The 70057-nt window shown below is 34.8% G+C and overlaps 3 protein-coding genes across 3 annotated transcripts in view; all 3 read left to right on the forward strand.

Annotated features, from left to right (window-relative positions):
• Window positions 1-1081, forward strand: part of LOC140446173 (gustatory receptor for sugar taste 43a-like) — an 8852-nt gene extending 7771 nt beyond the window's left edge. Inside the window, exon 5 of the mRNA XM_072538706.1 lies at window positions 683-1081. Coding sequence (XP_072394807.1) covers window positions 683-739 — 57 coding nt within the window. The 3' untranslated portion in view covers window positions 740-1081. The remainder of the gene's footprint in view (window positions 1-682) is intronic.
• A 27059-nt stretch (window positions 1082-28140) lies between these two features.
• On the forward strand, window positions 28141-33476 carry LOC140446264 (uncharacterized). Its single transcript, XM_072538802.1, has 2 exons — window positions 28141-28557; window positions 33369-33476. The coding sequence occupies exons 1-2, from the start codon at window positions 28141-28143 to the stop codon at window positions 33474-33476; spliced, it is 525 nt and encodes a 174-aa protein (XP_072394903.1).
• Window positions 33477-37361: 3885 nt separating this feature from the next.
• Window positions 37362-60346, forward strand: LOC140444935 (lysosomal Pro-X carboxypeptidase-like). Its single transcript, XM_072536641.1, has 5 exons — window positions 37362-37530; window positions 42753-42935; window positions 46726-47103; window positions 50523-50877; window positions 59839-60346. The coding sequence occupies exons 1-5, from the start codon at window positions 37424-37426 to the stop codon at window positions 60244-60246; spliced, it is 1431 nt and encodes a 476-aa protein (XP_072392742.1). The 5' UTR covers window positions 37362-37423; the 3' UTR covers window positions 60247-60346.
• The last annotated feature ends 9711 nt before the right edge of the window (window positions 60347-70057 follow it).

Below are 70057 nucleotides of genomic sequence, written 5' to 3' on the forward strand. Positions count from 1 at the left end.
ATAGGCTTTTAGTTCCTCGATTAGCTTTCTGTTGTCAATACCATGCATCTGGCTTATATGTCGCTGACTATGGATTAACATGTGCATCACTGATCTGGCTTCGCCATGTATAAAGATATGAAGTGGTGGTAGATTCAACACGACTTCCAACGATGCAGTAGGAGTTGTTTTTAAAGCCCCCGTAATACACAAGCATGCTAGCCTTTGTGTATTACCTAGCAGCCTTATTGCTCCCACTTGCTGCGTCTTTGTCCACCACGTCATCGAGTCATTTAGATTTTAGTCAATTTTAAAAGAGAATCCAGGTATAATACTGAATTTAATAAAAAATCACTGAAATGGGGGGTCATGAGCTTTAATTGCGACGTCGACAAGAGGGAGGGACTCGACTCAAACGACGCTTTACGACGACGGGGTGGAAGGGTATTAAAAAGTCCAACATCTTTGGCAACGTAGTGCATGCATTTCTGCTTTGTTTCGATTACTTTTATGTTATTCTGATGGGCGGTAGTGTGCGGATTTTTACAATGCTTTTTAAAATATCTATATCATAACACCATAATGTGCGGCTTACTTAAAATTACAGTAAACATTCAATTTGTGGAAAATTTTAAAATATGTAATATTTAACACGTTAAGGAAACTCTGTAACCTCTTTTAATATACCTTTCTTTTTTTATAGATTGCCGGAGCTGTAACTACATATCTTGTTATTCTATTTCAGTTTAACACTACTTGACACGAGTTATTGTATCCTAATTGTAGAGAGAGTTAAAATTTTAAGACGGTGTTAACTAAAATATACTTGAATAATCCGGCATTTACACAGGACAGTATTACTGTCACTGACGCAGACGAGACAGTCGATTGTTAAGTGTAAACCTCTACTTTTCTTCAACAATCGCTGTCACGACAATCGTTTCTTTGGCTGTCGTGACAAAGTATCATAATAGCGTTCCAGACAGTTTAGATCGACTTAAGATGGCGGAAACTAAACAATTTCGTGAGCAGCAATAGCGCATTTAGCATTATTATAGGATTTGGTCGACAAGAAAGCCTGAGAATAAGATTAAAAACAATACCTAATATGGTCTAAAAATAAATATCTGGTAAAGAATCTTTAAACACAATATTATTAGACCATTTTTCTAAGACAAAAATTTAAATTCAAAAAAGTTTTTGAACTTGTCACAAAAAGAAATTTTGCCGAGACTTGTTGAAGTAACTCCAGATGAAGAAGAATTTTCAAATGGATTGGCCCTGAGCACAATAGCCGAGACATCAAGAAATTACTTAAAAACAGTTTTAACAATGAATACCCCACCCACCAAGGGGGTCCAAACTATTGTTTTATCTGGGGGCAACTAACATCCAAAATTTATTTTGTCCAAAAATTTACGAATAATAAGGCATGAAAATGCGAATGGGTCATTTTGTGGGGGGCAAGCTTTTAGTTGATTTTCACATTTTAAAAATCCTCAGAGAGACAGTTAACAGAACACAATTTTTTTAATTCTGTCATGACAATCTATTGTCTCGTCTGCGTCAGTTACAGTAGTACTGTCCTGTGTAAACACCAGGTAATACAAATAGAACGATCAATTATTCTTAAATAACTAAAAAATTGTGTTTCTTTTTAAAATAAAAAAACCTGTAAGATTGTAAGCACTGGAGTTAAATTTTCATCACAAATAATGTATTAAAAGTATAAAATAGTTTCAAATAAAATATAACGATTTTTATTACGGACTAATACTATAGTTTCTAAGTTGTCACCGATAAATAAAGCTAGTGGTATAACATGCCAGAATATTCTAGCTATAAAAATTCACGCTCATTAATTTGATGATAGATACAAATTCCGTATAATGGTTAACACGAATAACAGACATTACTGGTTCATCGGCGATGTAAGTCTTTGTGAAATATTGTAGTCTGTTCTGTTCTTCTACAAACATCTCCAAGTCTATCTGGTGACTTTAAACAACTGAGACGGGTTTTATCCGAAAAATACAAAAATTAAGAAATCAAAAGTACGAATATCAAAGTATTAAGATAATTTACTCTTATTTTTCATGTTATAAGGTTATGTTTTTGTTTGAATAAAACTTGATTCTCGGAAAATTCCGGAAAATCAACAGAATTATAATTAATATAAGGAATATAATAATATAATGTATCATTAATATATAATGAAAATATATGTTTCCGGATTTCCGGAGGAGTGGGGGTGAAAATTATGTCATCATTATTAATACTGCGATAGATTATTCCAGCCAAATTTAAAAAAGTAAGTTTTTACAGTGAATTTCAAATGGACTCAATTTTTCCGAGTTTTCCCATATTTCCCGGCCAGTGAAAACTCTCTAGTTATTCATATTTTGACCAGCTACCCAGATTAAAAAAGAGGCTTCTAGTTGCAATGGAAGCCGAGGTAATGTAAAGTTTTCCTACGTGTTTAAATTTGAAGTTCCGATTTCTAAAAAAAAACGGAGCTGAAACAGTTATCCCCTCCACTTTCCTATGTCGATCTTTCGAAAGTACCTTCGTTTCGAACGGCTGTAAGTTTCGAAAAATTTGATGAGTTTTTTTTACCAGCTACCCAATGGTTGTACGTACAAGTATGTAGCTTGAAAAATATAGAAGTTATTACAATTGTTTATAAGTAAAAAACATACCTCTTTTTCAAACGTTTATTTTGCGAATAATTTCGATGAAAATGCAATATGCATTTAACTTCTAAGATACTTAGTTTAAGTCTTAAAGAATTCTATCAAATTTACTAAATGTGTCTAGCATCATTGATAGAGCAAATTTAATAGTTTAGCCTCAGGGATAAATAAATTAAATAACTTTTTAACTATTTGACCGATCGGAGGGAAATAGTGCAAAAAAACTGATTTTTTGCAAATATCTCCGTAAATTATTTATCAATTTTAATTTAAAAAACGGGAAAATATAGATATTCTTGATATAAAAAAATGGTAAATATTGTTTATGTAAAATATGAGGGAAAAAAATTGTAAACAAAAAATCAAATTATGACCATAAATTATTGTTTAAAAAAAACGCAAGGTACAAATACGAGTACTTTTTCATCTATTTGTTATCTAGTAACCCCCACCTATGTCTTAAAAGCTTCAGATATCTACGAAAAAATTTGCCGTGAAATCGATGATTTTTACATAACCAGACTGGGCTATAAATCAAATTAATATTCTTGGAACAAATGTATCTCATTTCATGTATTACTGATTATACAATTTCTAATAGTTCTCTTTCATTTCTATTAGTTTTGTTCCTAATTTTGGTGATAAATTTAACCCTTCACAGAAAATACGAGTGTAAGTCTATAACATTGAAAATTTACACACTCGTCGGTCATCCCCTTAACAGTGATTATTACGAGAATTTAATGCAGTTGGATTTAATTATTAAGCTTGCCTGTGTTTCCATTATACCTATTTTATTAAAGGTTTAAATCTCTTATTAAAACCTTTGTCCACTTAGTTGGCTTAAAGGCAGACCAGGAGTTGCCTGTAGTGAAGCTGCTTATTTTCGTGTATATTTTTTATACAAGATATGTCACTTCTTTTTCTAATAGACGGTACAATTTTTTTTAGCTGAAAACGTATATCACATTCTTACTTTGTTTTCATTAAAATAGATTTATATAGTTTATGTATATATTGACACTTTCAAAAGTCAAACTTTTATTAAACATATGTATATCTAGTAACATTACGAACTAAATACAGCAGCCATACGTAAAATAATTGTCAAAGTGGTTTTAAATTTTTCGAAGCTCTTCAAAAAAATATTAATTTTTGACAGTTTTTGGTAGATTTTAGACTTGTTTTTACATTGGAAGGCATCGGACTGTTTACAGAAATAAGTGCAAGAACTCTGCTTGTATGAGTGTGGGGTCACAAGAACTCAAGAACTGCTTTTCAAAAAATGGCCAAGCTATTCAAATGCCACGATTTATCAGTACCCATAAAAATCAGCCTACTACGATGTTATATCTTTCCTATACTGTTGTACGAAGTTGAGACGTGGACTCTCACAGACGCTACCTGTAAGAAAATTAAGGCTTTTGAAGTGTGGCTTTATCGTAGAATCCTGAAGATATCCTATACCGACCACGTTACTAACCAGTACGTATTATTAAGAATGCAAAAAAGGAAAAAAGGGCCTGCGTAGCGCAAGCGGTAGGATTCTTGCCTCGCATGCCGGTGGTCCGGAGTTCGAATTTTACCGCCGGCAAGAATAACTAGACATTTTTAAAAATGTCTATAGGCCCCAGGTCGACTCAGCCTGAATAAAAATGAGTACCTTGGGTAAAACCAGGGGCAATAATAGGCGGTTGAAGCGTAGCACTGACCATGTTACCTTCCTTGTATACCGTAGGCCCTAGTTATAGCAGACTACCCTGCTATACTCCCAAAGCCGCAAAGCGGTATAAAACGGGAGACTATTATTAAAAAGGAAAAAAGTTGTTAACTACAATAAAAACAGCCAAAATTGAATACCTCGCTCACATGTTGAGAAACAACGAAAGATATGTGTTGCTGAAATTAATTATTCAAGGAAAAGTAGAAGGAAAACAAGGACCAGGAAGAAGAAGAATTTCCTGGCTGAAAAAACTACGTACGTGGTTCACCCACCACAAATATTTTCAGAACCGCAGTTTGCAAAATACAGATTTACATGATGGTCGCCCGCATCCGAAATTGAAAGGCACTACAAGAAAAAGAAGAAGACAGGCCTAATGTATATGTATCCGGGTGTGGTGAGGCCCTAATGGTCTCACTACACCCGGAGCTGTACGTTTTAGAATTAATGCGGTATTAGTAACGACAAAGAAATTTAATGTTTAGAATACATTTCCTTGGTAAAATTACAGTTTTCTTTAGTAAAAGCCTACCCTGAAACTGTTCTTTTGCTTCACTAATTTGATATGATGTTGACCCGTGTTAAACGTTACAATACTAATTAATTCGACGAATAATAGGCACGGACAAGATAAAACCGATGAGGTTAATGTCAACAATTAAAATAATGGATTGTATTAGCATTATTATCCAAACCAAAAATGAGCCTGACCTACATCAGAGATTGTAGATTTTACTACCTAAAGCATTAATGACTAAAAGGCTTTAATGTAATTTTACCAAACAATAAAATTGTAATTAACTTTAGTGGAATTTTTAGATTTTTCAAAAGCAATTTATTTGTGAAATCCTAGTTTTGCAATCAGTTATGTGATTAATACTGCAGTTTTAAATAAAAATAAGAGTTATGTGCTAGATTTTTTGAGAATTTATTTAATTTTTTATTCAGTGATATAAACATTAGATACATTATCATTATAATGTAGCAAAACAACAGATGATTTACAACTGAATATTTCTTCTTCTTCTTCTTAAAGTGCCCTCTCCTCAATGGAGGTTGGCTACTACAATTTTAAACTCTTCTCTATCTTCAGCTGTTCTTATTAGCTGTTCAAAATTTAGCCCTGTCCATTGTCGGATGTCTCTGAGCCACGATAGTCTTTTCCTTCCTAGGCCTCTCTTTCCCTCGATTTTTCCTTTCACTATAAGTTGGGCATATTGGTACTTATTATTTCTCAGTATGTAGCCTAGGTATGATGTTTTTCTAACTTTTACTGTGTTAAAAAGTTCTCTTTCCTTACCTATTCTATGCAGCACTTCTTCGTTTGAGGTATGCGATGTCCATGAAATTTTGAGTATTCTCCGGTAGATCCACATTTCAAAGGCCTCCAATTTATTTACGGTTGATGTTTTAAGGGTCCACGTTTCAACTGCGTATAGAAGAGTCGACCAGACGTAGTCGAATTTCGAGTTTTATTCGAGAATCACAAAGCAGTTTTTTTATTTTTTCGAAAGATTTTCTGGCCTGTTTTATTCTCGATCTTATTTCTAGATCAGGATTTAGGCTGCTATCAATCCAACATCCCAGGTACTTAAATCTATTGACCTGTTCTAAAATGTGCCCATTTATTGTGCAAGGTTGAGGTACGTTTTGGTTTTTTTGGATTGACATCACTTTGGTTTTTTTTAATGTTTATTTTCATACCAAATTGCTCACAGGTCGAGTTGGTCTTGTCGATGAGTCGTTGTAGACCTAAGTCGGAATCCGCAATTAACACTGTATCAACGGCGTATCTGATACTGTTGATATTTACGCCATTCACATTGACTCCATCCTTGGAATCCTCCAATGCTTCTTTAAATAGAAACACAGAGTAAAGATTAAACAGCAGAGGCGACAGAACACATCCCTGTCTAACTTCCCTCCTAATTTCTACTTCTGCGGATGTGGAACCTTTGATCCTAACTCTGGCGTTTTGGTTCCAGTACAAGTTTTTTAAGAATTTTATGTCTTTTCCATCTAAACCGACTTCTTGCAAACGTTCTAATAGTAGGTCGTGTCTTTTTCTATCAAATGCTTTTTCGAAGTCTATAAAGCATATAAATATATCTTTCTGTTGGTCGTAGTATTTTTGGGCGAGAACTAGTAAACTGAACAGGGCTTCTCTCGTTCCCATGCCGGCTCTGAATCCAAACTGATCGTCTCCGATGATTGTTTCGCACTTTCTATAGATACGATTATGTACGTTTTTTAGTAAGACTTTTACTGCATGACTCATAAGGCTTATCAGACGGAACTCATTGCAGTGTTGTGGGTTTGGCTTTTTTGGTAGTGGGATGAATATTGACTCCAGCCAATCTTGGGGTATTTTGCCTGTATCATAAATGCGATTGAATAAAAGGACAAATATTTCGATATTTTCTTCGCTGATTAATTTTAAGGTTTCTGGGTATATTCCATCTGGACGTGGGCTTTTATTTGTTTTAAGATGATTAATTGCATTTATGATTTCAGATTTCAGAATTGTTGGCCCTTCGTTGTTATTTTCCAATCTTGGTTCTTCTCGTATGTCGTGAAAAAGAATTTTAATATAGTTTTCCCATTCTTTCAGTTTATCTTCCGTTGATTCTAGCAGTTTGCCATCCGTGTTCAACATGGTGTGAAAAGTCGTTCTCTTGGTAGTCGATGTAAACTCTTTTATCTTTTTATGTAAATTAAAAAAATCGTGCCTTTGTTGTAGTTCTTCTATTTCCACGCATTTTGTTTCCAGCCATTTCCACTCAATATTTCCAAAGCTATAATGTCTACCAAAAATTCACAAAAGTAATATTTCTCTTCGCCCTATCATTAGCTAAATTAACTCCACTGCTTACAACCTCTTCAAATACTTGACCAACATCCTCACTATTAGTAATGAAGATCAAACTAACTGCAATGTGAAAGATACATTTACGTTTTGTCGAACAAATCTGGAATATTATAATACTTCAAACATATGTAGGGGAGACCGGGGTTAGTTGTTACATGGGGCAGGTTGTTACCTTTAATTTTAATCAACTTAACGAGATGGCCGCTCCTTTAACTCGAATTAGCCAATGCGGTGCATACCTCACCACACCTTAACGAACTTTGTGATAGGAGGCTTTAAATATTTTAGATTAATTATTTATCCCAAACTTTCATATATTAATTATATCAAGTCCCTTTTAAACATCTAATTGCAACTCCCAAAGAATCACCCTGTATATTATTTATATTTTGTTTAGTACAAAGTATTTAATTAGATCATGAATGTGAAATCATGAATGATGAATGTGTTGCTTGTGTGAGTCCATTTCAAAAGGTAAAAGAAATAATAAGTTAGACTTACTCACAATCAATTTAATTTAACTAATCGGACGACCGGTTTCGCTTTCTATAATATGCAAAGCATCTTCAGGTCACGATACAAAGTTAAAATGCTGAAAATAATAATCCCATATTAGGGTGTTGTCTAATAATGATAAAACATAGGTAGATGATATAATTATACAAATTACAGTAATTATGCCAATATTACATGTCTGTATTTAATTAGGTTTGATTTTATTATATGTTTGTTAACTCTAAATTTTAAGAAAAGCCAAACACTATTTTTAAAGAAGAATTACCAGTTTTTTCTAAAGTTCCTTTTTGCATCTTGACCCCAATTATCTTATTAGAATATGACTTTAATTCAAACTGGAGTTGCTCTCATTTAATTTTCTTAATGAAATATCCTAATACAATTCAGGTAACGTAGTAACGTCTAATTCCCCTAAATCAAGAACCTTGTTCCTTATTCTAGGCCAGTACTTTTGCTTGCAACCTTAAATTCACAAATAATTATTAAATATTGTTAAAAAAAAAAACAAACAAAATAAAAATGTAACTACTTAAACAAAAACTTTGTTAACCTGATGTAGTCCAGGAAAGAAAGGTTTTCACCTCGCAATTTTTTCGGAAAAGATCGATTTACTTGAAAATTTGAGAAGCGAAAATTTGACTGGATAGTCCAAGGATCTAAATCTTTCATGCTGAAAGGCACTTTTACGATGGGGGTAGTTGCCATTCCAACTCGGGGGTGGCAATTTTTTATTAAATTTTGATCGCCAAAATTGCTACAAAAATTAATTCTAAGTACAAAATGTTGTATACATTTTTTTGATAATAGTTTTCGATTTATTTGCTATCAAAACTGTTAGTTTATATCAAGAAAATGTTTTTCAGTTTTTTGCAAATAACTCAAAAATTATTCGTTTGATCCAAAAAACTGTAATTAACAAAAATTTACCTCTTGAAAAAATTAAAAAAACGTTTTTGTGTTAATTTTCTTTAAGACTAATATTAACCGAGCTATACTTTATTATAGGTTAGCTCTTCGTCGAATGCTAAATTTTGTAATTTCAGTCAAATGTCAAAAGTCAAATGATGGTCAAGTGACTATACAATTTTTTAGAAAAACTTAAAAAGAATCAAAATCTCAGAATCTTTCGAAATAAGCAGTGGCCTGAAACAAGGAGATGCGCTGTCATCTCTTCTCTTTAATATCATCCTGGAGGAAGTAGTAAGAGCATCACACCTTAAAACAGAATCACTGACAGTAAACGAACCAAAATTACTACTAGCATACGCAGATGACATTAACATTGTGAGAAACACAGTCACCAATGTGAAGAAAACTTTTAATAAATTGGAGGAAGAGGCAAAGAAAAGGCTCTCAGAGCAACAATCTCTGCAGATAACGATATCGCGGAAGAGATTAAAGGAAGAATTCAGGCAGCAAACAGATGTCTGTACAGCCTCCACAATAATATTAAATCTAAAAGCCTAACACGAACATCAGAGATTAGAATATATAAAACGGTGATTAGACCGGTGCTCATGTATGTGTGTAAGACGTGGACCCTTACCAAAGAAACTGAAAGAAAACTTGTTGTTGTTTTGAGAGGAAAATCCTCAGAAGAATCTTTGGGCCTTATCACGACATTAATAGCAACCAATACCGAATAAGAACAAATGCTGAGGTCAATCAGATGTATAGAGCGAGCGATATAGTCCAAAAGAATAAATCCCAACGTCTAAGATGTTCATGTCCATAAACTCCCTAATAACCCTTGCCAAGTTAATATGGGACGAAGCCCCCACAGGAAGAAGGCTCTTAGGACGTCCACGAATGCGATGAATTTATATGGGCAGATCTAAGAACAATGGGGCTACCCAATGACCCAACCATTGTAACGTAAATATTTTGCCTACCACATAGGGTATAATTTTAGGGGTTTGAAAATTGGGACAGAAGTAACTTTGGGTGGAGATAGAGCAAGCAAAATATACGATACTTATGCAAACGGCACTCAGGGTTTGTTTGGAGAGCTGAGTCGTGGATAAGTTGAATGGCAATGGGGTTGGATTGGGGCAACTACAAAAATGAAACAAAGGGGTACTTTCATAAGTCTCTGGGAACAAACAAAACAACGGGAAGGGCCTCTAGCAATTTAAAATGCACGCCGTTCGAGGTGACAATAGATAACGATGAGAAAAACTAGTTGTAACTATTGAAATAATTATTAGAAATACAAAAATGATTAGGAGTCTTTTCTAGAATAAAAAGACAAAAATGATTTAGATAGAATGATGATTTAGAGAAATAAATCAAACATTTATTGTTGTGTCATCACAAACAGTTACAAGAATACAGATGGCACAAAAAATATACTATATTAATAGTTACAGAGTTTTATACCAAAATAATAAAGAAGAAAAATTTACATATATGTCCTATTCATTTACAAAACTGTGGCAAATAAAAAATTATCTTTTTAAATAAAACTATTCATAAAGATTACCCTTAAAAAAAAACAACAACAAACCAATGTCAAAAATGATAAAACTAGCTGTCATAAGATCTTCAATATTAATTATCAAAATTTAAATTGTTATGAAAGTAATTATTATTAAAAAAAAAATGTCTGTCGTTACTTCAAAATTAAAACATAAAAAGTTACCTGGATTTCACTCAAAAAAAAAACACTAAAGTTTTTAAGGGTTGAAACTGGATTGGAAATCTCTGAACACGAACAAATTCATCTCTAAACTGCCAAAAAGCCTGGGATGACAACCAGTGAGAAATAAAACGAGGATGGAAATAACGAATATTCCAAACCTCACTTAAAACTGCAACTAAACCAATAAACTGATTAATCTGCTACACATTTTCCATGAAAAGAAACAAAACAGAAAACTTTCAAATTCGACGTAGAATTTGGACATAACGCTGAGGCCTACCTCTCTTGACCACGCCTCAGCGAGAGTGAACAATTATCTTTTCGGCAAAAACTTCTCAGCGATCTAAATGGATGTTTATTTGAAACGCAGAATATTTAGCGGTTTCAATCAAAGAAAAATATCAAATAATTTGCGTCCGTGATATAAACAAAACTTTAAAATGGTTTACATTAACTTCGGCGACGAAAAAAGAACCAAATACTATTTGGGTTTTTACTCGTACGATAGGAACAGAGAAACGTGGTAAACATTCTTCGTTATTTTAATACATATATGAGGGGATTTCAATTTAATACATATACTAGGGGATTTCAAAATCAAGGAAAATGCAAATGCTACACTATTATGGACGTTCGTTCAAGATGGAAGCAAGTTGTGCAGTCAGCCAAAACCCACCCTGGGTTATAGTGCTACGAGAGGAAAGGAGAACAATAAGTTAAGTAATAAACGCAGATGCTGCTTGATATACCCATTAGTAGAGAAGTAGAAGACCCAGAACAAGGTTTCTTGATAACATCAATAGATTCATAAGAAACACAAGTATATAGATAAGATACGTAGTTAGTGATGGAATTCGATGGAGAGGGCCGACTGGAGAGAAATTCTTGAAGAAAGAAGACAGTACATAATTCTGATCACAGAATTTATACACTACAGCACGTTAAGTAAAATAAACGCCCTCTTTGTTGTTGTTTATATTTTGAGTATCCCCAGACAAATATAATTTATAATGTAATTTTCCACCAACATATAAAATTTCCTACTGGAAATTCAACGTACAAACCGTTCTATTTGTAAACTTTAAATCTCTTAAATTTATGTAGCATTAACTTTGATAAACTGAAAATGGAATATTTAAATGGGGTAGTTGGAAAATGGGTTACATTAAAACGTCTGCAGAATTTAATAATTCGACGATGTGCTGTGCGTTTATGCATTTATTTATCAATTTATAGTATTAACGCAGTCGGACGGTGCTACAGTAGAAAATGCAGAAGCCGTAATTAATATGTAAGTGCCTTCTTAATATAAATAACTCTGACAAATTGAATGTTACCTACGCTTTTTAAAATTACTTTTAAGAGATGGCAAAATACAGCTCATATTGTGATGGTTATTTCGGATCTATTACCGATTGGTGGAAAAAAATCTGGTAATGTTAATTTTATTTGTTGACCATTTAAGAATACCGTGATTTTAATTTTCTGTAAGTTGTGCATGTTTTGACCCTCGTTTTCCTACTTATTTGTCGATGATATTAAAATATCCTTAAGCAACCGCCACCTAAGCTGGCGCGCCACGAAATGCTACGTACTCTCTACGCTACTTTACGGAGTTGAAGGGTGGACGTTAACAACAGCAACTATAAAGAAGTTAGCGGCTCTAAAAATGTGGCTGTATCGACGCATACTGAGAATACCTTGGACAGACAGAGTGACCAACTCAGAGGTATTAAGACGAATGGGTAAAGGGGTGGAATTGTTAACAACTGTTAAAAGGAGGAAAGCGTCATACCTGGGCCATGTGTTCCGTAATGATAATTTCAATCTGCTACAGCTTATCGTAGAAGGCAAGATTGAAGGTAGAAGAGGTTTGGGCAGAAAGAAGAAATCCTGTCTGAGAAACTTGAGAGAATGGTTTCAAATATCAGAAGCTGCCAACATAATACATGCGGCACAAAACAGAGAAACCTATCGTTTGATGGTCGCCAACCTTCGGTAGAAGACGGCACATAAATAAGATTAAAAGATCAATAAATGCTAGCTGAACTAGAAATGTTATAATGAATTAGTTATAAATAATTTATAATGTGAAACGAAGTGGTAAGAAAATAAAGAAAGCTGATTTACCTTAGTTTACGTTTTTGACTATAATTCTATATTAAAAGACATTCATCATTATTTAAAGAACAACGTTGCATCCACCCAAAGATTATTAGCGACATTCCTATAATGCTTTCAGGTTATTTGGAAAATTGTTAGAATGTCTTTGATTGACATATTTAGTGCTGTTTATCTAGAACTACTGTTTTTTCTTGTTTTACTTGTAAACTATACTTTGATATTATACCAAAGAAAAACTGGTCCATATTACTATTTGGTTTTGTGACTTTTTTTTGATTATTTTTATTTAAATATATCGTGTCGATAAACCAGAAAAAAGGGGAACCTGTTTATTTTACTAGTATTGTTGATAAAAGTAAACTAATTATATATGAAATTGTCTGCAGGTGGATGTTTTCCAAAGTTGTCTCGTTCTAAATCGTGTTTAAAATATATTAATTTAATCAAACTAATAATATTTTTTCTTTGAAAATTTGTATGTATTAGACGATGGTATAAGGAAGACGCAATTTTATTCGAACCCTTTTTATGCTCATCTTCCGTCCATGTATAACAAAACGTGTTATTTTTTGTTAAGTTTGTCTTTTGGGCTCGGACGGCGTCTGTAAAATTGTAAAGATAGAGTTGTCGACTATAATAACAACTTTGATCTGGAATTTTAGGAAGAGGTAATTTTTTTTCGCAATCAAAACAAAATGTTTTAAGATCTTTTTGTTTTTCTTTTACCAATTTAAAAAAGGTCTTTGCCCTAAGTTTGGGACTTGTTTTGTGGCCATTAAAGTAGACCTTGTAGCAATATCATTTTCACTTTTTATTCATAAACTTAGTTGAATACAAGAAGAGCAAGCATCTGTGGCAGGATGACCAAATCTAAGATTAAATTTGGTGCTGAAAATCTTCAAAAAAATTGTAGGCCTGACTTGTTCGTGGTCATCAAACTTATATTTACTAGATTTACGATCTCTTCCCCTGTTTTCTGCTGGAATGTTACCAGTATTCGTAAAATAGTACTTGGTAAACTGGAATCAGAATACCTTTGGTGCTGATAAAATATTTAGTTTAAAATTGCTTTTTTGAATGCAGTTCGTTCTTGGGTCGACGTCTTTTCATGCATACTGTTTAAGTGAACTTAAGTAATAAAGCATCCTGTTTTAGTTTATTGCAGCTTGAATAGAATCTATCATAAAATGATTTTAAATCAACAATGGTAAGATTTCTACACTGGAATGCACCTGAATAATAGCTACATTTTGGATTTATTGGAAGGGATATAGGCTTATACATTAAACCAAAAAAATTCATATTTTTTATTTAGATCTACATAAATCTGACTTAAATATTTTATTTTTTTCTGAAAATTATATCGATAAGCAATGTTTTAAGCCCGCACGGGGCCAGGGAGCAGAGTATGGGTCGGTTGCGCTAGACAGTGTGACGTCACTGGTGCCAGACGTCACAAGATGGCGGCTTTCAACTGTCAATTTGTCAAATGTCATGTCAAATGTCATGTAAACTGTTATGTCAACTGTCATCCCTCAAACGTGAAGATGGCGTCAATTCTTCTTTTCGGGGGGACCACACACCCGCGCAAGCATGCACCGACACACACGCGTATTGAATACAGAGGGTATTGCGAGTTGCATATTATATTTTATCACAGAGATAGAGTCATTACAACAAAAACATGATTCATTTAACCTCCATAAAAAGATTAAAGAAGCGCCAGGCTTATATAAACACAAGAACACTGGATTTCTGACAGATAATCAGGGAAACATAATACTGGAAATAGAGCATAAAAGGGATATTTGGATTAAATACGTGGAAAAAACTTTTGAAGATATACGAAGTAACATTGGTATTACAACAAACACCAATTGCGAATCTGGACCACCATTTACAGTCGAAGAAGTAAAATATGCTATCAAAAGCACCAAAGATGGTAGAGCAGTAGGCCCTGATAATTTTCACTCAGAATTCTTAAAACTTATGGACTATGTAGGCATCAAATGGTTGACAAATATATTTAACAATATATATGATACGGGCATAATTCCTCAAAAATGGTTACTGTCAACTTTTATAAATCTTCCAAAAAAAAACCAATGCGAGAAAGTGCGAAGACTATAGAATTATAAGCCTTATGAGCCATTTACTTAAAACATTTCTAAAGGTTATTCACAAAAGAATATATACAAAATGTGAGGAACAACTAACAAGAACTCAATTCGGATTTCGTGATGCTCTGGGAACACGGGAGGCCCTTTTTGCTGTACAGGTGCTATTACAGAGATGCAGGGATGTGAATTGTGACATATACGTATGCTTTATAGATTAACAGAAGGCATTTGACAGAGTAAAACATGACAAATTAATTCAAGAAATTGGAATTGACAACAAAGATCTTAGAATTATCAAAAACATTCACTACAATCAAACGGCCAAAATCAAAATAGAAGACCAGTTAACTGATAAAATTGCAATAGAACGTGGAGTACGACAGGGCTGTATTTTGTCTCCATTGTTGTTCAATATTTATTCTAAATGGGTATTTAAGGAAGCTTTAGACGGTTGTGCGAAAGGAATACTAATAAACGGTGAATGGTTGAATAACATTAGATATGCAGATGACACTATAGTTTTTGCCGATAATCTAAATGACTTACAGATATTAACAAATCGCATAACAGAAGTCAGCAACAGATACGGACTAGCTCTGAACATAAAGAAAACCAAATTTATGACAATTTGTAAAAAACCAATACTAAACGCTCAACTTACATTCAACCAACAGAATATCGAAAGAGTCGAGCAATATACATATCTAGGCACCAATTTAAATAGCCAATGGGACCACTCAACAGAAATTAAACAGCGAATAATAAAAGCAAAAGCAGCATTCGTTAGAATGAGAACCATTTTCAACAGTCGAGACATATCATTAAAAACAAAATGCCGTCTATTGAACTGCTACATATTCGCAGTTCTGCTCTACGGAATGGAAACGTGGACACTGACTGTTGCATCTATGAATCGGCTCGAAGCTTTCTAAATGTGGTGTTATAGACGCATCTTACGTATATCCTGGGTTGACAGAGTTACTAATGTGGAAGTCCTGCGTAGAATGGGGAAAGAATGTGAAATTCTCATGACCGTCAAAACTAAAAAGTTGGAATATCTAGGACATGTAATGAGAAATCAAGAACATTACGGCCTTCTCCAGCTAATTCTCCAAGGGAACGTAAATGGTAAGAGAGGACCGGGAAGAAAACGCATTTCCTGGCTTCAAAATTTACGAAAGTGGTATAACACGACTACCACTGAACTGTTCCGCGCTGCAATAAACAAAGTAAAGATAGCCGTGATGATTGCCAGCATCCGGAACGGATAGGCACTTTAAGAAGAAAAGATATCATTAGGTATATGTAAAAGAACAAAATATTATAAATATAAATATTGTTTTTCTTTGGGATACTTAACGTATCCGTTCCTAAAAAGCACATCTCTACACTGATACTTTTGGGAGCTAGTTAAAAGAAATTGCGAATCAAGGTAATGTTTACTCTGCGTTTTAAAACATTAAAAAAGGTCCTTTGCCAGCGTATAGGCCAGCGCCTCATGATTATAATTAAGAAAAATATCGAAAACGTTTATATATTTTTTTGAAAAACTTAAAAGGACTAATTTTATTATAAAATGGTTCAATAAAATTATGTATATGCTTGGAAATTTATTTTTGAGAAAAAAAATATTTATTAAACATATGAGGAAGCTTTGGTAGAAAAAAATTCAACATTAAGACTTGTGAAAAATTTATAATGTATTTGTTTTTTATATGCAATATAAAGAAACATAATAACAGTACATAACTAAAAATATAATGTATTATTTTTAATAAGAATACACTACAATTTTCCTTTAAAATAAGTTTTTTTTGACATTTCTATTTCTACTTCGGAAATCGTTCTCCAAATATAAGTATTAATAGTAATTAAAACTTACTTCCACCCAAATATTCGTATAATTCCATAATATGATTGTTCATACCATAAGTCAATGTGCCATCTTATATACTAAAAGGCTAAGCCCTTTTCTTGTGGGCAATACTCCTCCTAAACGGTGATAGATAGGAGAATAATTTTTTCGAATAATTAAACAGATTGTTGAGTAGATTCCCCCTAAGGTTTAAAATTTAAAAAATTGGAACCGGTTTAAAAATGGCGGCCATAAAATAAATTTTTCCTATAGTAAAGTATAGGAATTTTACAGGTTTAATTCTTCAAAATGTTGGATGAATCTGAAGCAATCATTTCATTAAGTGTTTTGAAATCACTCATGTAACGATTGACTGCTTGAAGTTCACGTGTGAGATTTTCCATAAGGACTCGGTCACATCCTCGATTTTAAGGATGAGCCATTCTGAATTGTGCAGCCATTTCGACATCATAGATGTACACTTGACCGTATGAAGGGACTGAACCATCAGTTGACGTCCATCTTCCTAGACGGTGATAAATGTTTCCATGAAAGCGAAGAAAGTATGGACCATTTCTTGAATCACTGTCGAGGCTCATTCCAGTGCTGACCATTGCCAAGGAAGAGTTGTAGGAGCGTATGTTTTTCTTATAGTTAGCAGAAAGTTCAGTGGTTGAATTCAGCAACTCTTCAAGGTAGGGCAATGAACGAAGAGGTTCAAAGCGGACTTTGTCTTTGCCACAGCATCGAGTGAAACCCTCTCCCGTTCCTTCTTTTTCACAGGGAAAAAACTTTGCGTTGCAGAATGTACATGTCTGAGTCAGTTATCCAATGTTGTGTGGTGTTGTGGAGTGGTGATGTCATCAATGAAAGCTAGGCGAGTTTCTCTATTCTGTTGTTGAGTTGCTCGTAGGTTCTGGTTTCTTTCACGGTGTTCCAGAGTATATGGACGGGACCGCGACAGGCGGTCTTGGGCTCAGGCTTGTTCTCAAACAGACATCTTTTTCTTAAACGAGGTATTTTACAATCTAAAATATGCAAAAAAAAGTTACTTCCGGTTTTACTTCCGTTTTTTATTTAAGAGGGGCGAAGTCTAACAATTATATTGTTTCCTTTTCCTAATGTAAATCTTCCTGAAAATCCTAAAAAACTACTGTATCGATTTTCAATTAAAAAAAATTGGCGTCGATACAGTTTATTTTTAGGATTTTTTGAACATTTACACCAGGCGACAGAAACGATGGATCGTTAGACTCCGCCCCTCTTAAATATCAGCAAAACTTACATCAAAACTCGATGTCGAGTTGGTCCGCTAGTAATAATACTACTTGTGTAGTAGTAAATCACAAAACTGTTGTATACACATAATAACACTATTTACATTTTTTCTTGCTCAAACAAGAATTTCGGGAATATTTTTGGTTTCACAGCTAATCTTAGTTCTACTTTTAAAAAAATTTCTGTCAAATTAATGTAATAGAAGGTAATTTAATTTTAAATTTTATTGGTATAATTAAATTTGTCAGCACTTTTACCACAAGTAAAATGAAACGACATCGTTTTCACAAAAGGCAAAAAACAACCTTTTGATGTTAATTATGTGTTCAAAAATATATAAACTATAAAAGTTATTTACACATATATTATTAAATTATAGAGTGTTAAGAACATATTTTTAATATTTCTGCACTTGTAAGTTTGTTCTAGGGTCGTCTAAATTTCATAAATTATACCCACCAAATATTCTAGGACAGAATTTCAGCAATTCTTCTCATGTGTTTGAGCTCCTCCTAAATCCCTCTAATATTATGTGAGAACCCCTTCTGCAAATAGACCAAGAAATACTTTTTAAAAATTGTTGTAGTTATTTTGTCAAATATTCTTGAGATTTATTGTATGGCAATTATTATGTCCACCTTTTACCACTGTAAAGTCCGCTTTACATTTACGAATACTCGGATCCGAGTAGCTCGGATTTAAGTTACGAGTAGAACTGCGATCGTTTACATTAAATCCGAGTGATCAGAGTTGTTTCAAAGAGAATTTAAAAATGGAGCCATCAAGAAAGAGACGAGCTGCTGTTGCATTAGTGTTATTAAACATTTTAAAGGAGAAAAATAAATGTGGTAAGTGGTAATGATCATGATATCCGCAATAGTCTCGTACGCCTTATTTCTTTTGATAATGTCCCGATACTCCTTCAGTTTCACATTACCTAAACATTCAAAAGAAGGGAAAGATAGATAAATTGATCCATTTGATCTGCAGGAAATTTTAGTTCTGCCATTATTAATTTGGAATTTCCACCAGTTTGACGTTCACTCATACAGGAACTCGTACTGCTACTCGGTTTGCGTTCAACTTCAATCCGAGCTCGGATCCGAGTGACAAGAGGCTCCGTGTAGACGTTTATACTTTCGAGTTGCACTCCGAGTAGAGTAACTCGGATCCGAGTACTCGTAAATGTAAAGCGGACTTTAGTCACAATATTTCTGGTGCCTTCTAGCTAGGCAACCATTTATCTTCTTCTTTGTTAACAATATCAGGATTTTATGTTTTATGCACCGAAATATTTTCACTTCATTGACAATTCCACACCAGTCTCGAATATTTTATAGCCACGAATATTATTTTTTTAGGTCTGCTCTTATCATCTATTTGGTCTTACATTACAAGGTTTGAAATATCTCTTCATAAATATCTCAAGAAGCGACGCAACGGTGACACTTTCCTATGTTTTTAGTTGTCTCTCTGTTTCTTAAAGAAATTTTTAGTAACCTACGGAGGATAAATGTCTCAAATGCTTTAACCAGATTTAAAGATGTTACCTTTCATCAAGTCCTGATGGCTTGTGAAGAGGCAAATTGTCAAGTGGCATATAGTAATCCTTACGTTATTACCTTTAGTATCTATGTTTTTGGACCGTACAACATTATAGGCTAGATATAGCACTTAATAACACGTAATTGTAATACTAAGAGCATGTTTTATTGCAGTATTTTTTGGCTTGTTTTTGTATTTAGATCTTTATCTACAACATACTTTTCTCCAACTTATTGTTCCTCCTATTACGACTTTTTACTACTACCTGTTTCTTCTTGCTAGTGGTCTTCACTGAAATAAGCTTATCAGACATTTTTAATAAGTATACAAACCTCTTCAAGAATCATTTTTCTATTTGGTCCACCACTGTTTCTTCTGCTTACATTTACGTTTTTATTTCCTCATGTCTCCTTCTTTCAGATCTTGATATTATGGCGCTCCATCTTACATAATTAATTTCTACCCATCAGAGCTTTGTTTTCTCCACTTGATTTATATATTTATTAAGTCATTATTACAAGTCTGCACAATTAAGTGAAATATTGCATTATTGTTATTTAAATTTTTTAAAGTGCAGCTTCTACATACCGGTTAAATATGAGAGGCTTACTTACTTTACTTTATCGTGTTCGGGCATGTCATTCATAAAATTTTGGCCCTGTATCAGGCTAGGTCGGTTCCATCTTTGTTGGCGAGCCACTTTGTTCCTCATTTGTTCCTCATTTTGCCATGTATAATTTTACTGAAGCGACCCCCGTTCTTATCCTATTCATAGTTTTCCACGTTTTAAAGTCTAGGGACTGGCAGGGCAATTAAACCTGGGGAAAAGGAAAATACTCAGGCAGCTCATCCTGCACTATTCCAAGGAAGCATTTCCTGGATTTTAGTCGCTTTCGTGGCGTTCGAGCTTTATATAGGGCATGCCGCTCGTCCACGATCTGTTTAATTTTCTCTATGTGCTCTGCAAAGCCTCTGTGTCTTGATGGTTCTGCAAAAACCGCTGCTTTATATAGATTTAAGAGTGGCGTTGGTTTCATGCACCCCGTTACTATCCTGCATGTCTCCACTAAGCGCAGTATCAACTTGTTTGGTGTGGGCAGATCTGCCCCAAACGAGGCACGCATATTCAGCAGTTGAGAAACACAGTGCCTGTGCCATTGTTCTTAGAACGCCAGGACGTGCACCCCATTTACTTCCCGTTAGCTTTATGAGTATACTGTTCCTAGTTGTTACTTTCCCTCTCGTTTTTATGCAATATTGTCTGTAGATGAAGGACCGGTCCAGAGTTACTCCAAGATATATACGTTGGTTTGTGTGTTGTAATGTATTACCATTCCACGCAATTTAGAGTTTGGCTTTCTTGGCGAAGATGGAAAGCGCAGACTTGGGTTTTAGAGAATTTTAGAGGATTATTGGGTCTCAGGGAATTCTGCAGGTAGTACGCTGTCATTGTTTTTAAGGCAGTTCTGAGTTTCTCCTCCACTTCAATACGTTCTGTTAGTGCGAGGACTTGACCGGTGCAAGTTTTACCGGGTCTGAATCCTCCTTGTTGTGGGATGAGGTACTTGTCGACATTTTTTATTCTGGCGAGTATGAGTCTCTCGTATAGTTTCAAAAGTGACACAACAGCGAAATAGGTCTGTAGCTACTGGGATTTTCTGGGTCCTTTCCTAGTTTTAACAAGGCTATTACTTATTTCCTCCATAATTTTGGAATTTCTAGGCTTTGTAGCACGAGTTATAAAATTGTAAGATCCAGTTTTTTGCTCCTTGGCCTAGATGCTGTATTTGTTCACTGCATATATCATCCACACCTGCAACTTTCCCGTTTTTTAACCTGTTCATACCGTCGTGGATTTATTTTAGTTTAAAAGGAGTTCCTAGATGGTTTGTCTCCGAATCTAATCTTCTTCTAGTGTTTGGGTCCTTCCTTGGTTCGTATTTCTTCCATTCATAAGGAGTTGAGTAACGACTTGGTTTGCTGTAATCTTGTAAGGTGGTTTATGTTCTTCTGGATCACCGCTAAGTTTTTTTACAAGGTTTCATACTATTTTGCTACTATGTGTCATGTCCATTTTTTCCAGGGTCTCAATCCACTTTTCCTGTCTGACTTGACTTATCTGTTGGAGTAGTACTGCTCCGCAGTGTACCCTTTCTTTGCTTAAAGGGTCAATGGAATAAAGGGTTTCGTATGTTCTCATTAGTTCTTTGGACTCGCTGGACATCCCGGGAATATATTGTTGTCTACATCCTCTGAGGATAGCTTTTCTAGATACATTTTTTACCTCTACAAATTTTTCGTAGTTCTCTATTTTTGGTTCAAGACGTAGCAGCTCATAATCTAGGATATCTGCATACCTTTGTCAGTTTGCCTTTTTGAAGTTAAATCTCCTTCTGAATGGAAAAGCTTGTGGTCTGACAATTGGAAAGATATTAATAACAATTGGTCTATACTGAGTTTTTGATATAGGTCCATATACTACTTTGGTACATCGGTCTTCGAGGGTTTTACTTGAAAAACATATCCGGCTTATATACTCTTTTCCAAACTTTGCTCTGAAAAGATGGTGGAAGTTTACGAACATGGATTAACGTGAGGCCACTCGTTTCGGCCCATTTGCGTCCGAATCTGCATAGCCACAGAGTAAGCTGTGACTGTTAAAGTCTCCCAGTACAAGCTGATTGGGTTGTGATTGGAAGTTAGTTGGTGGTGAAAATATAAAAGGCTGGTTTGGGAGCTTGTATACCGAGGTTATTGTGCATTTTTCGATCTTAGTGGTTATTATCTTTATAGCGTGTACATTTGTTGTTCCAACAGATGAGACGTAACGTTTCAGGAAGTAAAACAAGAGGACAGTTACATACTCACTGAACTGGCCAAACATTTAGGTTAGCTAACTAGAAACCAATGGAACTATCTAGTTGACTGCAGCAGATATTATTCGAGTTCACTGAAATAATTAAATGTTAGTAGTCGATGGCAGTAATCGATTATTTATTTAAATTAACTTATTTATTATCATCCTAATTATTAAAAATATTGTACAAAAATAACATTATTATTAATTAAATTTATGTCAAACAGTGAATTTTTGTAGTATTTTGTAATAATTATATTTATATAAAATAAATCAAAAGTTAAAATTAATTTAGAGATTTAGTAATTATTCAATATTGATTATTAAACATCTAAAGCGGCCATCATACAAAAGTCATTTGTCACAACTGTAATATGAAATTTTTATTGTGCCTAAAACAAATTTGAAATTATAAAGCAGCGCTCACTATTATGTGATAGTCCTGATTTTGAGAAAATGGAAGAAGTGATACGTACACCACCTGATAAGTCTTCTTCTTCTTCCTACTTTATAAATAGGCAAAATACCTGTTTTACTTCGATTTTTAGCCTCAATTGACGTTGTCTGACCATATTTTCTTCGGTCGTCCCAATGATCTTCTTCCATTTGGCGATTTGTCTCTTGCTATTCGTACTATTCTATTTTCTGTCATTCTTTCGATGTGTTGATTCCATTCCACTTTTCTTCTTTTGGTCCACGCGTTTATTTCCTCTATACCACATCTCGCTCGTATTTCCTCACTTCTTACTCTGTCTCTTAGAGTTTGGTTTGTTATTTTTCGTAAGACCTACATTTCTGTTGTTTCCAGTAGTCTTTGTGTTTTCGCCGTATCTGCTCTTGTTTCCACTGTGTACGTCATTATCGGTCTTATTGTTGATTTATATATCCTGGTTTTCGTTTCCATTGTAAGGTATTTGTTTCTCCAGATTGTGTTGTTGAGACATCCTGCTGCTCTGTTTGCCATGTTTACTTATTTTTGTATTTCTTCTTCCACTTTTCCGTAGCTTGGCAGTTTTATTCCCAAGTATTCAGTTTCCATCATTTGTTCTATTATTTTGTTATTTGCGACTAGTTTACATCGTCTCGGTTCCGCTGATATCACTATCGCTTTAGTTTTCTCTGTTGAGATCTCCATGTTGTATATGAGCGCCGTATCTTCGAATTCTTTAATTAATCTTTGTAGGTTATCTTTATTTTCGGCTGTTATTATGGCGTCGTCAGAGTAGCATATTATCCTTTTTTCCTTTTCTCTCATTCTATATCCTCTTCTTTTTTTAACTTTCTTTATGATTTTATCCATTATCAGATTAAATATTAATGGGCTCAGCGAATCTCCTTGTCTAATGCCAGTTTCATATTTGATAGGTTGCGATAGTTTTCCTTTACATCTTACCATAGCTATGTTATCTTTATATATATTCTCAATGGTTTTTACTAAATCCAGTGATATTTCCTTTTCATATAATAAATGTATCGCATCCCGAATTCTCACTCTGTCAAACGCTTTCTTCAGATCTATCAGACACATATATGCTGGTTTGTTGTATTCCAGCGACTTTTCTTTTATTTGTCTTATTACAAAAACTGCATCCGTGCATGATCTTCATGTCCGAAATCCTTGCTGTTCCTCTTGCAGAGTTATTCGTTCGTTTATTTTTGTCGCTATTATTCTTGTTGTCAATTTGAGTATTGTATTTAATAGATTTATTGCTGGATAATTATTAAGGTCTTTCTTATCTCCTTTTTTTAAGAACATTACTATGATCGCTCTCCTCCATTCATCTGGTATTCTGTTCGTAGTGATTATTTTATTAATAAGAAGTTGCCGTTGTTGTACAAGGTGATCACCTCCATATCTTAAGAGTTCATTTGGTATTTGATCTTCTCCTGGTGACTTTCTGTTTTTTAATTTGTTTATTCCTTCTTTCACATCGTTTTGGGAGATTTCGGTCTTTTCCTCAGTTATTATATTTGGCGTTTCTGGTAAAGGTTCTTCGTTTGGTTTTTTAAACATTTCTGTCAAGAAGGCCACCTATGTATCCTCTTGTATGTGTTCTATTTTAACTAGTTGTTTCATTTCGCTTCTTTGTTGTCTTATGAAGCGCCATACTTGTTTCTGTTGTCCATAGAAATCCCTCTCTAGTCCTTTTGTGAATCTTTCCCAGTAATCTTTTTTTGTTTTTCTTACCATTTGATGAGTTTCAGTTCTTACTCTTTTATATTCTTCATATGATTCATTCGTTTTTTCTGACTTATATTTTAGGAAAGCTTTCTTTTTTTGGTGACATTTTTGTTTAACCCCTAGTGTAAACCAAGGTGTTTTCGTTGACCACTTTTTGTTTATTATTTTTGTTCCAAGTGCTTCTCGGGCAGCATCCAGAATATTTTTCTTAAGTTTTCTCCAGCTAGTCTCTACATTGCTTTCATTTTCGATATTTTCCATTTGTATTTTCTGTTCTAGTCTTTTTTGATATAATGATTTTATGGAGTCATCTTTTAAATTTTCTATTTTTATTATTTCCTCTGAGTTGGTTTGTTTAAGCTTCTCTCACCTGAAAAGTTAACGTTGATAAAACGTTTTCAATTTAAGCACCTTCCACTTCAGGAATTAATTTTGATAACGTGTCAAATTGTTCATTAGTGTCATCATTAAAACTATTGTGTTAAGGACTACATATTATTTGTATTGTCGAACAATAAAAAGATCACTTTCTGAAAAGAAAACACAAAATATGACTATTTGTAATGTTTTGATGGTTGATGATAAAATTTTATATGTACCGCGTCATTAAACACTCTTTATCAAACTGGTCTATTTTTCGCCTCACTCGCTTTGCTCGTTTTACCATCAGATTCGTTCAATAAAAAGTTACTTTACCGACTTGGCACCTATTATATAAATATGGTATACAGCCAACCACTGAGAACTTTCCCTTTATAAGTTATTTGTTTTAATTAACTTTCTTATTTTATTTGTACCTCAATTGGTTAGTATTGGCAATTAAAGTAGTTCATTTAAATAGTTATAACATTTCATCTTATAAATCCACAAATGATTTTAATTTTTTGTGTATGTTTTATTTTATATATTTGTACATTTTGTACATTTTATAGAAGATACATTATATTTCCTGGTCTATTAAAGAGTCGTGACAACCATCATGAAAACTGAGTCCTGCGTCCTAAGAACGGATAAATTGGCTTAATATGAAATATACGGGTTGAGCCAGGACCCTACGTTACTATAACACCGAATGGCAATATTTCACGGGTCGGCAAAGGGTTAATGCATTGCTGAAGGTAAGTAATTAAGATGAATACTGGGGTGGGGACTTCCCTTATCCTACTATACACGAATGTTACTCTGCTTGCTCTATGTTTCAATTCATTGCTCTTTCTAATTAATTATTCCCTCTATATATGTATGTATTTGCTTTCTAATCATGCGAGTGAGGGTGTGTGCTTGTAATCAACGGAACTGCATTATTACACTGCGATGGCACTTTACATCTGAGAAATGGTGGCTGATGCTCCACTATTACAAACATTTTGACAGTTTTATAGGTGTTAAATATCACAGGAGGAATGATGAATGATCGCACTTCGTAGTATTTAGACATAAAACATATTATGACTTGCATTAAAACCAATTAATCTTTTAAGACATTGATTACCTAGATACATTACACTTTAGAAAGATTACCTGTATCTATTACTTTTTTCTCGGACTTAATAAGGATAATTATACACTCGCGATCATAAAATCCGGGTCACCTTGAAAATTTCAAGTTTCTTGAATATTTTTGCCTCTGGTGCAGTAATAACTTTTTTTTAGGCTAACGTATTTTTTATTTGTCATCAATGTTTGTTTTGAAAGAAAAAAAATGGTTTTTTATTGTTTTTATTGGAAAAGCAGAAAGAAAACAAACCAAATTGTTGATAAAACAGACATACGAAAAAAATGGAAAATACAGAACGTGGTAAAATATCAATGAATTTTCAATGACTAATATCGTGTATTGCCTTCACTTGCTCTAATAACCTCTTGCATACGACGGGGCATACTCTCAATTTTTCTCCGGATTACATGTTGTGGTATGTTATTCCACTCTCACTAACAGATCCTTAAGCTCCTGTGCGTTATTAGGAGGAGATCTTAGGGGTTGAATACTTTTTCAAATCGTCTCAGAGATGTTCGATGGGATTCAGGTCCGGAGACCTAGCTGGCCAGGGTAACCTCGTAATTCCAACCTCGTCCAAGTATTGCATACTGATCGTGGTAACGTGAGTTCGCGCGTTGTTCTGCATAAAAACGAGCCCTGCTGGAGTTCTTCTTCAACCCCTGCCATGTCCCTTCGTGCAGTTAAGGACCCATTTTCGATAAAGGTTAATTCTGTGCGAAAGTCGGAAAATACACCTCCCCAAGCCATGACCGAGCTTACACCAAATGGCATTCTTGGAACAATGTAAGCTTGTGAAAATCATTCACCGGTTCTCCTCCAAACTCTTACACGTCCTTCGGATTCAGTTACGCAGAAACGGGATTCATCTGAAAATAACTCTTTGCTCCAATCGTTAATTCCCCAATGCGCTTATTGTCGAACAAAAGCTAGTCGTGCAACTCGATGCGCCAGGCGAAGTGGCGGTACTGTAGCCATTGCCCGAGACGATGTAGTCCAAAAGAACGAAGTCTTCTCCTGACTGTTGCAACACTAATATTGCGATTTCGTATTTCCTGTAGACGATTTCGATGCATAATCGCAGTTGAGGTCCGGTTTCGTAAAGCCTGGAACACAAGAAAACGGTCATCTCGTGCCGTGGTCGTTCTTCTTCGTCCAGAGCCAGGTCGTCTGTATAGCAAACTCGTCTCCTGAAAGCGTTGAAGCACTTGTTGAACCGTAGAAAGGCTTACGCCAACAGTTCTTGCGACTTGCCGTTGAGTGTGACCGTCTTTCACAAGCGCAATAATTTGTGCCGTTTCAATAACAGTCAAGGGTATTTTTGGCAAAAAATAAACAATAATAAACACTAATAATGGCACTAATAAACACTAATGGTGGCAATAATAAACGTTTGTTTCTTTGCGTTTGAACAGAAAGTCGAAGCAAAAATGAGACATTTAAAACAAGCGGCAGTTACAAGTACCGTTCATTTTGGGAAGTGTGCACTTTTCCGCAAAATCGGCACTATTGGAATTGTTTGTTGCAAAGGAAAACCGCTAAGCCGACAACAATTCTCAGAAACATGCATTAGTTTGTATTTGTGTTATTATTATTTAGGATAAAGCTCGTTAAAAATGAAATATCGGTGATTTTCAAGGTGACTCGGATTTTATGATCGCGAGTGTATTTATTTATTGATTTATTTTGCATACTCTAATTTTTATTTTGCAGTCAGATGTCAACAGTAGCAGTGCTAGTAGACCTCAAAGCTGCATACGACACAGTATGGAGAGGTTTGCTGTTACACAAGATAGCGAAGTCCGGAGTTGACGGCAAACTATTCAATTGGATAAAATCCTTTCTCGGGGAAAGGTATCAGAGAGTCAAATTTCACAACCACTGTTCCAAATTCAGACTGCAAAGACAAGAGCTGCCACAAGGAGCTGTTATCAGCTGTCAATTGTTCAACTTAATGATAAACGACGTGCTCGAAATGATTAGAAAGACACCTGGTGTGGAAGCCCTCCTGTATGCTGATGACCTTCTAATATGGGCATTAAGTAGCAGTCTGAGAGCGCTCGATAGAGTAATGAACCAGGCTCTGAAAAATCTAGAAAAATGGGCAAATAAAAACTGTCTAACAGTCAGTACAACCAAAACCGTATATCAAGTACTAAGCCTTTCAGCAAAACAGACTGCTGTCAAGCTGACGTAAAAAGGAGTTGATCTGGAAAGACAGGACGTAACAAAATACTTGGGGGTGTACATAGATAAGAAAATGACGTGGAAACCTCAAATCGACGACATTGCAGAGAAAGCCACAAAGAGATGTCGACTGCTCAAACGTCTCACAGCAACAAAGTGGGGCGCCACGCAAGATGTCCTGGTAGCAACATACAAAACCTATGTCCGGCCGATATTAGAATATGGGAGTGAAGTTACAATAACTGCGAGTACAAACACCACCTCCAAGCTTGAAGTCGCCCAGAACACTGCCCTTCGCGTCATCACCGGTGCTCCAAAATCAACACCGATTACATTAATGGAAGCCCAGACCGGTATTGAACCAATACAATGCCGCAGAGAGCAACACGCGTTAACCTTCTGGGAAAGGCAAAGACGAATACTTCCACAAAAATGGGACGAATATAGACAAGCAGCCTCACGTCTTAAAACACAAACCACTCCGCTTACAGTAGCAAACCAAATCATGGAAAAATACAACATTGTCCTGTCGGAAGCCGCCCCCTTCCCAGCGCAAACCACACTGGCCCGCTCTCTACCAAACACAGAATTACTGCTTGAAAACCATAACGACCCGAAGCACTTATCGTCAGACATTGCCCTAAGGAAAGCCGCCCTAGAGACGATACACACCAAGTACCCAGCACATGAGTGGCTCCACATCTACTGCGATGGATCCTTGATGCCGGACTCGGGAAGAACAGGAGCAGGATATGTCTCAACGTTCTTCAAAGGCTCCATAGCTGTGGGTGTCCCTCTCACCAACTACGACGGCGAAATTGCTGCTATACACGAAGCTGCAAAAAATCTTGAGAATTTCCAACACCCCCAAAAAGTTGCCTTCTTCATCGACTGCCAAGCCGCAATCCTCGCCCTGTCGACAAATCGATACGCCGACTGTGCCAAAACAATATCTTGCCGCGTACAACTATCGAACTTGATGGAAAAAGGGTGGCTGATTACTCTACAATGGATCCCTAGTCATGTCGGTGTCGAAGGAAATGAAGCAGATGAACTTGCAAAAGAAGGTACTACTCTTCTACAGCCCCCTAGCTTCCAATCGTACACATCAGCAAAGTCCACCATTAGAAGAGGAATCAAAGCGAAGATAAAAGCGCAGCAAATACAAGCCGGTGCTGGAAAATCTTGGGCCCACCTAATAGAGTCACCAATCCCTCGCAACTTGCCGAGACCCATTAGTGTAGCCGTGTTCAGAACAACTACGGGGCATGACTACCTGGCTTCCCATCTACATCGCATCGGCGTCCGCGAAAATGACAACTGTCCACTATGTGATCAGCCCCCAGACGATTTTTCGAGAAAAAATAATTAATTCTGTTGTATGCATTTTAATAAGAAAATATGTACATATCTATATACGGCATACAGTCAACATTTTTTGTTGACACGAAGACTATTCCAATAAGCGTGTTCGACTGTATGTAGATTGGCGGTTATTAGAGAAAAGACAGTCATCCAGTTAACAAAATCAAGCTGATGGTAAACAAAATAAAGTATTTTTTTAATTTACAAATATGATTAAATAAATAATACACTATTTCTCATAACAAACAACATTTTTAGTTTAGATAAATATTTTTTTAATCAATATCGTTGCCTTCCAACATTGTATTCCCAATCTCCCAAGTTTTATCTAGATTTAATTTTTAATAATAAGTATCAATATTGGACTGCAATGTACCTTTACAAGGATATATTGATATAGTACGTTTTTATTGTTTCAAAGCCTTGAGTGTTGGTCATGAATTCGTGACAATGTGTTTAAACATAATATTTTTCACAAAAATATAATTAAACTTTATCTATAGATCACGAAACATAATTGTAAAATATTTTTATGAATAGTATAATTAATGTAATGACAATATTAAGCGTAACCTAACGATACGATTTTATAGGTACATGAATGTATAAATTAATTCACACATAATCGTTTTAATGAACAGTGTGAAACAAATTTGAGATGCCGTGTTTTTTATTATTATCCAGATTTAGCCATACTGCTCTTACTCCCTCTAAGGGAAAAATTCACTCATCCCAGATACCTACGGTATCAAAAGGATTGATCTCTGGACTACTATTTCCATGTTATCGAGCTCTAGGTGCTTGGTATGCTGGAGTATCTCCCAAAAATTTTCTTTCACATCTGGACGTCGCCAGGAGTACAGCTTTCTGCTTGGTCTTATAGAAATGTTTTTTATGTTTTTAGTTTTTTAGAAGGTTGTTCGAAATTAATCCAGTAGTGGAAAGAAGTGGTATCGTCTGGGTACTTTCCTTTCTCCACTTTCTCCTTATCTGTATTTCCAAATCTCTGTACTTGGCGATCTTTTCGTTGTATTTATCACGGAGATTATTGTTGTTAGGTATCGCCACATCGATTAGTGTTGTTTGTCTCGTTAGTTTAGTAACTAGTACGAGATCTGGTCTATTGTGTGCTACTGTTTGGTCTGTAAGCAGAGTTCGGTCCCAATATAGCTTGAAGTTGACATTTTCAAGTATACTCTCTGAAATGTATCGATAATATGGAAGATGGTTTGCTTTAAGAAGTCTTAATTGTAGGTATTTTTTGATGAAGGATCTTCTCTATTGAATCATGTCGTTCCTTATATTCATTTATAGCAAATGCCTGGCAGCCCCCGGTAAGGTGTTTTAATGGTTTCTTGGACTTGATATCTATATCGGCATTTGTCGTTTTAGCTTTGAAGGTCTTTGATGATTTTTTGTTTATATAACCTTATCCTAAATGGCAAGTTTCAGGGAACATCTTTCCCGATGTAAACCAATAGTTTGAGAATATACTGCCGACATGGACTTTTTTTTGTCCTTAGTAAAATGGTTTATGCACATATCTGGTTTCCTCATTTTGATCAGTGTTGTATTACCTACTAAGCAAATTGCGTAATATAGAGTAGATGTCTCAGTCTGCACTTCGAGGATGAAATTTTTGTGCCTTTGTGAGGTGTGTTTGTACTTTTCGCTGCAGATTTTCTATATCCATTTTTGTCCACTTAACAATACCACGCGATATTAACCTCGCGAAAACAGAGTACCTATCTACAAGTGAAGAAGACATAGAAGATCTACAGATTAATGACAACGTAACAATCAAAGGAAAGGATAAATTCAAATACCTGGGGTTTATAATCACGAAAAAGGCAACAACAGAGGAAGAAATTACACAAAGATTAGGACAAACAAGAACAGCAATCCGACAACTTAACTCAGTATGGTGGGACAGACACCTAAAGATGAAGACAAAAACGCAGATTTATAAAACATTAGTGCGAAGTATTATGACATATGGAGCTGAAAATTGGATCATAAACAAGAAAAACAGCAGTAAGATAGTAGCAACAGAGATGGAATGCCTGCAAAGATGCTGCAGAGTAACAAGAATGGATAGGAGAAGTAATGACGAAATAAAGCAAAGAACATCAATAGAAACAGACATACTAACATATATAGAACAAAAAAGACTAAAGTGGTATGGACATGTAAGAAGAACTAGCGACAGCAGATGGATAAAGAGAATATCCGAATGGAGCCCCATAGGAAGGAGAAAAAGAGGACGACCCCGAAAATCCTGGAGGAACGAAGTAGACGACGCCATGAGTAAGAGAGGACTAAACGATGGAGAATGGAACAACAGAGAGAGATGGAAACGGTTGAGCGAGGGAAGGCAGTGAATACTGTAGAATCCCTAAATATATATATATACAATACCACATGAATAGCTAAGCGCGGAACATGCGTAGGTATTTAGTAACAAATTGTTACTGTTAAGGTGTGTACGAAGCAGCTGTTATACCCTTCGTATATTCAGTTTCAGTTTCATTTACTTATGGTCAATCTTCCGCGCTTGTTTTATCCCGAGGTATTTATTCATATCATTTTCTCCCATCTCCTCGATGACTGGATCGGTAAGATGGAAAATTGCCTTAAGGTACTCTTTAAAAATATGTATCAACAACCAGTAAAACCATGACAAAGGATTAACATTCAAAAAGCACGTAGACGCCACAATATAAAAAGCAAACCTGGGAAAAGCGTCAATAAGATCGCAGGCAGTACTCGCAGGCAGAAAAAACAATGGGGACAACAGCAGTCTAAGAGAGGCAGCCAACGTACCGAAATATGTTACGAAAAGATTTTTATTCAGAGAATACAAAGGGCAATATTAGCGGAAGGGAAGAATCCCCCAAGTCACATATTGCGCTTGATCATGAGATCATGAGATACGACGCTTTCCACCGATAGAAGCACACAAGACCCAAACAACAAAAATAGTCAAATAAAACAAAATAAATGCCAAAGAGATAATAAATAAATATACCAGAGAGAAAACAAAATAAACAACAATAACATATAAAAGCAGATAGTTTGTACCTCTATAACAACAAAAATAAAAAACGGCTTCGGCCAAAAAAAATTATAAAAATTACTAACAAAAAACCGGTTCAAGCCAACAATAAAATTTACAAAACCAAAAAACCCGGGCACGTAGGGCCAAACCCTTGAGTACCAAGTTGCCGAACTGAGCCTAGCTCAGAGCGGAGACTTGAGGCCCAAGTAAACAATTTTAGTTGAATTAGACAATGCGCTGTCCTGAGTTTTGAATTCGGTTAGGAAACTGTGTTGGAGTTCTATTACCCTGGACTCCCACATGAAGAGCATTTGGCTGATAGTTGTGCCCCTATCGCGCATCAGAGTGCTATAGGGGGGAAGGGAATGGTCTGAAGCATTGGAGCGCGGTGGAGTGATTCCCGATTTACACGAATTAATACACCTTGCACCACTGCATTGTTACACTCAAACGTAATTTTAAGGGGTGAACAAGCCTCTCAGGCTGGGTTTAAATAAATTGCTACTTCTGCATTAATTTGATGTTCTGACCATTTTGAATATCGAATCCGCCGAGCTGCCCCTTTTCTTTGATTATATTTAAAACAAGAAACATTTAGAATAGAAATTTTTTTACAATTCTTAACATTCGATCCAAGTGGCTTCGAGTGGAAGCCAATAGTTTCAAATCATCCATATAAAATAGATGGTTAAGCTTTACCACTACAGTAGTGTTATTTTTTATAATAAAACCTATCAATTGAGTTCAGTAACTGGAAAATGGGCTAGACAAAATTTATAGCTTCATCGCTGGACAAAACCAAAGTGGAATCAACGAGTCTCCTTGGAACAGGAATCGGTTGATTGCAATATTTTTAGTTTTGATATTGTTTTTACCAGGTATTTGAAGGCTACATAAACAAGGGCAGAGGGACAAGTCCCTATTATCCCCAAAAACAAAGAAATTACATTAGTAATCTACAAGTTGACCAATACATTGACCAATAAAATTGAGATCAAGAAAGGGGTACGACAGGGCTGTATCTTGTCTCCTATTGTCTTTAATATATACTCAGAAGAAGTATTTAAGACAGCGCTGGAGGAAAGCACAGAAGGCATAAAGATAAATGGAGAAATAATTAATAACATAAGGTATGCTGATGACACTGTGATTCTAGCAAGTAGCATGGAGGAACTGAGTTGCCTAATGAGTAAGATACAAAAAACAAGTGCACAATACGGACTCAGACTAAATATCACAAAAACCAAATGGATGTTAGTAAGCAAAACCCAACAACCACCACAGCAACTGATATTAGACAATGAAAGAATTGAACACGTGGATTCGTACATCTACTTGGGAACAACAGTTAACTCAAATTGGGATCAAGCGAAGGAAATACGTATAAGAGTAGAAAAGGCAAGAGCATCGTTCACTAGCATGAAGCAAATTTTCACCTCTAAAAGCCTCACCCTACCTCTCAAAATTCGACTTCTGAAATGTTATGTATTCCCGGTTTTGTTATATGGAATGGAGGCGTGGACAATGACCGCAACATTGATGAAAAAAGTAGAGGCCTTCGAAATGTGGGCTTACCGACGTATATTACGTATATCCTGGACTGAGCACGTGACCAACGAAGAGGTACTACGCCGGATAGGTAAAGAGAGAGAGGTAGGAATAAGTATAAAGAAAAGAAAGTTGGAATACTTGGGTCACGTTATGAGACATAATAAATATAGAGTACTACAACTGATCGTTCAAGGGAAAATAGACAGCAGAAGGGGTCCAGGGAGGAGAAGACACTCGTGGCTCCAAAACTTGCGGCAATGGTTCGGATTATCATCTGCTGAACTATTCAGATCTGCCGTAAACAAAGTCAGAATAGCCATGTTGATTGCCAACGTTCGGAACGGACAAGGCACATGAAGAAGAACCTACAAGTAAATTACAAAATAAAAAAATTCAAAAAATTTGATGATGATAAAATATGATGAAACAAAATTTGCTGGAGCCTCAGCAATAAAATTAACAGCAAAGTGAATTTGCTAAAGAGATACCTCAGTAAACAGTGCTCAGAAGAAAACCATCATCATCGTCATCCTGGCTGCCACGCAAACCCTGCGTGGGTCCTAGCCTCCTCAAGAATTTTTCTCCAGTCATCCCTATCCATCGCCTTCCTCTAACAAGCACGTATTCCTGTACCTCTCATGTCTTGATGTTATCAAGGAACCTTGTTCTGGGTCTTCCTCTTCTTTTCTGACCAATGGGTCTATCAAGCAGCGTTTTTCTAGCTGGGTCGTTTTGTTCCATCCGTATTACATGCCCTATTCACCTCAAACGTACTATCAAAAGAATACCAAGTGGTATATTTATTGCTTTTTTATTAATTTCAACGCGGAACTTTAATATCTTAGGCTTTGTGTACGCAAGCTACTTTTTATTTTCCTCAGATTTCCAATTAGGTAATCCGGATTTATATAATTGTTTTAAAAGATTTGAATTTGAATTCTAATGAGAAATGAGTACTCAATGAGTAATTAAATTAGAGATCCATGTAGAATTAACGACAGTAATGAATAGAACAAAAAGAAAAAGAGAATGGAAGAGGTCCAAGAAAAAGCCAGCAATTTGCCTGTATAGAGAAGAAAAGGAAGTTATAAAAAAGTAAGTACTTGATCAAACTTATCAATGAAGAAAATCTTCAGTCCTTAAAACTACTATTTAACAAAATATATACTGGAATATACACTGGAATCTTCCTAGAAGACTGGCTTAGATCGACATTTATACCCACATCTAAGAAAAATAAAGCAAATAGATGCTCACAGTTCAGATTAATTAGCCTGATGAGTTATTTTACTCAAAATTGCACCTCAACGTATATACAGATAATGCAAAAGCAATCTGAGCTACAATCTATTTGGATTTCGTATGAGGCTTGGTACGAGGGAGGCATTATTTGGCCTCCAGATCCATTATTTGGCTTACAAAAATGCCGAGATCAACGAAAAGACGTGTTTCTCTGTTTTATCGACTACGAAAAAGCGTTTGATCGTGTAAAACACAAGGAACTCATAGAAACCCAAACACAACATGGTATAGTCCATAACACGGTGGCCCTTATTAAATACCCATATTGGTATCAAATGGCGTCGATTAAAATAGACAATCGTATGACAGCAGAGATGTAAATAAAAAGAGGAGTTCGCCAGGGCTGCGTACTTTCTCCACTATTGTTTAATATATAATCCGAAAAGATCTTCCAAAATGCCTTCGAAAATATTAAAGAAGGAATAAAAATCAACGGAGAATATGTAAACAATTTAAGCTACATTGCTAAAGTTGCGTGCCCTCCAAGTATAAAAACCTGGCAGGACCCTGGGCTACCTATCTCTCGACATACGTCCGTAGTGAAACCTCTGCCCCTACGAGTCCGACGCCAAAGTGAAGGTGCCACGCCACGTATACCGAAACGTTTCGTGGGGTTACCACGCCACGTATACCATAAACGTCCCGTGGGGCTCCACCTTCCCCGTAGTACCTGTGTTGTGAGTACCTTGCCTACCCGTTATTCCCACACCACGGCCGGATAGGTTCGGCAGACGGAGGAATTTCCACCTCACGCGTAGACAGGTCGCCGCCGAGGATCTCTCCTCTACCACTCTTGAATCTCCCGGTGGGTACGTGCCGGGGCGCCCACACCACTCCTGACCAAGCTCAGGAGAGGTATGTACGGGCCCAGCTCGTTCAACCTCACCAGGCTCTTTTGGAATGAGAGTAGAGTGGTCCCACGAGAGTCTCGTCTCGGATACTAGGAATGTAGACCGGTGACCGTGTCGCCGAAGCGACCGTGTGCGTTTCTACCGGAGGACTTAAGCTAATTTAAGCTACAGACGACATCGTCATTATTGCGGACAGTGCTGAGGGTTTGCAACGACTTTTGAATGTCATAACCAGAGAGAGAGATAACTTGGGACTAAATATAAACACAAATAAAACAAAAGTGATGGCCGTTACACGTGCAACAAATGCCAACATTAATATTCGTATCTACAACAAACAGATAGAACCCGTACAAAAATTCCAGTATCTTGTTTGCTGGATAACAAACGATCTTTACTACGAAGTTGAAATATATGCTCGTATAGAATATGCTAGGTCCGCTTTTCAAAGAATGAAAAAATTTCTAATAAACTCTACCTTATCGTTGGATCTCCGATACCAATTTATAAAAACATTCATTTATTCCATATTGTTATACGAAGTGGAAACATGGACTCTCGGAATCACAAGTATGAGACGTATAGAAAGACGTATAGTAGAAGCCTTTGATATGTGGGTTTTTCGAAGGACACTGAAGATCTTTTGGACAGAGCACGTGACCAACAACGAGGTGATGAGAAGAATGGGAACTGAGAAAAATACAACTTTCCACGACTGATAATGGAAGGGAAAGTGGAAGGAAGAAGAGGTCCAGGAATAAGAAAATGCTCCTTCCAGTAATGGAAAGGACACCTTAAGAAGAAGAAGTACTTGATCAAAAAATATATTTTCTCTTCAGTTTTCTATTGTTTGTATACTTAGTTTGATCAGGCTTGATGACCGAAGTTGTTGTTTTTATTAGAAAAAAATAATAATTGTAATTTATTTTATTTACTGTTTAATCATACCTTTTTATCTCAATAAACACTCACTTTTTATACTCTAAAAAATAGATTGCAAATCATGCATAATTTTATTTTAATAAAATAATCTAAAGCCGATCTCAAATGCGATATTCCAAGTACTTCAATAAAGATAAATCTGTCCCTTTATTTAAAACACTGCACCATCATCTGTTTATCGGGTCGGCTTCTAATATAAGCCAAAGATGGGGGCTCCGTTATGATAACGAAGGTCAACATCAGCGATTAGATTTAATATAGTCTAATTAGTGTTCCTCTATTCAACAATGCGGCGGGAAATTGTTTGGTTTGTCGGTGTTTTAGCCATTGTACTTGCAGAAGATAATTATTTGTTCGAAACAAAGTATATTGATGTGCCGTTAGATCACTTTAGGTAAGAAAAATAATTATTATATACCTACTAACAATGCACAACAAAAAATAGTTGTTAGAAGTCATTAAGTTTTTTGTAATTATTGTGCTATATGAGAAGATATTTCATAAATTAATACCAAATTATTGTTGAATTTTTTATCTCCAAGTCATTATGAAGTCGTTTGTATTTGATGGGAATACTAACAAAAGCAGGTAGCAGATATAACCACAAATAACAGTCCTGTGTTTTGGTCTATTTGTATATTGTAGATACCTTTTGAAACTTACCGACACCACGAAATTCAAATAACTTTTTAATGAGGTTAAGATTTCTGCAATAATTTGTTGGCAACTTATAACTTTGGCATTTTAAGGTATTGAAGACTTTATTGTCTATTTTCCTCTTTGGTTTCCAACTTTTTTACGTCCATACCAAGCTAACCTTTTTTCTGTATATAATCCATTATATCTGAATAATTTGTGTTTCTTCCCTGGGCCCTTTTGATTCAAAGAATCTCTGGTATCACTGAAGCTGAAACTTATAGTGTTTGCTGCCTATTGTTGTTTCTTACACTCAGTCTAGGATCTTTGTAGAAGTTTGTCTTTTACTTGGTGTGTCCTAAATATATCAGGAGCTTATTTTGGTTGTCCATATAGTTTTTGTCTTTTGCAGTCCAGCACCTCGCAATAAATGTTTTACACTTTCTGGTTCCTTATCACAGACTCTGCAGTTAAGGTATTCATAGTAAATGCCTATTTTATTTAGTAATTCTGTTGTGCATTCTCGGTCAGCATTCCTGTTATTTTTCTCAGTTTTTTCCTATCCATATGGAGCACTACCTCTATTATATTTGTACATTCTCCACCAATGAAGATTTTGACATGTGTTTGTTTTGAAATTCTCTCCCAATATCTCTCATGACTTCCTCGGATCCAGCCCTATATAGCCCTACGTAATGTAGCATTTGATACTCCCAGAGTTACAGCCGGTCTGTTTGATTCGTTTGTTCCTCTTTTAGGAAGCTCATCTGGTCTCCCAGTTGATTCAGCTTTTTTATGCACTCTCACATCAGTCTGGACGTAAATTCCTGAGTGCCAGTCACGCCAGTGCCTTCGGTGCCGCTTGACTGTCAGACAGTATGTGAATCTGCTCTTTTCATGGGCTCTCTGAGTATATTATTCATCCCTATATATTTGGGTTTAAGTTATTTGTTCTGTTTTTTTAGCGACCCTACAACTTACCTGTTGTTTTATTTTCTATTTGTTTTTCTTGCTGTTCTAGTAATGGTTTTGTTCATAACACTAGTTTAGTTTGTTTTTACAGTCTCGTATTTGTCTTAGCCTATTTATATCTTCTTCAGCTGTTCCTCTTTTTAACAATATGACTCCTATATATTTAAATTTGAGTGTTTTTTTTATTTCCTTATCCAGTTCTCTTATTTCATTACTTTCTGTCGTTTACTATGTTGTTTTATTTAGGTTTTTTAGATCTCATTTCTTATGCATAATCCTAAAACTGAGGTCATCTTCTTCTTGTACCCTTTACCAAGTAAACCAGGCCTGTAACAGTCCTTTTGTTATTTTGATTGGAAAATGTATTTTGTTTTGAGTTTAATAACTACACTGTAGAGCGCTTTTACTACATTTGTTAATTTTGTGTGAAACTTTAATACCGTTTTTTGCTTCCGTTAATTTAGTACTATGTATTACTATGTATTAAGACATAATGCCTTCTTGAGGTCAATAATTGCTAATTGGACTGGTCTATTTTTGGCCTTCTTTTTCTATTTATAATAAAGTTGTACCAAGTCCGTCAAAACTGACTTTATCCTTTATCTCAACGAAAAAGGAGGAAAATTATAACGACAGTTCAACCATGTGTCCTATGAAAAAAAAATATTGCTAAAAAACCTAATCAAAAACGCTCGGACCAGACAGAAACCTTTACGACTGACCAGGCTACGGAAAAGAATTGCAAATTGTGTAATATGTAATGTACAGGACCTTCCAAAGAAAATAAATATATTGATATTGTAGTCCTAATAGAATCATCATCATCATCTAACGGGGGTCCTACGGCGATTGCCGCTTTCCGCATTTCAGCCTCCATCTTTTCCTATCTCTCCAATCTCCCTCTTCTAAGCCTCTAGATTGCATTGTTTTTGTAATTTCTCTTCTCCAGGAATTTGGTGGTCTTCCCCTTTTCCTTCTTTCTGGCGGAACATACATTAAGGCTTTCTTTGGCCACCGCTCCTCCTCCATTCTCATCACGTGACAATACCATTGTAATTGCCTTCCTTGTATTCTATCTGAAAGAGTATCTCTAATTCCTGTACGGTTTCGTATTTCCTCATTCCTAATTCTTTCCATTCTCGATACTCGACATGACCTTCTAAGATAATCCATTTCCACAACGTCTACTTTATCTCGTTCATTCTTTGTCATCGTCCAACATTCGGCACCATATGTGGTAATTGGTTCTACAATTGCTCTGTATACGCGAAGTTTGGTATGCATCTTTATTTTATTAGACCACAGTAATGAATTCAGTATTCGGATGCATTTTTTCCCTTGGGTTATTCGGTTTTGTACATCTATCTTAACTCTGCCGTCTGCTGATATGATGCTTCCTAGATATTTATACTGGTTGCATCCTTTTATGACTGCGTTTTTAAGCCTCAGATCTGTGGTATTTCCTCCAATTTTTAAATATTCTGTTTTGCTTATGTTTACAGTAAGCCCCCATTTGGCATATTCCTCAAATAATTTTCGATTCATATAATTTATATCTTCCTCATCGGTTGCAACCACCACCTGATAATCTGCAAACAATAATGTATACAGAGTTTCTTGTCCCACTTCGATGCCCATAAATCTACATTTATTTCTCCAATTCCTCAATGCTTCTTGGACGTATATTTTAAAGAGTGTCGGTGACAAACAGCATCCTTGCTTTAGGCCTTTAGTGACTTTAAATTCATTTGAGGTTCTGGTTCCAATTTTTACATAACTAACTGCATTTTCGTACAATTTATATATCGCTCGGATATACGTCGAATCCAATCCGGACCTTTTGAGGACCTCAAACATTTTCTTTAACGAAACACTATCATATGCTTTCTCAAGGTCTATAAATATCAAATGCGTCTCTCTACTTCTTTCGACACGCTTTTCAATTATTTGTCGTAGGATAAATATATTATCAAGGCAGGATCTCCCGGTACGAAAGCCGCTTTGTTAGAGTACGAAAGAAACCAAGAAAAAAGGCAGACGATCAGGAAGATTGGGAAAATATGACCGCTTCTATAGTGTGGTTCTTATAAAAAAGAGACCACAACATGGAGTACTAATCATCATCAAAAGAGGGATTAAAATTATCTCGGGGTTACACTAAACCCGAAACTAACCTGGAACCAGCAATAAAAAAAAAATAACACGCAGTGCAGTTACAATACTTATGAGGGTCAGGAGTATGTACGGGAAGAAATGGGAATTAAAACCGGAATTAGTACACTGGGTTTATCCCATGATAATCTAACCCTCAATTACCTATGCAGCGACGATGTGGTGGACTAAGACTAAGACTTGCATGTACGGGGATAACTGGTTCCATGCGTACTACTCCAACAGTAGCTATGGAGGCTCTACTAGGCCTGCCTCTCCTGCATTTGATAAAACAAGGAGAAGCAAGATTGACAGCATACAGAATAAAACAATCACTTACAAGGAGACAACTTTATAATGATGGCAGAGGACCCTCACAGGGACGTCACAATCCTTGTGATATGAGTATCACAAGGATTGTGACGAAGGACATTTTAATGAGAAACCAGATCATATGATAAAAAATACAAATTTATAAATTCATACAGGGTGTCTATTCCAGACAGAAATGTATGGAGAAACCAGAAGTACCATAACAGAGTAAGATCTTGTATACAAATAGATGCAAAACTACAAAGGCGGTAATGGGCATGAATATACTCCAATAAAAAACGAATTAGGGAAATCTTTGCTTTGGGGAGGAACTGCACTATTTTTAGGCAGATATTTATGCGATACGGCATTATACAAAACGAAATAATGAGAGAGCTCTTGAAAAAGAGCATATCCATATATATTTTTTGACAGTGAAGCGGTACTGAAGGCACTAGCCTATCAGGAAGTAACGTACAGGCTGGTGTGGGACTGCATCAAGGAACTGAATGAACTTAGAGGCTGGAACAAGATTTAGCTTGTCTGGGTACCAGGACATCACGGCATCAAAGGCAACGAAACAGCAGAATAACTTACAAAAGTGGTTCAAACAAATCAAACGAAAAAGCTGTAATTCTGGGAATACTAAAGACTGCAGTTCATAGAGCTGTAAAAACTGGATCAAAAAGAGTCAGAAGCAATATTAGGAGAGAATCTCAAAACAAATATATAAAACAATCTTCATTGGTGGACCATGTAGAAAAAGAACAAAGGAACTGCATCACATGGGCAGGAAAAAGTTGAGAACAGTAAAGAATGTTGACGGGAAATGCACCAGCAAAAGATTTCCTGATTAAAATAGGCATTTACAATGGAGACCTTAACTGCAGAATCTGTGATAAGGAACTAGAAACTGTATGGGCAACCAAGCAACTTTCGCCGTTTTCGGCGCCTCAATTCATCAAATCTGTAGCAAAGCAAAGCTGAAATTTGTAAGTCTTTTAAACATTTCGTACAGCTCAAAAAGCCAGAAAACGACAGTCGTTTACCCACTTTGTTTCTGCAATGACTGTTCGCACTACTGTATAATAACTTATATCCATCTCTTCGTTTATTACCTTTCCAAAGAATTTTTTGCACACAAAGTACAATAATCATTCTCGCTTGCATGAAATCAAAGAGCTTTTTTCCTTTTATTTCTCATACTCCTCAGGGTTAGCTTTTTTGGCCACTTCCGTCCTCTAAGAGGTAGCTCTAGCTCACTCTTTGCAGGGGTCAGGCTAGGCTACGACTACGCGTCGCTTACGAGGAACATCCTAGATGCTAAACTGTTTTTCGTATTACTTCCCTCCATGGTTTTAGCAATGTTTTTACTGCCGAATACCTGTCATGATACAAACCTCACTCTTTAACCGAACTTAGGACCGTCACTGATACTTATTGAACTACTCCATCCACCCAGCTACTACCAGAAGCGTAGTTTATTATACCAGATGTATAGACGAGTAATTAACAATAAATTTTAAATATTCTTTTTTTTTGCAGCTTTACACAGGACACGAAGTTTAAATTAAGGTACTTAATCAATGACACATATCACGAAGAGGGAGGGCCAATTTTCTTTTATACAGGAAATGAAGGTGATATTAAAAATTTCGCTAGGAACACAGGGTTCATGTACGACATAGCCCCGCAATTCAATGCCTTACTTGTATTTGTGGAACACAGGTAAAATTTTAAATTACATTTTGTAAGTATTTAAATAAAAACATTCAAGAATACTTAAAGAAGTAGTACTATTTATTGAAAATCGCTAATCATATACATGGTTTTTACCTTCAAATGGTTTTTATTATAATTTTTTGCTTATCTGACTATCATTAACGCTAGAATCGTGTATCTTTTAAAATGCTAACAAAATAAAGAAGTCCAAACAAAGTTCTGTCTTACAGTAAAAACTCTCTTAACCGAAACCTTTTGAACCGAAACATCGTTTATTCAATAATTTAGTCAATAATAAGTAAATTTTTATCGCCAAACCTAATAATTCCATTAATTTCCCTCACCGATTGCTGCCTACATGTGTTGGGAAATCAAAAAAACCAAGAGCTCTAAAATATATTTCCGAAAAAGCATTTCCAGTTTTTTATAGAAGCCAAAAAAGCTCATGGATGTCGACCACTTTATTTTCAGAATGGTTCGAAAATGAATTCGTCCCAAGCGTAAAATCCTTTTTTAAATCAAAAAACCTTCCCGTCAACGAATTGTTGCTTGTTGATAATGCGCCGACTCACCTCCAAAATATACAAAATAGTGACAGTTGTCAGATTTTTGCCACCGAATGTCACGAGCTTAATTCAGCAGTTAGACCAGGGAGTAATAGAGACATTCAAGAGACATTATAGAGGACCATTCTTAAGACATCTGTTATTACAGAAGACGAATGAATCCAAAAGTGTTCCCGAAATTCTCAAATCTTTAACAATGAAACATGTTTATTTATTGGTGTGCTGAGTAGTGGGCGAAGATCAAATCTTCAACTTTGGAAAAATGCTGGAACAAACTTTTTGATTGGATTTTTATTGACGATCCTGAAGAAGAAAATGGTAAGAAACGACAGAAGAAATTAAACCTTTAATAAAAAATTTGCCGGGATGTGACGAAATTAACCAAGAAGAGATACGTGAGTGATTAGCAGCCGATGACTCAGAAAGTGAATTCATCGACCAGGACATCATTGATATGGTTCTTGTGGTAAGAATTTTATACAGTAGGCCTAATTAGTTAGTAGGGACACGACTAGGTTCCAAATTTTTGTTGTCATTGCATAAAGTTGTGTCCTTTTCAGATTGCTTTACGTTTCGTCGAAAAATCGAATGAGGTAAACTCATGACGTTCTGCAAACGAACGATGGAGAGATATAGCTGCAAAATATCGTTGTCAAACGAAAACGCAAAAGAAAATAAAAAATTTCTTTGAAGAAGCATGTTAAACTTGTTCATTTTTCTTAATTTTATTACTTTATTCTGTAATTACTTATCACATCAGAAAACATTACGAAATCACCTCATAGTATTTTTTAATACCAATACTTTGACCAAGAATACTGTAAAACACAATGTTATTTTTAACCGAAATTCTTGTTATCCGAAACGGCGTCCCCCCAATTATTTCGGTTAACAGAGGTTTTACTGTATTAATTTATGTAAATATTGTTGTTTTGAAGCAGATTTTGATTCTAGCACAGCCCATAATTCGATGGAGTCAAATGCTTTTAAAAATCCACAAACTCTATGCGAATTGGAACGTCACATTCGATACAATTTTCTATTAGTATTTTTACGGTGTGCCTTGCGGTGTGGTCTATGGGCCTTAAATATTTTCTGAATCCAGCCTACTCGATAGATTGGTAGAAGTCGCGCTTATTTGTTGGGTGGTTGGTTATGATTTTGCGCTGTAATTTTCGATGTTCGCTTTGTTTCATTTGTTAAATAGTAGGATGTCTTCGGAATTGTACCATTTTTAAGGAAGCTTTCCTTCGTCGATTACTTTATTAAATAAAATATTTAATAGGTGTTCTATTTTTCTGCTACCATTTTGCTAACCTATCTGTGATCACTTCCGATATAAAATTTGTTTAGTACTGTCACGTTGGTGCATATATGTTTGTTATTGGTGAGTATGTAATCTATCTTGTTTTTAGTTTTCTGTTGTGGGCTGATCCATGTCCATTCACGTTGTTTAGATTTAAAAAAAAGTATTGAGGCAAAATGAGCTTTTGTTGTCTAAATAGTTGAACTGAACATTGAATATCTCTCTATGAGCATCAAATTTTCGCTCCTGTTGCCCTTCCTATCTTCTTCTTAAAGTGCCTATCCGTTCCGGATGTTGGCGATCATCACGGCTATCTTTACTTTATTTATTGCAGCGCGGAACAGTTCAGTGGTAGTCGTGTTATACCACTTTCGTAAATTTTGAAGCCAGGAAATGCGTCTTCTTCCCGGTCCCCTCTTACCATTTACTTTCCCTTGGAGAATCAGCTGGAGAAGGCCGTAACGTTCTTGACTTCTCGTTACATGTCCTAGATATTCCAACTTTTTAGTTTTGACGGTCATGAGAATTTCACATTCTTTCCCCATTCTACGCAGGACCTCCACATTAGTAACTCTGTCAACCCAGGATATACGTAAGATGCGCCTATAACACCACATTTCGAAAGCTTCGAGCCGATTCATTGATGCAACAGTCAGTGTCCATGCTTCCATTCCGTAGAGCAGAACTGTGAATATGTAGCAGTTCAATAGACGGCATTTTGTTTTTAATGATATGTCTCGACTGTTGAAAATGGTTCTAATTCTAACTAGTGCTGCTTTTGCTTTTATTATTCGCTGTTTAATTTCTGTTGAGTGATCCCATTGGCTATTTAAATTGGTGCCTAGATATGTATATTGCTCGACTCTTTCGATATTCTGTTGGTTGATTGTAAGTTGAGCGTTTAGTATTGGTTTTTTACTAATTGTCATAAATTTGGTTTTCTTTATGTTAAGAACTAGTCCGTATCTGTTGCTGACTTCTGTTATGCGATTTGTTAATATCTGTAAGTCATTCAGATTATCAGCAAAAACTATAGTGTCATCTGCATATCTAATGTTATTCAACCATTCACCGTTTATTAGTATTCCTTTCGCACAACCGTCCAAAGCTTCCTTAAATACCCATTCAGAATAAATGTTGAACAACAATGGAGACAAAATACAGCCCTGTCGTACTCCACGTTCTATTGCAATTTTTTCAGTTAACTGGTCTTCTATTTTGATTTTGGCCGTTTGATTGTAGTAAATGTTTCTGATAATTCTAAGATCTTTGTTGTCAATTCCAATTTCTTGCATTAGAGTCATTAATTTGTCATGTTTTACTCTGTCAAATGCCTTCTGGTAATCTATAAAGCATACGTATATGTCACAATTCATATCCCTGCATCTCTGAAATAGCACCTGTACAGCAAAAAGGGCCTCCCGTGTTCCCAGAGCATCACGAAATCCGAATTGTGTTCTGGTTAGTTGTTCCTCACATTTTGTGTATATTCTTTTGTGAATGACCTTTAGAAATGTTTTAAGTAAATGGCTCATAAGGCTTATAATTCTATAGTCTTCGCACTTTCTCGCATTGGGTTTTTTGGAAGATTTATAAAAGTTGACACTAACCACTCTTGGGGATCCACGCCCGTATCATATATACTGTTAAATATATTTGTCAACCATTTTATGCCATCCTATAGCGACCGATATATTGTGTGTCGCCTTTGTCTTTTGTTTCAATTTTTGCATTAAAATCACCAATAACATGGTTTTCTTACTCAACGTCAATGATAGAGTTAACTTCAATATACAAGATTATGTTTTTCCAATACTAATAAATATCACTGCCTTATAATTGTATTTAAACATTTCAACAGTATTTACCTCAAGTGCTACGATTGTACATAAAGCACTAATATTAAATTTTTTATGTAATGTAGATATTATGGCGAGTCATTACCCTTTGGAAATCAATCTTACTCATCTGTCGACAAGTTGGGGTATCTTTCGTCTCAGCAAGCACTGGCAGACTTTGTGTATGTCATAGAAGCTTTGCAAGAACAATATGCTTATAATAAAAGAGAAAAAAATCTTCCCGTCATAGCATTTGGCGGTTCCTACGGCGGGATGTTATCAAGTTGGATAAGAATGAAGTATCCTAGCTCTGTGTTGGGAGCAATATCAAGTTCTGCTCCCATTTGGCAACTGGGGGGACTCACTTCCTGCGAAATATTTAACAGGATAACTACTAGTGTATATGCAAGCTTTGGAACAGATAAATGTACAAATGGCATTACAAATCTTTGGAAAGCAATAAGGTAAGAAATTGTTTTGTTAATTGGTATTTAAATAATGAAGAGATTTTTTATTCACATACACACATACAAACTAGTACATTTTTTGTTTTTGCATATTCAAAACTGTATATATTATGTAGACCACTTTTTGTGGACTTTAGGAGCTGTAAACGTGGGTTTTATTTAAATCGGCAGTATATTGAAATTATTTACTTTCAGATTTTTCTCAAAAATCATTTTTATAGATTTTTTTAATGAACGAATAAATATCTACATCTAGGTAAAAATAAATTTACGTTAAAGTGTCGGTTACGCTATATAGTGTTATTGACATATAACACTATATGGCGAAATAGACACATTAACACTGAGATGAAATCAAGAATTTATAAATCCAATAATAAGACCAATAATAACATATGCCTCAGAAATAAGAGCCGACACAGCCACAACACAAAGGTGACTGGAAACGGCAGCGACGAGAGTACTGAGAAGAATTACAGGAAATACGGTCAGAGATCGATGCTGTAAAAGTTTGTAAACAGTGAAACCGGTAGCAATTCTTTTTTTTCAACCTTTATAAAACATACAGGGTTTCAAAAAAAGGTAACCCCGTCTCTAGGGGAGGTAAAAAACTGAAAAACAATTGGGGTTTGCTTAGTAAAAAATTTTTGTAACGCCATCCGTTTTCAAGATGCAGGGCGTTGAAGAAAAAAAATTTTACGCATTTTTTACGATTTTGCCGAAACTACTGGCAACATTGTAATGAAATTGTATACGAATATGTTTTGGAAGCTGATACATCCCATGAATTTGTTTTTATATCTGATTCTCATAGAGGGCGCTAGTTACACGGATCGTACTAAGTATTAGTCAATATAACTTTTTTAAGAGTATAATTATTAATCAAAATTTCAAGTAAACTTAAACATCATTCAATTTTACACGAAAAAGGTACTCTTGGTAAAACTCGATACTGTGTACCGTTTTCAAAATATTTTCATTTGAAAATTATGAAGTAATAATTGATGCTGGTAGTAATGATAAAGTTCTAATAGGTATACCTCTATTTTCTCCAAGTGTGCCATGGAAATCTGACATTTATTGATTGTTATGACGATAAATCAACAATAATTAGAGTTTTGAAACCTTGTTATTTGTAAAATCAAATCAAAATGTACTCAAATGTTGAATACACTGACATGTTATTAACCTTAGGCGAATGTTTAGGATGTTCTAGTGCAGCTGTGACACGTTATGGAGAAAAGTTTCCTAGAAGAAACTTACCAAGTAAAAAAACATTTAGAGCCGTTGAACGACGTTTTCGAGAAACTGGGAATGTGAGACCAAATAAAATAAATTTTAAATTTACTTGATCAAGATCCAACAGTTAGCGTAAGGAATATAGCAAGACAAACAAATACTTCTTCTTCAAGTACCTGGCGGATACTGAAATAACAGCAATTACATCCTTATCATTACAGACAAGTCCACGAGCTCTTGCCAGATGATCTACCGGTTAGAGTGGATTTTTGTGAAACATTGCAACAAAGGATAGCCCACAATCCAATTTTTTTAAAATGCATTCTTTTTACGGACGAGGCCCCCTTTACGCGAAAAGGTATGTTTAACTCCCATAATGCACACTACTGGTGTGATAATAATCCACGAGTCAAAAGGGTATCACATTACCAACACTCATTTAAAGTTAATGTTTGGGCAGCAACTTTAGGTAACAAATTAATAGGTTATCATATTCTACCTGAAAATTTAAATGGTGATATATATTATCTTGATTTTTTAAACAATTCCGTATTCGAGATATTAGAAGATTTAACGCTAAACGAGCGAAGATCTTTATTTTTTATGCACGATGGAGCTTCACCACACTTTGATAGAAGGTGTCGTAATTGGTTGAGTAATCATTTTCCGAATCGATGGATCGGTAGAGGTGCAGAAGCTCCGATTCATTGGCCTCCTCGGTCATGCGATTTTAACCCTTTGGACTACGCAGTTTGGTCGTATATTAAGGAAAAAGTCTATGCTACAGAGGTAAATTCACGCCAAGAATTGGAAGAAAGAATTCAACGTCAATTTAATGACATTATAGCTGATCCCCTACCGATTAGAAGGTTAATGGAATATTTAGAAAAAAGAATAGACTTGTGTATTCGCGAAAACGGAGGGCATTTTGAACACTTACTGTAATTGAATTTTATTTTAAGTTCTTAGTCATTAATTTAATTTTCTTCTTGTGCCTTTTTCGTGTAAAAATGAATGATGTTTAAGTTTACTTAAAATTTTGATTAATAATTATACTCTTAAAAAAGTTATATTGACTAATACTTAGTACGATCCGTGTAACTAGCGCCCTCTATGAGAATCAGATATAAAAATAAATTAATGGGATGTATCAGCTTCCAAAACATATTCGTATAAAATTTCATTACAATGTTGCCAGTAGTTTCGGCAAAATCGTAAAAAATGCATAATTTTTTTTTCTTCAACGCTCGGTATCTTGAAAACGGATGGCGTTACAAAAATTTTTTACTAAGCAAACCCTAATTATTTTTCAGTTTTTTACCTACCCTAGAGACGGGGTAATTGTTTTGTCAATAGTTTATAAATATGGGAAAGTAGATTTATGGGCCTGTAGTTTCTGAGGTTGGTAGCATTGCCTTTTATATGAAGTAGGAAAATTTCTGCATCATGCCACTGCCAAGAACTTGCCATAATCTTTTTCCAGACACTTTCAAGGCATCGGCCACTATTTCATCGCCTCCGGGGTACATATTGTTTTTTATTTCTTGCACTGACCTTCGAAATTCATTAAGTGTTATGTCCGGTAAAATTGCAGATCCCTGATTAATTATCTTTAGTAATAATCTGCTTTGGTAATAATCATATCAAAAGATAACAGGCTTCCTTATTTGGCATGCGCCAGTTAAAGGAGACCTGCATACAATGGGGTCATTTGATGTAGAAAAACTACAGAATCTTTAACAGTAAATTATATCTTACATGACTACCAAGTACTAGATGAAGAGTGGAAATCACTTTTTGTAGACCACAAAAAGACTCTAACAACATATGACCAATCTGCCAGACTTAGGTATACAAGCTGGTACAAGATTCCAAAATTTTGAAATGAGTATCACACTTAACTGAGAGTATATTTTGATTGGCTGTTTTTAGAAGTAATTCTTCAAGTAGTTGGAATTACAATGATTATATATGGAATTTTATTTATTTATTTTTTCATGAATAAGATAATTCCTGTACTGAATGTTAATTAGAAATTTATATAGCATTATCTTTTATTTTTTACCCAAATATGCATATAAAGCAACTATACAAAATACGTACCCATCATTCACATCTCTATACTAAATGTAAATATTTTTTACTATAGTTTTTCAGTTTATAACTTTCTGTTTTAGATCTTTTACTAAAACTCCCGAGGGTAAAGCAAACTTAACATCTACGTGGAACCTGTGCTCCCCAATTAAAACGCAAGGTGATGTAGATCAACTGATAGATTGGGCAGCAGAACTTTTAGTTAACATGGCGATGGCTAATTATCCTTACCCTAACAACTTTTTAGTAAATTTGCCTGCTTATCCTGTTAGAGAATTTTGTAATAAATTTAATAGTCACAGATGGAATGAAGACTATGGTTTGCTGGTTGCAGTTGTTGATGCATTGGGAATCTATACTAATTATACCAAAACAGCAAAATGCAATAATATAAATGTGACATCACCTAGTGTTAGTGATGAGGGTTGGAATTTCCAGGTAATATTTATATAGTAGTTTTTTTGTAATTATATTGTACAATATAATGGGACAATCTGTTGAACATATTTCTATAAACTATTTTTAATTCGATGGTTAAATATTGGCAATGGATTTCGGATGCAGTGTATGTCGTGGATGCTCACTCTGCAACAAAGTTCCACAACAAAAAAAGTAATATCTGCTGATTCTGACGATTAATTTCAATGAACCAGAGTTCCTAGTAATACAATTCTAGCTCTGTTTACTCTGATGTCCCCTAGACGTGAAAAAATGGAAAACTTCTACAGCAAATCTGGCAAGCTAGATAAATAAATAGATAGTTTATTTTACTAGGTTACACAAGCAAGTCAAACTGCAAATTAAATAATATAAAATATTTAAAAAAATGGAACAATACATTAAAAATATTTCAAACGGTAAAATAGAGATACCGTTGTGTCCCAGATCCATACACCTTTGCGATTATGCAAGTTGACGCGCTGAGCTCTCAAGTTTAAAACAAGACCTCATCCAAAACGGTTACCGCGAAAATCACACCAATAGGAGCATTCACAGACATCAATCATCCACTCAATTTCAACCCAAACACTCATACCCCTATCATACTCATACTATAGTTTTCAATAAAACTCTTCTTGTAACGAAATTATGTTGCCTACCATAGGGTAATATTATGGGGGTAGAAAATTGGGGACAGAAACTATGGGGGCGAAGATAGGGCAAGCAAAATAAACGCTACTATGCGAACGGCACTCAGGGGGTTGCTGGAGAGCTGGGGTCGTGGATAAGTTGAAATAAATGGGTCGGATTGGGGTATCTACACAATAAATGAAATAAAGGGGTTACTTACATAAATCTCCTGGGCAACTGGGCAAATAAAACAACAAGGTAGGGCTTCTAGCAATTTAGAAACAAGGGCGCCGCTTTGAAGGATCCTAAACTTGCTGGAGGAAAGAAGAAAAGAGCTCTTCCTTCCTAAAAAGTAAACACACAAAAAAATGTTAGGAGATTTTTCTAAACTAAAATAAAGAAAATGGTTGGGGCAATAAATTAAACATTTATTTGTGTCTCTAACAAACAGTTACAAAAATACAGATTGTACCAAAAATATACTATATAAATAGTTGCAAAATACAGAATAAAAAAACTTACATGTGTCCATTTACAAACTCCATTTACAAAGAGGTTGGAGATACTACAAAAACTTACAAATGTTATCGCACAGAAATTAACCTTTTTTTTTTTAACAAACAAAACAAATTAATATCGAAACAAATAAAGCTAGCTGTCATATGTTAACATTAAATAAAAAAAAACAATTAAAATGACAGCTAAGTTAAACCATAAAATTTACAATTTATTATTTATTACAAATCCTTTTAAATTTTAACGAAAGCAATTATTAATTATTATCAAAAAAAAAAAGAGTCTGTCTTTACTTTAAAATTTAAAATGTTAATTGTTACCTTAATTTCACTTGTTTTGCACTTAACTTTAAAAAAAATTGTTAACATCTATGGAACACCTATCTGGACATATTCTCCAACAGGGCCAAAACAACCATTTCCATACTGACCATACTCAGGGACGAACAATCAAGAGATGTAGAATTATGTTCTGTAGAGGAAGCAAGCTGACAACGGGGACATCCTATATAAAGATTTTACAAAATTTCTTCAGTTCCGGTGCACAAATCTTATGGTGATTACTCTGTTCTAATCTGCCATTATGCAAAGAGTATTATCACCTTAACCGGTCTTAAGACTTCTACTCTGACTTCTCTTGCTTCACTCCTCGATGCCTTACATTTTACAAATTTCAACGCAAAATAAATTTATATAATAAGCTCAAAGCTAGTTTTTGTGGTCTATGAGCCTAAACAAACAGTCTACCCTCTTTTGACCTCGTTCTTAGCAACGAACCGACAAAAAAAACATTGAAATATTCCCAGTTTATTACGTATTAGAAAAATTGTATTACTTGACTTGCAATATTATATTAGGGGACTCGAATGTAAACAAATGACAAAAAGAACTGAATACCAAAACTTGATATTTAGAATCTCAACTTAAAATGCCATAATATATTGATCGTTTTTACATTCCCTTTTAAAAGACAAACGCAGATTTCCTGGTAATTTTTAATGCGTACTAACGAGATAAACGAACATGGACTTATTATAAAATTTAAAACGCTACATTCTTACTCATCAACATGCATACTCGACAGTTCTTTTGAATAAAATGAAAGTGAAAAAGTCCATAGAATTCCAGTAATTTAAGCCTTTCCTAAGCTTTGAAAACAACCTGACTCGGAAACAGGTAACAATGTTTTTGGTGTATGGAATTTACACAAGCATCAGCGCGTAAAATTTACTAAACGCTGTGGTATGCACTGAATCAAATTATACATTCCGATTTAAACATTCAATCGCTGCTCACTGTTCCAGATATCTGAATATACGATAAATTCACCTTGGCTTTACATAGCGTCTATATCGTATCAAAGCTGCCTCGTAATGTATTTGTTTACCTTTAACGTTTCTTTTAAATCAATTTAATAAATTGGGAGCATCACATTATTTTTTACCTTACCCCTTTACTTTTAATGAATTTATGAAAGTGTAATACAAAAATTTAAATTTGAAGTTATAACTGTTAGGTTGAAAGTATTTTATTTTCAAATGAATTCCGGAGGAGATGTTCTTGTGAGATTTAACCTTTAACTACGGGCGCCCCTCCATTAGTCATAACTACGTGCGCGGTGTATTCTGTACACCACCGACTAAAAACGCAAATAAAAGCCACAACTAGGTATTTTTAGTACATATATTGTATATAATAAATGTAGGCATATATTTAAGAAAATGTCTTAACATAAAAAATAATACATAACGAAAATATAAAGATTAGCAACAAATATAAGAACAAAAACTCAACCACTTCTTTTTCTCTAAAAATAACCTTCTTGAGATTCTTGTATATTAGCTTAACATTAAAAATATTATAAAACTAGTATATAAATCTAAAAACTAGGAGTAAATAATCATTCACAAATGAACATATTTGAGAATATGTGTGCTATTCACTTTCGTTTTCTTCCTCGTTTGCGTCTACTAAATTACAATTTGCACAAATTGTAACAGAGTGCTCTTTACAAACCATTCTATTACATTTGTTGCAAGATATTGTTGTAACTCTATTTTTACTCCTTCCACAACAATGGCACCTCCCCCGTTTTTTTGCTGGTGGTTCTTCATCGCGGTCGTCTTGTACGTTTTTGTATTTCTTCAAGAATATTTTTAAATCCAGAGGTAAACTCTGTATTTCCGCCCTCTCAGAAAGATGAGGTCTTATCAATGCCAATGATAATTCTTTTAGAAAAACTCTTCTATATTTTTGAGGATTGTCGATGTTGGCAGCATTGTACAGGATCTGGCTGTTAATTCCGGCAATATTCAGGAGTTGAAAAAACAATGCCATTGGCCATCTTCGTGTTCTTCGGGATACCGAATAGGTACTGCACATTTTGTCTACAGTGTCTACGCCTCCTTTATGTGAATTATAGTCTAAAATTATCATTGGTTTTCCTGTTTCGGGATCTACTGTAGAATTACTGTGCATGGTAGATAGGAGAATGACAGCTTTATTTTTTTTTTTGGTGTGTAGGATACAATGGTAACTTCTTTTTGAAAACCAAAAGTGGATGATCTAATTGATGTGTTTTTTCTTGGTAAAAACTCTGGAGGTAGTTCCCTTTTATTTCGTTTAAGTGTGTCAACCATCGTTATCTTTTCCTTCAAAAGGTCAATTGCCAAACGGATAACTCGTATACCAATTGTCGCATGTTAAATTACGGTTTTTACCTTTCCAAGGTTGAAGCAGGCGATGGGTAATATCCGTTGGTGTGTTAGATTTTTTGTAGGGCCCTTCCGGTTGTTGACCACAATACACCTCAAAATTGGTGACATAAAAGGTCTGCGCGTCACATAACAAACACTTTTAAGCCATACTTTGCAGGTTTACTTGGAATGTATTGCACAAAGTTGCATCTACCTCTAAAAGGTATCAACAAGGAATAGTTGCTGCTACAGTTTTTCATAAACATATCAAGAGTAAAGCGAATGGCAGCAAGTTTGTCAATTGATTTTCGGTCCTTTCGAGTATCTTTGTCAAACCTAAGAGCAGCAAGCAAAAATAAAAATCGATCTGCGCTCATACAGGCTCGAAAGATTTCTGAGCCGGTACCATCTTTTGTCCACAATTCGAGGAAGTGTGTATGATTTTGTTTTTTAGTCCCTGCAAGAAATAATAATCCTAATAATGCCATGATTTCCTGTTTAGTCGTATCTTTAGCCCGTCTTGGCCGTTCATAATTTAATCGCATTTTTGCAATCTGCAAATTTGTACATTCAACTATATTTTCTATGATTTCATTTGTAAAGAGTTTTTCAAAAGCACTTAGTTCCGTAGTAACATCTCTCGCACAAACTGTTGGCCCAGGAAATATCTTGACAATATTTTTTGAAGGAGTTTTAGTAAACTTGCTAAGAAGAGATTTCTTATACCATTTAGTTTTTCTGTCTTTTGCTATAAAATAATCATTGTCTTCATCAAGATCTGAACTGTTTTCAATGTTACTGTTTGTGTCCGAGTCAATCGTATATTGATTTTCGTCATTCAGATCAACTTCTGATTCAGTGTCGTGCTCCGTTTTTTCTATTAGCTCGTCGTCTGAAGTATCTGGGTCTCCACCAACATCTTCATGAGATTCTTCCTCAAATATAGCTTGAGCCATAGCTCTAAGTTCATCTTCTGAGAGTTTTTGGGGATTTCTTACTGGTACACGATCCCTGCAAAGTAAATATTTTGTAGTACCTCTCGATTTATAAACGTTACGAGAAATATATAGAGGCAACGTTTGTAATTTTTATTATTTATTTCTAATTAATATTTCAAAGAGACATGACCGTATTGCTATGGAAGAAAGAACATGAAAAAACAAGACCACAAAAACAACTAGAAGGTCGTTAAATAGTCCAATAATAGGTACTCACAAATATCCAAATAAATAACGGTATATTAAGTTATGAGAAAATGCTAAAATAAAATATTTGATCAAATGTATTATCATAAAACTAGTTTTATTATAATAAAATGAAAGTTTTATTAAAATTTTAATAACAAATTACAAATTCTTTTATTCAAAACGTTGCAAAATGTCTAGCGTTTGTTACATATAAGTCGCTATACATTAATAATGCTATTTTTTAGTAGATAAACGTAATATAAATCTCACAAAATTTACTTACATAACTAGGTGCTTGGTGTACTACATACACCACTGGTAAACTTCTCCTGAATTTTTCCAACCGTCATGTCAGTCTATCTCTGCAGCAATCAATTTTACAACTGTTGAGGTTTATAGCTGACACATCAGAGATAGGTTAGGTAGAGGGACACGTGCGCAACCAGTGCTTATCAGAAATAGCGGCCAATTTAGTGCTACGGTGTACTGAGTACACCGTAGCCCGTAGTTAAAGGTTAAAATTGATTATCATCTTATACCAAGAATATAAATGACCATCGAACCCCGGTCATTGGAGTAATGCAGCTCTAATGGCTGCGGTTCGAATCCCCACCGTGAAGAAATTTTTTGTTTTTTAAATCCATTATATTTTTATCTTTTTTTTTTAAATCTTATATAACATATAAAATAAAGCAATTAATTAAGTTAAAATTAAATAAGTATCCAGTGTATATATTTCACTAATTTATATTTAACTTAGCCTGTAATTTTTTGTCTTTCGCTTTTAAATCAAATTCAAATGAACTTTGATCAAATAAAAGGCATATATCGAGCACAGTTTAATTTAATATTGCCCAAGTACTTTCGATCCCTAGATCATCTTTAGGGGCATTTCGTCAATTACCGGCTATCCGACAAGAATAAAATGTCATAAACATATAATTGTACAACACACTACACTACACAAGGACAAACAAACACTTTAAAATTATTGAAAAATATCTACATTGCGTACAGAAGCCGGAGACAGAATCATTCTGTCTCAGACAGATCTTAACTTAAGAAATAAAACAAAATTGTGGTTTTTAAAACCAAAATCTTAAGTATCTCTCTTAAGTATGTTAAAATGCATGTTATATTATTTGTGGTGACTTTAATATTGATATAAAAACGTCAAACAATAACCAAACAAAACTACTTAATTGCTTATCTGCTTATAACATACATACTAATCTTGTCAAATGGCCTACAAGAGTAACAAATACCAGCATAACAACAATTGATAATATTTTTGTAAATTTTTCTAATTTAGGTACATCATGTATTCTTGACAACACTGTGTCTGATCATAGAACTGTTTTAGTTGAACTTGAAATCGATATATCGAAATTGCCTATGTCTTGTCAAAAGCGATATTTTTCTGAGAGTGGGATAGATAATTTTGTTATGAGTCTTGTGCTGGAAGATTGGAATCTTGTTTATGGTATACTTGATACTAATTTGGCTTTTAATGTGTTTGTTGATATTTTTTCGTATTATTTTAACATTAATTTTCCATTGCAAAATAAACGTATTATAAATGATCGTAAAAAATGGGTAAACACTGAAGTACGCTTATCTAGTAGTAACTTAAAAAACTTGCATGTTTTATCTAGATCCTGTCCGTATCTTCGTGAATATTACAAGTTAGAAAAAAAGAAACACCAGAAAATTTTATGTTTGACAAAGAAAAATTATTACCAGAATATTATTTCATCATCAGATAATCCAACAAAAAGTGCCTGGAGACTTGTTGCCGACGTGACTAATAATGTTGAAAATAATAGAAGGAAAAATATATGTCTAAAATCAGATGAAAATTGTGTAATAGAGGAATGCCCTATTGTTGCTAACATGTTCAATGTTTTCTTTAAGAATGCTCCAATTGAGGTACGTTCTAAAATTCCCGGTCATCAAAATAGTACTTTAAGGAAACCGCCTTATAATGAAAATGACAATTTTTTACAATTATGTCCTTACACTCCAAATGAGCTGAGTGAATTATTGATAGGAAAATTGAAATCTTCAAAATCGTGTGGATTTGATGAAATACCTCAATTTTTATTAAAAAAAGTAATTCCATTCATATTATCACCTTTAACATTTCTAATAAACTTGTCTTTTTGCAATGGTATTTTCCCGGATTATCTAAAGGTGGGAAAAGTCGTTCCTGTACATAAGAAAGGTGATCCAAAGAATATTAGTAATTATCGCCCAATAACTGTCCCTTCAGTGTTTTCAAAAATATTCGAATACTGTTATCTTAACAGATTAAACTCTTATTTATTGGAGAAAGGTATTGTTAGTAAATATCAGCATGGCTTTCAGGCAGGTAAGTCTACAAATACAGCAGTTCATTCATTTTATGAGACTTTAACTAACTATATTGATGCGGATGAATGCCCTGTCGGGATTTTTTGTGATCTCAGTAGGGCATTTGACTGTGTCGATCATACGTTACTCATTAATAAGTTAGAAAATATTGGAATAAAAGATCTCTCTCTAAAATGGATAGAATCCTACCTATCAGAACGTCGTCAGTATGTCTCCTTAACAGGTGTATCCCAACAATCAGTAAATATTTGCAAATCAGATTACATTTACATTCATATGGGTGTTCCACAAGGTTCTGTAATTGGCCCAATATTATTTCTTATTTACTTAAATGATATTGTCTCAATAAATTCTGCTGTACAGTTTACACTTTATGCAGATGATACTTCAATACTTATATCAGATAAATCACATATATCTCTTGAAAATAAATGTAACGAACTTTTGTGTGATCTTAGTTATTGGTTTTCCTCGAATTACTTACATCTTAATGCGGATAAAACGCATGCTATTCATTTCCACAATAGACAGAAACATCTGTTAGATATCGAACTATCAATATATTCTAAACAAATTGAAAAAGTTCATTGCCTAAAGTTTTTGGGTTTGTATGTTGATGAATGTCTCAATTGAAAAAGGCATTGTGATGATATTATTTCCAAAATAAACTCATCATGCTACCTACTTCGAAACCTCAAAGATATACTAAGTGAAAAACAGCTAATTATGCTGTATTATGCTCAGGTGGAGTCTCGTTTGCGGTATGGCATAGTATTTTGGGGTAGGTCTTGTAAATTCGGTGAAGTGTTTCTGTCTCAAAAGAGAATAGTCCGTTGTATTACTGGTATTTCTCGAATCACTAGCTGTAAGAGTTACTTTACTAGATATAAACTTTTAACTGTGCCGTGTTTATATATTTTTAAAGTTTGTGTTTTTATTCATTCAAATCTTGAGAAATTTAAAACTAATAGTCAAATTCACAATATAAATACAAGGCAGAATCAAAAATTACATGTGCCTTTTTCTAAAGGAAATATGCATTTTTACTCACCTGCAATAATAGGTCAAAGAATATATAATAAGTTACCCGAGCCAATAAAAAAATGTAAGAATATGAAAATATTTAAATTAACGTTAAAAGATTTTTTATTGCAGAATACGTTTTATTCTGTTGATGAATATTTTAGTAGTTGACATTATTTAAAGTATATACTAGTAATTTTACATTTTCTATTTGTGTTTGTCTTGTAATGTTAGGTTTAGCGTAATTTTAGATTTACATTTATATTTACTTATTTTGTTTTCTAAACTGTGACTGATCCTATACAAATTGTATTTGTCAAAAAGGAAATAAAGTATTATTATTATTATTATTATTATTATTATTAAGTAATGGTGCTTTTTAAAACTTGACCACAGCTATAAAGATATTATTGTTTTCCTTTTTTTGATTTTTATTAAAAAAGTTAACTATTTATTGTCAATTATTTAAGACCGTAAAACCTTACAAAAGTTAACTAATATTAATTTTTACTTATTTTTGTTTTAATTTTGCAGTCTTGCACAGATATGATCATGCCAATGTGTTCGGAATCCTCAGACATGTTTGAAAATGCCGACTGGAATTTCCAGCAATACTCCGACACTTGCTACAAACAGTTCAAAGTTCGCCCAAGAAACCTAAACGTACCACTTCTTGAATATGGTGGTAAGGCTATAGAAGCTGCGTCAAACATAGTCTTCAGCAACGGACTTCTCGACCCCTGGTCTGGTGGTGGCGTTTTAGGAAATATTAATGACAGAGTTAGGGCAATAATAATTCCTAATGGGGCTCATCATTACGACCTAAGGGGGAAAAATGATTTAGACACGGATGATGTGAAGTATGCTAGAAACTTCCACGTTCGTAAAATCAAGGAATGGTTGCGGGCATATTACAGAGATCCTCAAGTAAATGTTATTTAGAAGGATCAATATGGTGCAATAATTAGTTTTTATATTTTTTTAGTCTGATATTACTTAAATTGTTTTATACACTTATCTTAAATAAAAACGTATTGCAATATGTACCTAGTTATTATTTCTATATATAATAGGCGAGTTTTCTATTGCTCCCATCCCCATTTTCAGCGTTTTCTGTTGAAGCAATCTTCAGTTTTTAAATCTCTCTCTTCCAAGGTAATATAGGATAGAACCAAAGTGGTCTACCTCGTTTTCTTCTTGTAGACAAAGTCTATTTTTCTATATTTTTTGGTAATCTATTTTCAGGCAATCTCTGTAGGTGTCCACACTAGTTTAGTCTTTTGGCTCCAATTGTGTTTATTATGTCTAGATCACTTTCCATTTCTCTCTGAATATCTGCGTCCCTCACCACTCCAACTCTAGTGCGCTGGCAATATCGTCTCCAATAGTTCCAGAGTTCGGCGTACAAGCCAATACCTTCTATTATTATTTTATTAATTATTTTTTTATTCTGCTTTGTTTTTTTGTTACTCCACAATAGTCCGTGTAAATGTCTAGTTACTAATCTTGCTTAGCCAATCCTAGAATGTATTTCTTCGTTAATCTCTGTTTTTTATGTTATATGTACTCCCAAAAATTTGACAGTTTCAGTTGATTTTAAAGTTCCAATTTCAATTTGTAGGCTTTTTTGGTTTTCTCCTGCAACTAAGTACTTGGTCTTTTGTATATTAATTGTAACATCCCGTTAGGTGTATTGATATTCAAGTTTTCTAAGCATATAGTATATATTACTCCCATCTTCAACTAGAATCACTTAGTCGTCGGCGAAGTGTCGTTTACAATATCATTCTTTCGATTGGGATGACCATATATTGTAACACTTTCTTTTCCACTCTGAAACCGCCACTTCATTTCTGCTATGAGTTCGTCCCACTTTTTTCTCCACCATTGGACATTCCTTGTAATTATATTAAAAGTCCTTGTTAGTTTGCAACGCCGTCTCCATTTTCCCTGTCGTTGTTCAGGGGGTGGATGTTAAAATTTGTGGATTTTTTATTGGTGTAAACGAGTTGGCCCTACGCTACAAGCTTCCACCAGTAGGACCAAGATTTATTTTTTTGGGATTTACTCTCTTAGTCAATAGGTTTATGTAGGTTGGTATAGGTTTATGCTCTAAACGTCTAAACACTTGCCTTGACCCTTTCTTTTGTGAGTAGATTTGCTAGTGTTATCTACAAGTGTACACTAGAGCATTACTGAGCCTTTCTTGACAGTATTTACTTGACTTGGATAGTATCACCAAGACCCTTACGCTAGCCATTCACCCTCCTCCTTTCCCATCCGTTCTCATTAGGACTGGCAATGCAGCAATAAATTTTTAAAAATCATAAAGTATTTTCAAAAACTACTATTAACTTAAGATTTGCAACTATTCTTTATCCAGTAGAGAACATTTATTAAAAATATATCCCAAAAAATATGAGCAAGCAACAAATTATATTACATTTTTCAATCAAAGATAAAAAAAATAGAAACAAGAATCTAATTTATCGACATAAGTTTCACTGTCGGTAATATTATCATTGATTAATTGGTGGATTAACTTTTTTATTTTTATATTAAACTTAAAATTTTTTAAGTGCGCCTATGTCAGTTGATTATAAAGGTTGATTTTCACTGTCGGTCGGTGAGAATTTGACGACATATCATTATATCGCATGTAGAAGAAGTAAGCTCGCTTTCCAATGAACTTTTTTAATATTTTTTTTGTTAAGATTTACTCTTTATGTTGTTAATACAGATACAATTTTATTATATTTCAATAGTACTTAGTATTACTGTAGAATATAGATGGATATATCAGATACTTATTTATTTTATCATATATTACTGAAACAGTTTAGTATTTGGTTATTATAACCAAAATAACAGCCAGGTACGCTAGCAGCGACATCTATACGAAGTAACAAGAAGTCTAGAGACCTCTCTCTGATAGTAAATTAGGTGAATTTGCATGTTGAAGTAAAAAATATACTTCTAGCGTCGTTAAAAGTCTCTAGTAAGAGGCTTTGAATTTGCGGTTCACCTAATTTACTATCAGAGAGAGGTCTCTGGACTTCTTGTTACTTCGTATATATATATATATATATATATATATATATATATATATATATATATATATATATATATATGTATATATAAGAACAAATATAATATCCACAAGGAAACTGTAAATAAGATCTTAGATTTTTGGTGTAACGGCGCCACTGTATTGACCCCAATAATTAACCAATATATTTAAATCTTATCGAGCATCGATAACTGCTTTAAAAAGCAACAGCCCAAAAAAATATCCCAGCATAAAATAACCCATCTAAAATAGCCCTGGCCGTTTTCTTAACCTTCCGAGATCTGATACAGGATGTATAAATATCAAGTTACCGCGCCTCACTCTGTGTTAACGTATGGCCCGGATTTCTCTTTCATCTTATTTAATCCCGTTTCAAAGCTCTTCCAAAGAACCTTTATACGTAACGGAATACTTTTCTTCGGCTCTTTCTCCCCGTTTCCATTTTTTCTACCTCTCGTGAATTCGATACACAAGCAAAGGTCTTTCCATTATAGTGGCGCGGCTTTCGGTAAAAACGGAACAAGATAACAAAGATAAGCAAAATGTTTTGTGTGAAGTTGGGGCTGTCCAAAATAAATTTGTTTAGATGGTATCTCTGATGAATGTATTTTTTAAATTAATTACAAAATTAACGTACGAAATATTTTACTAGTTATTATTGAATATTATACGGCTTACAAAATTGATCATTACATTTAGTATTTTAATATCCCTAATAGTCTAATGACTCCTTACACGGGAAGTCGGTATCGACAGCCTAAAGCAATCGCCGCTGGGAGAACTGCAGTTTCCAAACAAAATTGTATGTTCGACATACACTATTGAACGCAGCCGAGGCCCAGCACACGACGGCGAAATGCGTGAACAGTTTTATAAAGCACGATTAGAATCGAGGTACCGCAAATTGAACCCACTCCCCACTCTACGACCAGCTCATGCAAACGCCGTTCACACGTGAAAAGGACGGAAAGCTTTGTCATCAGTGTACAGTTTTTATGGCTCGTAGCGTGCGTGTTCCACTCCTACTACTTCCTGTTGTTTACTTTTACTTGTTTTTGTTTCCACAATGGACATAGTGAAGTTGATTGAACTTGTTTGGGATCATCCCGTAGTATAGATATAATAAAAGCCATGAGAACTATATGAGGACGAAATTGAAAGCGTCATCCCACGGATAGGTTCAATATGCGCTGCACTAGAAAAATAAATGCACGGGTCGCCTGTGGCCTCGGCGTGGGTTGGGCCTCTGTTCGGTTCAATATGCGCCAGGCCTAAGCGGTTGCCTCCGCTTTTTTTGAAGTTATACTTCTATACGCGCGTTCGACGTTGGAAATTTGTATGGAAGTGAATCGGCAAAATCATTACATATGTAAGATATAGGTAAGAGAGAGAGACAGAAGATATATTTTCTCTCTCTTTCTCTCTCGAGAATGTATGACCGAGAACTGTCAATTTTGAAATGCATTACTGTTATGTCTAATTGTCAAATTTTTTGCGTGTTTTGTTCATACGCTGGTATATGTGAGTTCGAATACCAATACGAATTTCCTTTTTTATTTTGAAATATTTAAACACCCCATGTTAATCTTATTAATTATATGTAATATACTCAAAAATGCGAAATTTTAAATTAAAAAGAAAATTTACAACATAATCCGAGTTGTCGGTTTTTTATTTTTATCTTCCACAAACATTTTTTGAAGTTATACTTCTATACGCGCGTTCGACGTTGGAAATTTGTACGAGAGTGAATTAGCAAAATCATTACATATAGGTAAGAGAGGAAAAGAAGATGTATTTTCTCTCTTTTTCTCTCGAGAATAAAAATGTTCCTTTTGTAAATATATTTAATATTTATTGATATTATTATTAATTTTTTCATTAATATTATTATCATGGTAAATTAAACGTATGCGTAAGTAAGTTATGTATATTGCCATTTTTAAATACTTATCAATATTGCATTTTAATTTGTATTGTATTATTATATGGAATTATGTTGCAGTGTATTGTATTGTATTTTTATATTAATAACAAAATAAACAATGAATTTTACTGCAGAGTATGTGTAATTTTTTTTTTGCATTCAACTCCTTTCATACATATATGAAAATAAAAATATACATTTTCATCAAAATATTGATTCAATCCTTTATTTACTATACTCCTATTACAGGTCAAATGTTGTTTATATACAGCCAACGATGCACCATATAATTATATACCTAATTATGTTTCTCTTTCTGCTCTCTTATCTATAAAATTACATATGTAATGATTGTGCAGGTTGACTCCTGCATAACTTCGAAGTATACCTTCTACCGGCAGTCCCACTGGACTGCCACACCCGTTTTTTCTTCGTATAATCCCTATTGACTGCCTACGAAACCTTATTCTTCTTTTAGTTGTTTATCGATCACTGTCGTACCGTTTAAAATGAATTTGAAAGAAAAATGTTGATGAAGAGTTGTTGATAAATAAAATTAAAACAAAGGACTGTTTGTGGAATTACCGCTGTAAAACATAGTGTTTTTCTCTGTGTAGTAAACATATATTTCTCTGTGTGAGAAATGTGTTCCAGACTTTGATACAAAGACTACGAAAGAAAAAAACAAAATTGATAAGTTCACACAATGTTTAATTTAATTTACATTAGTACATTGAACACCTATCAATTGATTTCCTCTACCAAACGAATTGTCATTCTTACTTATGAAGTAGTCAGCACATTTTTCTCGGATTTAGTCCAGTGTAGGCCCTCCTCGCTGTACTCAATGCAAGGATTGGTCTTCAAAACCCGTGATAGTCAAGCAGTCTTCAAAGCGATAAGCATATCTCTCGCAAAAATTTTGAAGAGTACTTGCACTATAACAAATTGGGGCATCCGTTGTGTCGGCTATGTAAGGCCTTTGACAACTCCTTAACAAACGCATACCTGGCTGAAGTCACTGAGAGGTCCTTCCATTATTTGAAAACACTATGTCTGACCTTTACCAACTTTCGTCCAAATAAACGATGGTGTGTCACCATAGGGAGGTTAGGGTCTTTACAGGAAATAACTCCATATCAACTCCCTAGGTGCTCTACAAAGGGCTTCGGTAAGTCAATCCGAAGTTGCCTCTGCGTTTCCATCCTAATTAGGCAGGATGGTAAAATGAAACTCGGTTTTAAAGTCGAAAAAGGTCCTAGCAAAAGAGTCTCAGGACAAGCAGTGAGCAGAGCCCCGTGAAGGAGGTCTTCAGGCGTAGGACAGCCTACGTGGTTACGTAGTAAAGCTAAGCTTGACTAACCATGGCTTTTTGATCCATTGTCAGTTGCTTCTTTCTGTGGGTGTTTTTTTTTTGTTTCTGGTGTTTTGTTATCCTGTTTTAGGTTTTCCATTTCTTCAGGACGTGGTTTGTTTTTTGTGTTAGCTGGTGTTTTCTGTCTGGCTTCGTGGTTCCACTGGTGGTTTGTTTTTTGGACTTGTCGTTGGAGAAGCGCACTGGATAATCAAAGGCGAAAGGGCATTGGTTAAATGGTCCTTTTCAGAATTTATTGTTCTAAAAAATAAATTAGTGTATATATAAATATGTATGTTTTATGTAAACCACAGAAAACCGATCCCCCCTGTCTAGGCAAGCTCGAAGTGATCATTTAAAAGTTATTGCGACGACGATAATAGAAGCAAGTTGCCTCCTGTATGTAAATGTATTCATCAGGGAGTTCGTTGCTGGCAAAAGCCAGTAAAATTGCTTGAAGGAAAGGGAATTTGGGTTTAGGTTTTCTTTTGAATACATTTGCCGATGGATGAGCAGGTAGTTTTTAAAATGTTTTGGGCTACGAAGTTTTGGCCACGGATGGTGCTGATTGTGTAACTCCTGCTCAAAGAAGAAAGCCTCTCATCAATGAACTGTGTGTTCGACAGGTGATGTATAAGCTGCTCCTAGCCTTGTTACAGGCTATGTCCAGATCGACCTTCCAGTTCAGTGTTTGTGTAAACATCACACCGAGGTATTCGATCTGGTCACAGAGCTGTAGTTGGTCTCCCCAGAGTCTAAGGTTGTATCTTTCGGATATTATGGGTGTAATGAATCTGCTGAGATGTGGATGTCTGAAGAAAATCATTTGAGTTTTATTTGGGTTGGGTGTTACTATCCATCTCCGACACCACCTGTCGATCAGGTTATGGTGATTTTGAGCAAACCCAAATACTGAATCTACGTCTTGTGATGTTGTTACGAGACTATGGCTTGGAAAACGCACCCTTTTTATACACTTCATTTCGTATCGATATGTACATTTCCAAGTCCATCGGTCAATTATAAATTTCGTATGAGGTAGAAAGGCGGGGCGTTGTGCGTACTAGTCTTCAGATTATGGCACTCGATGACAGGTGTGTCTTTGAGAAGGAAATCCAACGCAAATACTGATGCCTCCATTTCAGAATATCGGGCCATTTCATTATGGTCGACTTTACTTCTCGTTTGCAAAATACAAAGTTCATTTCATGAAGTAAAAGTGAAATTTTTGCTAAATCTTGGTCTTTTTTAACCAGTGTAAAAACTTTGTTCAGCGACGGCGGTAAATTTTTAAAGAAAAAACTATGCACGATGGTGCGGAGCCGTGTATGAGCTACTGCGTCGTACGTGAACTTTCTGATTTTCACTTTACTTTTGATAAGCTTACTTGTTTTTTTACCGGTCTTAGTCCTCTTTTCGCAGAAGGACTAAGGAGACTAGAACCTACTCTTGTCATAGCACTTACTTTATCGATTAAACTCTTAGCACTTTCACCACTGCTTAAATTTAGATAAGAATTAAATGCATTTGAAATAATTTGTTTTTCACGGATGTCTAAAATATTTCCTTGGATTAATTTTTGAATTGCCATTTTCAATGAACATTAAAACTGTGAAGTTAGACTAACTACTAAACAACCACAAAACCTTGTTATCATTATAGGTACGAGGTACGAAAATAATTAGTTTGTAATGACCATGATTTTAATGACATGTTGTATTCTCACGGAAAAACAATTAACGTGTTGTTAATATAATTAAAATAATATAAAATTAAATTAACCGTTGTAAATAATATTCATTTAATTAAAATAATTTTCCCTACTTTTCATCTCTTGTATCCGATGGGCACTTCTGGTCAGTTAAGTTAGAAAACATTTTATTTTAATTCATTTCTGTGGAAAAGAAAATACAAATACCTGAATCGTGCTTGTGGTCGTCGTGGCATCGGCGCGCTTCTATCGTCCATAAGAAATACGTAGGCCTATCTACGCAAGGTTCTGTTCTCGTTCACTGCTCATGACTCGGATCCGAGTCAGCTGTGTTTATCTCTGTATGCTCGTGACTCGGATCTGAGTCATCGGGAGTCCCAAAATAAAACGCGTCAGTATTCTTTTAGCGCTTGAATAAGAACGTTGTATTCGGACGAGCGTGTTTGTATACCCTTTTATAATTGAAAAGTGCTTTTCGTTTTTGAATCGTAGTATAAAGTGTACGAATATAGATGAACAACAACCGGGCCCTTCGGGAATTAAATAAACCTAAATTACAAAGTGCAAAATTCACACAAGACGAATTATTTAAAATTCTAAATTAATCATTTAGTGATAACGACATAGAGATTAGCGACAAAGAGTCTGAGCCTTCTGAAAATGACTATTCTGATAAGCTATGAGTAAGCGATTACACGAAATCAACTTTAACTTAAGAATATCCGTCAGAATTTAATTTCAAACCTAAATTGTGGCTTTATTCCAAAATAAAATAGTAAATTATTTTATTGTTGTACAGATGATGAAATCTATACTGAAATGTAGGATATCAAAGTATGGCTGATATAAGAGAAGAAAACACTGCTGAAGTTTGGACAGATGGGGTTTCGGAAATGCAGAGATTTCTTTTTATCAGAAATAACGGACTTTTGATAGATCCTCCAAAAAACTCTAAACCAAGACTATCTTCGAATGATATTCGATGATGAGTTTTTGAATATGGTGGTAGATGAAACCAATTATTATGCTGAACAAACATTCTTGTCCTAAGTTGGTGCTCTGAAACATAGCCGGATTTCTACATCTAAACCACTTTCCATACCAGAACTTTTGGTGTTTATTGGATTAATTTTCCATACTGGTAACATACGCATGTCAAAATTGGAAGATTACTGGAAAACAGATAAAATATTTAACCTGAAATATGTTTTCAAAACATGAGCAGAGATCGTTTTCTGCTAATCTTGAGATGCTTACACTTCGCACACAATCCGATAACACTAAATGATGTGCCTGCAGATCGGCTGTATAAAATTAAACCAGTCATTAATTTTTTTAATAATATAATGGCTGCTCTATATTATCCAGCTAGGGACTTATCTTTAGACGAATCCATGGCACTATGGAAGAGCAGACTTAGTTTCAACTAGTATATTAAGCAGAAAAAGAATAAATTCGGCATCAAACTGTATATTATAACAGAACCTTTTTGGTATTATCCAAAACATCGTACTCTACATAGGCGCCTCGGACCCGGCGATAGGAGGAAAATGACATTCCACCAAGGTATTATTGGAAGTATTTCTCTACTCGGGACATGCCATCTACATGGATAACTTTTATAATAGTTATTTATTGGCCAAACATTTATTGACACGGCACACTTATTGCACTGGTACATTGTAGGTCGAATTAGAAACCCCTCAGAAGTAACCAATGCTAAACTATCCAAAGAAGAAACCACAGTACAATATTGTAATGGAGTAATGATTGGTAAATGGCATGACAAGAGATGTGGTTATATATATCTTCTGAATTTCCCAATACTTTGACTGAACATACAACCAGGAGAGGATGGAATGTTGTCAGACTATTACCAATATTGAAATATAACCAGTACATGGCAGGTATAAATAAACAAGATCAAATGTTGTACTACCCATGTTCCAGAAAAACGTTACAGTGGTACAAACAACTTGGGCTCCACTTTTTCCAGTTAATGTTGCTTGACGCCTTTTTTCTATATAACAGATATTCTGGAACAAAACTCCCCCTCTCAGATTTTCGCTTAGAAGTCATTTGCGAATTACTCTATAAAACAAATAAAAGTAAAGAACGTAATCTTGCTCACGAACATTTGCCTAAAGTAATTGCTAGTAAATCTAAAAAGGGAGAAACAAAAATGAAATAAGGTAGAATATCTTCCATCGATAAAATTAGAAAAAACACAATTTACGAGTGTGCAGATTGTGACGAATACCTGGCCTATGCATAGATTGTTTTCGCAAATACCATTTAAACAACAGATAGATTGCTTTCAGTATAGTAGTTTGGACAAAATTTTCATTTTCTAAAGACCTTTTAATTGTTACCTGATTTCTAGTATGAAAATATAAATATCTAGAAAACTTTCACAAGTGTTATGGGTAATAAATTGAAATCCCTCAATAAAAGACTACAATAGATAGGTACCTTATACTTTGAATAAGTTTGTTTTGCCGATATTGACTTTCCAATTACTAATTTGCATAACAGTCAGATATTGTACCTGGTTACAATGTTGTTGAATATTAGAATTTTCATTTCGCTTGTTGAAACTCCATACAATATTTACAAAATTGCCTGTACTCTCGTTCCAGATAGTATTTTGTTTTCGAGATAAATTTAAATTTGGGAATTTTTTATTATTTT

Source organism: Diabrotica undecimpunctata, chromosome 7 (genome assembly GCF_040954645.1).
Source record: "Diabrotica undecimpunctata isolate CICGRU chromosome 7, icDiaUnde3, whole genome shotgun sequence".
In the NCBI taxonomy this organism is placed as follows: Eukaryota; Metazoa; Arthropoda; class Insecta; order Coleoptera; family Chrysomelidae; genus Diabrotica; species Diabrotica undecimpunctata.

Bases quoted from the DNA above. Each gene is read 5' to 3' on its own strand.
- LOC140446264 (XM_072538802.1), top strand. From the start codon at position 28,141: ATGACGTGGAAACCTCAAATCGACGACATTGCAGAGAAAGCCACAAAG. The intron at 28,558-33,368 runs GTAGCAAACCAA...TGTTTTTACCAG, and splicing joins CACAAACCACTCCGCTTACA to GTATTTGAAGGCTACATAAA.
- LOC140444935 (XM_072536641.1), top strand. From the start codon at position 37,424: ATGCGGCGGGAAATTGTTTGGTTTGTCGGTGTTTTAGCCATTGTACTT. The intron at 42,936-46,725 runs GTAAAATTTTAA...TATGTAATGTAG, and splicing joins CTTGTATTTGTGGAACACAG to ATATTATGGCGAGTCATTAC. The intron at 50,878-59,838 runs GTAATATTTATA...TTAATTTTGCAG, and splicing joins ATGAGGGTTGGAATTTCCAG to TCTTGCACAGATATGATCAT.